Here is a 72,089-nt window from a genome sequence, read left to right as displayed (position 1 = left end):
TAGGAGGATCAGATCCAATTCCTGTGGCCGTGTGCATCCTTTTCTCTTGATCTAACAGAGCAATAGGTTAGGAGTTGCTATGCTCCAATTTTTTCTGAATAATCGTCCAAATTCTTTGTGTAAAATAATAATGAAACTTAGATTGTCAAGTACTGGAGTTTAAACCCATAACCTTATACACGCTAAGTAGGGCATTCTACTATTGGTGTATATTACTTTTTGCTTCTTAAGACAAAGTCTCACCATATACCCCAGACTGGCCCCAAATTCACCATTCCCTTGCTTCTGGTCCTCATGTACAAGAATTTCAGGCCTGCATCAAGACACCTAATGCTAACTCAGAAGTTTATGCCACTGGTGCTACTTAAACAATTGTGTTCATGCAAACATTTCATCTGCCTCAATTTACTTGTACATAATTAAAATTATTGAAATATTCAACAGAGCAACTAAAAACTTAAAAAGCTTCTTTATGATATTCCATATCCACCTTTTCTTCCATGCTCAAATTCTCCTTCCTATGTGTAATCAAGATTGCAATATTTTTCCGTACCTAACTGAGGTGCATATATTAGAGACTGAAAAATTACCTGCAAGAATGACCAGGGAAAACAGATCTGTGTATTTTTTGCTTTATAAATGTTACCTTATATTCCCCCAAAGTCACCAAGCATTTGCTTTGTTAATATTTTCTGTTTTCTTTACAGTTCTTCAGTCTGAAGTCCTTGGTACACTTTGTAAGGAACTGAAACTTAATCATAATTTTGATTCATAGTACAAATACATTTCTAGTGATCATAATTAAGAAACTACCCCAATTCACACTTGACATAGCTCTAGAGAGATTCTGTTGATTGTGGCAAAAATAGCTTCTTTTTTTAATTTTCTTAATTTCTGGTGGTTTCTATTTGGAGATGGATAGTGTTAAAAACTGCCGCCAAGACTCTATTACAGTTCTGCTGGGGCTTTCACTTATTAGATTTGGACCTAACCTTATCAAATGAGCTTCTAACTAATGATTATACTCTAAAGACCACTTTTACACTAATTGCCTTTCCCTGTTTAATTGTTTTACAAAATTGATAATTTAGTAGAAATATAATAAGCCTCTAATATTTTAGATAATTTGGCCCCTTTGTGGTCTTTAGAGGCTTCTCACTTCCTAGAAAATTAGAATGCACATTGTAAAATTTAGGTCTTGCTTTCAGCATGATTCATAAAGGCTGTAGAACTACACAAGAAGATTTGCACAATGCTGAGCTCTTGTCCTGAGTGTCTTTGTTTTTCTTTTAAATTTGAACACTAAGTAAAAAATATTTTTCAGAGGTGTCAAATACAAGTATTTTTTGAAAGACTTAAAACCAAAATCATTCCTTTTCTCAATGAGGCAAATACCTACTAAAATGTTTTACTTTATTAGATTAAATTTTAATTTGAAAATACTCCAGTTTTATTTGGGATACTGCAGTAAGAAACAAGTGCTGTGGTAGACCACAGACAACCACTTTAGGGAAGCTTAAGTTAAAATATTTATGCATCTCTCTCACTTTCCACCTCCAATGAAAGTTGTTTTCCAAGAATTCCGAGGCAACTGTTTTGTGTGCCAAAAACTACTCACTGCATAGAAATAGTCATTTCCTTAACTTTGCTCATTACTATACATGCCCCATAAGGACAAGGCTCCCTTCCCCTTTGTAGGGGTTGTCTGCAGGGATGGCCTCTGTCTTGGTAAAATGTGCTTTCCTGGAATGTCTGGAAATAGAGAATTATTGCAGATAAACTTGGCAACAGAAGCTGTGACAAATATTTCAATACTATTGTACTTTGGAAATACGGAATCATTTTATTGGGATAGAAAATAAAACAGAAATGAGCAACCCACCACTTTGGAGAGTGGCCAACAGCGAGATGTTTTATGTTATTTTTATGAAATAAAGATTGTTTAGTGAATAATATGCTAAAAAATGTCCTGTGTGCTCAGGATTTTCTATTCTCTTCATTGGAATGTTGAAAGCTTTCCTTGTTGTTTTGGAGACAGAAGAGTGGCTGCTGAGCTGAAAATGTATGCTTGAAGTCAGAACTTAAGACATAATGACAAATTTCGGTAGTTCTGAAAGCCTTATTTTTCTTTGTTTAATCATAGATGACATTGAATACTACACAACACTTCCAAAAGAATAACAGCAATTCACAAGAATAACTCAGATATTAAAAAATCCTGATTGACTTTGAAAGAAATTATTGTCCTGTATAATTTCAGTCAATATTTGTTCTGTGCAAATTTCCCTGAAAATTTAGATACAAATTTTCTTTCTTTAGTCATCAATCCTTTCTAAATGTTCAATTCTGAGTAATAAGCACAGTTCCCAAATAATTTAAAGTAGTCCCAAATTATCAAAAAGCAACATCGAGTGTTGTGAACACATCTATAGACATGATTTTGATGTGGATTTGAATATTGCACAGTGTGTTCCTCAGGGCACAGCCCCCAAGATGCACCATCTAATCACAGAGTTCAACATATGCCATCAATAACAGAGAAAGCGAAGTTAATTACAGGTTCCTGTACAGCGTCTCTCTGCCACTAGTGGCCCATTATAATGTATCATTCTTCGAATTGAGAGGAGATTGACAGAAATTTTATCAACTTCTCAGTCCCCATGTCTTTTCTGTGCAATAAGTGTCTGCCGTACACTGGGAAAGTGATTAAATATCAATTTCCCGGAAACCTGGGACTAATGTTTAAACGACTAATGAGACACTATTTTTACTACTGAGGTACTGTGACTGCCCCATGAGTCAGAAGAATGCCTGTCATTCTAATTAGTCATCATTTGGCCAGGTTTTCATTTCTCTCTCTCTCTCTCTTTCTCTCTCTCTCTCTCTCTCTCTCTCTCTCTCTCTCTCTCTCTCTCTCTCTCTCTCTCTCTGTCCCTAATTGGATATTTAGGAACTTTAAACTTAGTATCTCAGTGGGAGGAATGTTCTTACAAAATCAGTAGAATTTTCATGTCATAATTCTTTTGAGTTTTCCTATCAGAGGCAGCAACAATTTTATTTGAAAAACATCATTTATAATCCAACTGCACTTATATTAACAATATTCAACTTGCTTCATTAAAATTAATTTCAAAATATCAAAACATATCTTTTATAAAATTATGCTCATTCCTTTATATTATATATAAAGAAATGTGTATATAATGCATATATAATACATATTGTATTATATGTATAATTATATAATATAATTTTTGCTTCAGGTGTTTTCTCTATTACAGGAACAATATAGAACCTATAAAAGAGTTTCAAGTAAAAGCAAGTTCCATAAAAATCATTATTTCCTCCATAAAAGGGTATTCTACTAATTAGTAAAATATTATAATAGTAGGAGAATTTTGATAAAAGGTTCTCAAGGTTAGCATTTTCATGACTACTATGAAAACAGAAGCTGTGGAGTGATTTCACAGAGAGGAGGTCTACAATGTCATCATAAATTTCACCCATAAACTCTTCATAATCATAAACTTACATTTCTGTTGTATGTAATCTATTTATTTACTATCAGAGTCAGCCAGAAGAGATCTGGCAAGTGATTTACTCTTTTCTAAAGCTTCAGGCTTCTCATGTCTGATACTGGCTTATTTCTTCAACCTTGAGCCTACTTGAGTACAGAAAATGCCAATAGTGGCACAGCCAAGGCCTTGATAAAATCTTAAAGAATATAGATTAAGCTTTTTAATACAGAAATGTTATGGCTCATTCATGGGCCTCATTGCTGAATCACATATTAATTTATGTACAAGAATGTTCTTCCATTCTCCATTTTCTGTTTTGTTCATGGGGGGGGGTTGAAATGTTCATGCATTGTATAAAAGAAAGTCTAGGACTAGGATTCTGCATTTCCAGAAAAAAAGTGTCTGTAAGAAGGTAAAGCAAGCTTAACATTAGTAAAATACGGTAAGATGTCTAATTGGGATATTTCTTTGTTCCCACCTTTCTGGTCTGTTTTCCATTCTTCATTTCTTCACAACATAAGCACAATCATGGGACAATACAATTATTTATACTTTGCTCTGCTCTGATATGTGTGTCTCCCAGAAAGAGGAGTTGTGAGTTATTTCACAAAGCTGAGTTCTTTCAGCATCATTTTTATACTAAATTATTTCATTTTAATTCTGTTCAAAGATAAATCTAAAACTAAAAATACCCACTCAGAAAATATGTGAATCAAGCTTACTTTAAACAGCATAAAAGTAAATGCTTATTGAAGACAATATAAGAAAGAAATTTTGGATATGCCAATCTATACTAAATATAGAAATAAGTTTACGTGTTGCTATCTATTTAAACTTTCGTAGAAAGTTATAAATAATTATACAAGTCGAACTTCAATTATCATGAAAAGACTGGTATTTAATTTCACTTTTTGGAATGATCATAAAAACTTAAGTTCAGAAACATAGATAAAATTTTCTGGTAAAAGAGTAACACCTATGAATTAAACAATAATAAAGGGAAAATTTCACAGTGGTATTTAAATAGAAGAAATATACATGTAAATAAATTTGACTCTATACTTGCATTTTATTATGATAAAATTCAGCTGAGTTTCATGCCATAGAACGTATTAATCCTATAACAGAACACCTTGGTGAAAATTATTATATTAATATCAGTTTTAATATCCAGTTTTTTTTCTTGGTTTCTGCTCATTTTCCTGGTTTGGGAAATATAAGGAAATGATACCTGTTGTGATGAGGAGCGGTGGGCTGCATCCCACCACCTGGCTAGCTTTACCAAAATAATTACATGGAAACTGTATTTGTTTAAACACTGCCTGGCCCATTAGTTCCAGCCTCTTATTGGCTAGCTCTTCCATATTGATCTAACCCATTTCTAATAATCTGTGTAGCCCACCAGGTGGATTACCAGGAAAGATCTTAACCTGCATCTGTCTGGAGTGGGAGAATCATGGCAACTCCTGACTCGGCTTCTTTCTCCCAGCATTCTGTTGTGTTTACTCCACCCACCTAAGGGTTGTTGACCTATCAAATGGGCCAAGGCAGTTTCTTTATTAAATGAAAGTAACTCCTCCATCATTTCCCCCTTTTCTGTTTCTTTTTAATTTATTTATTTATTAAAGATTTCTGTCTCTTCCCTGCCACCGCCTCCCATTTCCCTCCCCCTCCCCCAATCAAGTCCCCCTCCCTCGTCAGTCCAAAGAGTGGTCAGGTGCCTTGTGGGAAGTCCAAGGACCACCCACCTCCATCCAGGTCTAGTAAGGTGAGTATCCAAACTGTCTAGGCTCCCAGAAAGCCAATACGTGCAGTAGGATAAAAAACCCATTGCCATTGGTCTTGAGTTCTCAGCAGTCCTCATTGTCTGCAATGTTCAGCGAGTCCAGTTTTATCCCAGGCTTTTTCAGACCCAGGCCAGCTGGCCTTGGTGAGTTGCCCAATAGAACATCCACATTGTCTCAGTGTGTGGGTGCACCCCTCACGGTCCTGAGTTCCTTGCTCGTGCACTCTGTCCTTCTGCTCCTGATTTGGACCTTGAGATTTCTGTCCGGTGCTCCAATGTGGGTCTCTGTCTCTATCTCCTTTCATCGCCTGATGAAGGTTAATATTCAGGAGGATGTCTATATGTTTTTCTTTGGGTTCTCCTTCTTATTTAGCTTCTCTAGGATCACGAATTATAGGCTCAATGTCCTTTATTTATGGCTAGAAACCAAATATGAGTGAGTACATCCCATGTTCCTCTTTTTGGGTCTGGCTTACCTCACTCAGGATAGTGTTTTCTATTTCCATCCATTTGCAAGCAAAATTCAAGAAGTTTTTGTTTTTTTCTGCTGAGTAGTACTCTAATATGTATATATTCCATACGTTCTTCATCCATTCTTCCATTGAAGGGCATCTAGGTTGTTTCCAGGTTTTGGCTATTACAAACAATGCTGCTGTGAACATATTAGACCATATACTTTTGTTGTATGATAGGGCATCTCTTGGGTATATTTCCAAGAGTGGTATTGCTGGCCCCAGGGGTAGGTTGATCCCGAATTTCCTGACAACCTGCCACACTGCTTTCCGAAGTGGTTGCACAAGTTTGCATTCCCACCAGCAATGGATCAGTGTACCCCTTTCTCCACAATCTCTTCAGCAAAGGCTATCATTGGTGTTTTTGATTTTAGCCATTCTGACAGGTGTAAGATGGTATCTTAAAGTTGTCTTGATTTGCATTTCCCTGATTGCTAAGGAAGTTGAGCATGACCTTAAGTGACTTTTGGCCATTTGAAGTTCTTCTGTTGAGAGTTCTCTGTTCATCTCAGTGCCCCATTTTATAATTGGGTTGATTAGCCTTCTAGGGTCTAGTTTCTTGAGTTCTCTGTATATTTTGGAGATCAGACCTTTGTCAGTTGCGGGGTTGGTGAAGATCTTCTCCCAGTCAGTGGGTTGCCTTTCTGTCTTAGTGACAATGTCCTTTGCTTTACAGAAGCTTCTCAGTCTCAGGAGGTCCCATTTATTCAATGAGGCCCTTAATGTCTGTGCTGCTGGAGTTATATGTAGGAAGTGGTCTCCTGTGCCCACGTATTGTAGAGTACTTCCCACTTTCTCTTCTATCAGGTTCAGTGTGTTTGGACTGATATTGAGGTCTTTAATCCACTTGGACTTGAGTTTTGTGCATGGTGATAGATATGGGTCTATTTTCATTCTTCCACAGATTGACATCCAATTTTGCCAGCACCGTTTGATGAAGATGCTCTCTTTTTTCCATTTTATACTTTTAGCTCCTTTATCGAAAATGAGGTGTTCATAGGTTTGTGGGTTAAAGTCAGGGTCTTCTATTCAATTCCATTGGTCGACTTCTCTTTTTTATGCCAATACCAAGCTGTTTTCAATACTGTAGCTCTATAATAGAGTTTGAAGTCAGTGATGGTAATGCATCCAGATGATCCTTTATTGTATAAGATTGTTTTGTTTTTCCATATTAAGTTGATTATTGTCTTCTCCAGATCTGTGAAGAATTTTGATGGGATTCTGATGGGGATTGCCTTGAATCTATAGATTGCTTTTTGGTAGTACTGCCACTTTTACTATGTTGATCCTCCCAATCCAAGAGCAAGGGAGATCCTTCCATTTTTCTGGTGTCCTCTTTAATTTCTTTCTTCAAAGACTTGAAGTTCTTGTCAAATAGATCTTTCACTTCCTTGGTCAGGGTTACCCCAAGATATTTTATGCTATTTGTGGCTATCGTGAAATGTGATGCTTCTCTGATTTCCCTCTCTGCTTCCTTATCCTTAGTGTATAGGAAGGCAACTGATTTTTTGGAGTTGATCTTGTATCCTGCCTCATTACTAGAGGTGTGTTGAAGTCTCCTACTACTAGTGTGTGTGGTTTGATGTCTTCCTTGAGTTCTGGTAATATTTCTTTTATATAAGTGAGTGCTTTTATATTAGGGGCATAGATATTCAGGATTGAGATGTCATCCTGATGAATTGTTCCTGTTATGAGTATAAAGTGTCCATCTCAATCTCTTCTGATTGATTTTAGTTTGAAGTCAGTTTTGTTAGTATGGCCAAACCTGCTTTTTTCTTAGGACCATTTGCTTGAAAGACATTTTCCCAACCCTTTACTCTGAGTAGATGCCTGTCTTTGTGGTTGAGATGTGTTTCTTGCAAACAGCAGAATGTTGGATCCTGTTTTCGTATCCAATCTCTTAGCCTGTGCCTTTTTATAGGTGAATTGAGACCATTAATATTAAGTGATATTAATGACCAGTTGTTGTTTACTCCAATTATTCTTATTGTTTTTGCTAGTAGAGTTTGTTTGTCTCCCTTCTTTGAGTTGTGCTGGTGAAGTGTCGCTAGATGCCTGAGTTATTGTAGGCAGTGTTGGCAATGTTAGATTCCTTCGGTTGTGATTTTCCTTCTATTTCTTTCTGTAGGGCTGGATTTGTGGCTATGTATTGTTTACATTTGTTCTTATCCTGGAATGTCTTGTTTCTCCATTGATAGTGAACAATAGCTTGGCTGGGTATAGTAGCTTGGGTTTGCATCCATGGTCTCTTAGTATCTGCAGTACCTCTATCCAGGACCTTCTGGCTTTCATAGTTTCCATAGAGAAGTCAGGTGTAAGTCTGATCAGTTTACATTTATAAGTTACTTGGCCTTTTACCTTTGCAGCTCTTAATATTCTTTCTTTAACCTGTATATTTTGAGTATTATATGGCGAGGGGATGTTTTTCTTTGATCCAGTCTGTTTGGTGTTCTGTATGCTTCTTGAATATTCAAAGGAATATCTTTCTTTATGTTGGGAAAGTTTTCTTCCATAATTTTGTTAAAAATATTTTCTGAGCCTTTGAGCTGTGACTCTTCTCTTTCTTCTATTCCTATTATTCTTAGGTTTGAACTTTTTATTGTGTCCCATATTTCCTGAATGTTTTGTGATGAGATTTTGTTGGCTTTGCTGTTTTCTTTGATCAGTGCATTTATTTTCTCTATGGTGTTCTCAGAATCTGAGATTCTTTCTTCTATCTCTTGTATTCTATTGATTATGCTTGTTTCTGTAGGCTCTCCTCGTTGACCTAGATTTTCCATATCCAGCTGGTCCTCAGTTTGTGTTTTCTTCCTTGCTTCCATTTCAGTTTTCAATTCTTGAACTGTTTCTATTACCTGTTTGATTGTTTTTACTTGGTTTCCCAGGGTATCATGTACGTATTTACTCATTTCTTCAAACTTTTTGTTATACTTCTCATCCATTTCTATAAGGGCGTCTTTTACATGTTGTTTAAGGGACACTATTGCTTTCATAGAGTCATTTTTCCCCACTTCTTCTGTGTTAGGGTGTTCAAGTTCTTTTGTTGTAAGATCATTGGGTTCTGGTGTTTTCATGTTGTTTTTCAGAGTATTGGGTGAATTCTTGCCTTGGTGCCTGCCCATCTCCTCCTATCAATGCTATCTAATGGGTCTTTTAAAAGCCAGATCAGGTTTTTCTGCTGGCCAGGGGCTCCTCTTACAAAATGCCCTTGCTCTGTTTCCTGGCTCCTGCCAGGGGCCAAGATCGCTCTCACCCCTCAGAAGGATATTCAGGAACAGGACCAGGCTCCCTGTTTGCCAGGGACCTCGCCAACCAAAGGCCTACCTTTAATTGTAGTGGGGCAATCTGCTCTTGGTGTTGCGTGTCGTTCCCTGCCGCCTGCATCTGCTGCCGCACCAGTCCCTGTCTGTCCCAGCCGCCTGCGGCCTGCATCATTTGCTGCTGCCTGCATTATCTGCCCTCCCCTTTTTCTGTTTAAACAAAAAAGAAAGGCTTTAATTTTAACATAGTAAAATTACATATAACAAAACAGTTATCAAGTAAGAATTACAGTTACAATATTTATATCTATTATCTCTTGTCATAACTAAGGAAAACTATAATTATCTATTTATTTTTTAACTCCATCAAAGACTCCAGAAGGATATAATATTACTTAAGTAAACAAGAAGTCCAAAGCTCTAGATATGACAGAGACATCTCTCTGTCTGGACAGTCACCCAAAGTTCCTCTGTACCATTGGGGCATCCATTTTTGGCCTTCGGGCCCATAGTTTCCAGCAGACTTTTCCATGAAGCGGGAAATTTCAAAGACAGTTCAGTCATTATCTGCTGTGTCCTGCAGAATGTCTCACAGACTCTTTCATGAGTCAGGAACCTCGAAAGACCATCTCACCTTTAGGCAAATTTAGGAGTCCTCTCTCTGAGGGTTCTCTGTGTCCAGTTTATGCAACAGTCCAGGCAAGTGCAGTTTCTTGCCCAAATGACTATAAAACTCCATAAGGAGACTTTTTGATGCCCATCTTCCTGTTGAAGTAGATTGTTGCTGCCAGGAGCAGATGGGTCTCATTGTCGTGAAAAGTCCTAAGTTATTAAAACACTTAAATGCCATATTCTGCATTCTTTGAAAGATATGAAGAATGCCTTTCTAACTGAAATATATCTCTATATATCTAGAAAATCTAACATGACTACAAGCTTTACTATTATTGATGATTATCCATTAAAAACCTATATTTTCTAATTATACATTACATTTTTAAATGAACTAGACAATCACAATACCTTAATCAATATCAGAAATACATATACATATTATTAATATCAGTTTTAGTATCCAGTTTTTTCTCTTTGTTTCTGCTCATTTTCCTGGTTTGGGAAATATGAGGAAATGATATCAAATGCAAGTCTACCTGTGCACATGTATACAAACAAACACACATATACACACACTCTCTCTCACATACACATGTACATACAAAAATTTTATTAACTTGTATAAACTTTGTATGCTGTTACATTTTTTCATGTAATCATAATCATAATCATAATAAATAGATTAAGTATGGTGTACAAAATAAATATTTTAATATTGGACTTCTTCCAGATGGCTTTCATGTCACACATGGGTCAGTGGAATAATCTACTGAACTCTGTTGAATGTTCAAATGTAGAGCTGCAGTTTATTACATTTTCCTTGAATGATCTTATAATCTATTGTGTATAATATATATATATATATGTGTGTGTGTGTGTGTGTGTGTGTGTGCGTGTGTGTGTGCAGTTTATCACATTTTCCTTGAATGATCTTATATTATAATATATTGTGTATAATATATGTATATATACTTATATATATATATATGTGTGTGTGTGTGTGTGTGTGCGTGTGCGTGTGTGTGTGTCAGAACTATTTAAGGACACACACTCACTCTCATCTGAGAAGGTAAAGTTTAACTTCAACATCATTTTGGCAAATATATTCTATAGATTTCCCCAACATTGATTTCGATGCCTATACTTAATATCACCATTAGGAAAAAAAAATATTGACAATTTAAATCCATCACTTAGTGTTTGGCGTTTCATGTTTTTCAAATGAACTGAATTAAAAATAAACATCCATACTCAAATGTTGCATAAAGTGCCAATAGTGGTGCAATTGTTCTTGTTATTTTTCCTATGCATACATTAATCATCATTCCTTAAAATTTTAAGGATAAGGAGATATTTTAAAAGTTAATTTAATTTCAATTTACAAATAACATATGTGGATTTGATAATTTTCATATTAGTAGTAACTGTATATCCTTTATAGCATATAGAGATTTTCATGCACTATTTAGAGATACAAGGTCATTGTTTTTTAAAAAGTGAAAATTTGGTTAATCATCAGACATATACTGATATAAAAGAAGAATGATTAACCTAAATATCAATTTTAAAAACTGTTAATTCCATGTGTTTTATGAGTTATTTCTATACACATTCATTATTTCACAATTTGTATGATACAGAGAAAAAGAAAAAATAGATGAAGGAATTAGACATGCTCAAAGATTATGATATGTTTTGAACATGGAAAATAATTCTTTCTCTATACCTTCTAATTCTATATAAATTTTGGGCATAAAATCTCAGTGTTTTCTTGAAACGATAATTATTTTATGAAATTAACAACTGAGAAGTAAAAATAGAAGTTAAAAAAAGAGGTACATGTGTGGATTCTTGTTGAGGGCTGATCACTGCACAGTGTTCCAATTCAGCATCTCCCTTTGTCTGCACACTATTTGAAAATGCAATCAAGATGCTCTAATCGCTTTAGCATTCTTATGCTTACTAGCAAGTGTACAATATATTATAAACAGATGTTCAGCTTAGCGGGAAGTCTCATTAAAGACCTGGAATCCTGACCCATTCCAGAAAATGTATAGCATCTGGCATGTTCAAAATAGAACTGCTCCCATCGATTCATCCATAGAATGATACTCTTGTGTGTTCAGACACTGTGACTCACTTTTCGGGGGATGACTTAACTCGTTTTTTTTCTCATGAGAACTATCTTGGAAGAAATGTCAGTGAAAATACATAAAGTGAAGAAAATAGCATCACATGATAAATCCAGGGTTGGCAACAGCTTTTCCTTTATTTAGATTTTGGGATCATGACTGACATTATGAGAACACTTTATTTTCCAGCCCTGTATCCTTTAAAATCAGAGAAATTTCACATAACTACTTATGCTGTTTTTCTTGTTTTGCTCAAATCTACAATTTTCTTCAGAGCACAATTAGAAATTATTTAACTTGGATTTTCAAAATATCACAAGTATTCATTTATAAAACGCTATGTTGTTTTTTACCTGCAATGTCTTTTAACCAGTCTCTCACATTTGAAAATTTTTTAACATTTCTCCATCTTTTTTTCTCTTTATAATCTCCTATTCTGTTGGCATGTGACTGTGTTGTATATAGAGTATAACTTTTTTACTTGAAGATGCTATATGTCTTGTCCTAGTGAGCCTATTTCTCTTCAACTTAAAGAGAGTAACAGCAGATTCCAATCAAAATTACTTGGTACACCATGGAGTTTACAAGCATTACTTTCAAAAGCATATGTGGTTCCAGGAGCTCCTGACCAAAGAGTTCCATCCCTCAAACCTCACAGGTGATGCGCAGAACGCATAGTGAAAGCTACATGGCTGAAATCTCCTAAACCATCTTCAGGCAACTGCAGCACTCAGGTATTTTCTCCTCAACTAACAATTGAGTTGTTTACTGCTATATGGCCTTGTGTAGAGACCACAGGAGTCTGTGAGATTTCTTAGTCCTCTGAACTTCCCTCACTTTGAGAGAATGTTAATGGGGGAAACATTATTTTGGTTTCCTTTGGTGTCCATAATGGCAAATGACACTGATTTGATTCAAGACAGTAGTGATCATATCCTACTTCAAGGAAAGAGAAGTCAGTATTACATATGATAAAAAATCATTATCAACCTCTACTATAAAATTATAAGCTAAAATTATATGATTGGAAAAGGTGGCATGGAGGTGTTATTATGTTTTAAAGTATTTTCAATTATTTTTAGAACTTCTCAAAATTATTTAGTCACATACATTTTTCTTTTCAAAGTTCAACATGATTAATTGAGCTTTTTAGCAAATGTATACAGATGTGAAGAAGAAAAAGATTTTAACAGTTATTTTGGAACATAACACATATAAAAGCAAAATGGAATTCAATGTTTGAAGAAATTAATAAAAAGATTGTTTCATTAGGTGATAATTAAAAGCTTCTAGCTACAGAAGAATAATGTTATGACAGAAATGTGATGTAAGCCCATCACAATAGAAAGACAAAAGGGAAAACAATAAGTGTAAAGAGATAAGACAAAAAAATCTTTAGCATAAAACATGGACCAGCTTGATTTGGAATAGAAGAGGCAGGAAGTGAAAAGTGTGCTATAGAAATAAAGGGAAAAATTAATTGAGAAATATTCAGTCAGAATTGAGGGGAAAACATGGACAATATCAATACTCAAAACCATAAAAGTTCATCTGAGTATAATTCATAATATAAGGAATGACTACATTTCAAGCTTGCTGATCCTGGATTTCTGCAGCTAATTCATTTTTGTTGATGTTATCGCTATTTTTATTTTTGTTTTCATCGTTTTAAGATTAAAATATAATTACATCATTGCCCTCTTCTTCTCTACAAGCTCTCCATACCCCTATTTCTATCCCTGTCTAATTCATGGCCTTCTTTTATGTGTTATTATTACACACACACACACACACACACACACACACACACACACGCACACACACGCACACACACAAATGCAACCTTCTGTGTTCATTGTCCATTTAATCTTGCTGCATGTCTATAATTTCAGGGCTGACCACATTGTATTTTGATAATCAATTAGTGATACAATCCCTGTGGAAGACTAATATTCTTACTCTGAGCATCCAATAGTCCAATACTTACAATAGTCCTTGGTTTAGGGGTTAAGGCCCATGAGATTTTCCCATTACACATTCATATTTCTTGTTCAGGTGTTGTTTATGCAGCCATATTCTTGAGGTAACATGGGTGAAGCTTTCCTAGCTCTTGCAATATGCACCATTGATTTAGTCAGGTACTCTAAAGGAAAACAACCATATGTTAATATATGTTAAATTAGTAACAAGGGAAGAATTCATGATTCAGACACTTGGAACATGGTTACTCAGTCTTTGAAGCTGAGTGCCAAGATCTGGATTGACAATCCCTCCAGCACTGTTCCTCATTTTCAGAATTTAAAGTTTTCATTATAGAAGTTTTTTTGTCTCCTAAGTTAGCTTTATTTGTAGATATTTATTCTTTAGTGCTAATGTGAATATAGATGAAATTGTGTTTCTCAGTGTGTTTTGTAAATTGATATTGCATTGTTTAAATGGTTGATCACTTCTAAAATTAAATGACAGAATTTTGAGAATCTCCAATGCCATATCTTAGAAATAATTTGAGTTATTTTTACTACTTTAATGTCTTTTTGTTGCCTTGGTGCTCCAGCTAGTGATTCCAACATTATATTGGAAAGTAGGGAGTTTGATACACAGTTTAGTATTGCTCATGATTTAAATGGGAATGATTCAAGTTTTGAGTATGATATTGGTTGTGAGGTTTTCATGCATTATTAGAGGTATGGTTACTCTAGTCCTTTCATCTTGATGTCATGTTGGGATTTTTCTAAGAATTGTTTTGTGCATGTATTGAAATATTTATGTAATTTTGTTTTTAAGTCCACTTACACAATTTATCACATTTATTGTCTTGGGTGTGTTAAAACATCCCTGCATCCCTGGGATAAAGCCTACTTTGTCATGATGCAGGAGTTTTTAACATAGACAATGACATTTCAAGAATTTTATTGAGGAATTTTGAATGAATGTTTTGAGACTTATTGGTGCATTTGCATGTCCACACATTCACACATGCATGGTGATGCAAACTTAGTACAGATTAAATGTAATAAAATTACGAGAATTGTTTAAAATGCATTTACTTTTCACATAGATGTTCACATTGTCATTTTAAGACAGATAAGGCACTGTATTGTCAACAGTAATATAAGCACCATCAATGGCCTTATTCATTAAACTCTGAAATCTACAGTTTACTCGGAATATATGGTTGCAAATATGAAGGAAGAAGAAAGCTGAAAGAATTATAAACACCATCTTCACTGGTTTTTGAAATGTCATGTATTCTATTAATTTCAAAACCCATTGGTTCAGTCTTACTATATATATATATATATATATATCCCTTCTCTGCAAAGAAACTGTCAGAACAGATTTTCCAATTGACCCTTCCTTCAGCTAGCAATTGGGAGGCAAACATGAAGAGAATAGAGCTTATGAGACAGATAACAAGTTATAACATATATGTATTTCATCAGTGTGTGTAAATACTGGTTTTAAAAAGAACCTGAAAAATCATATTCTGTTAGATGGTAATGCTTAGATAACTATAGGTTGTTTAAAATTAATGAAAAATAATGATGTGGGATGTCCTTCTATATATCTGTTGCTTTATGGGTTGATGAATAAAGCTGTTTTGGCCAATGACTTAGCCGAGCAAAGCCAGGCAGAAATCCAAACAGAGATATATAGAGAAAGTTGGAGGAGTCAAGGAGACAGCATATAGCTGCCAAAGGAGAAAGATCCCCACCAGAACCTTACCTTCTCGGTAGGCCACAACCTCGTGGTGATATACAGATTGATAGAAATGGATTAATTTAAAATATAAGAGCTAGCTAGAAATACGCTTGAGCCATTGTCTAAACCATGCTGTAATTAATATAGTTTTTGTATGATTATTAGGGTCTGAGAAGTCAGGAAATGAAAGAGCAGTTTCTGCCTACAATAAATAAAAGTGTTGAAAATTAAAAGTAGTGTAATTTCCATAACCTCTAAATTTGTAATATAAAGGCCAGAGAAATGACTTGGAAGATAAGAACACTGCTCTTATAGAACACCCAGTTTTGAGACTCAGCACTCACATGGAGGTTCACAACTGACTGTGACTTCAATTTCAGGGTATCCAACGGCCTCTTCCAGCCTCTAGTTTAAATAGGCATTTACATGGGAGCAAAACAACAACAACAATAACAGAAACAACAGTAATAGCAAACTTGTAGAAATTATGTTTGACAAAACTTTGACGTAACAGAAATACACGTGACTATTATTTTCTATGTATAATTGACTTGGGACATCTTCATGAGGCTAGTGACAGGAAGGAGAAAGAAAATTTCCTATTTCTATCTCATTTTAATTGGAATTTCCCCATGTTTTTATGAGCAAATGGAAGTGAATAAGTCATGATTTTTCCAAGCACACTTTTGTCACTTTAAATACAGAAAACATTAGAAAGGCACTGTAGTCTATCAGAAAGAATGAATAAATCATGAAGCTGCAGGATAATTTTGTGCCCTTTTCAGAAAACTCATTTCTGAATGCAATCTAGACCTCGGAAAGTGCTACAGTGCCAGAGAGATTGTTCTGTTTAAAATACTTACGCTATCCTAACTGAGCATTTCCCTATGAATTGTCTTCCCCGGTTTTGGAAGAATAAATTCAATTGGTCTCCTCTACATGCAATCTTCCATCAGACAAAATTTTGAGTTTTGCAAATGTAAATAGAACAGCAATTCTTGGTGATGAAACCAAAAGCACAAACTCATGGAACAACTTGATGAGTCTATTTAGACTGCATATATTTATTCCTGCCTGCCTAGATTCACACACTATGTAACCCCACTGGATAATAGCAGAATGTTCTCTACAAGATAGAAATGGAGGGAAGAAACCAAGGTCCTACCCAGCTTTGACACCACAACAGTCATCAGCATGCCAGGAGAGCCTTAAAGGTTGACAAGTGATAGAACTGGGAGGCATCCAAAAGCTCTCTAATTGTACATAAGACCTGGTCAAAAAGAATGAAATCACTTGTGGTCCAGGAAACCTAGTTAAATATGCAGTGCCGCTGCAGCCATATACTTTGAAAAAGAACCTATAACCACAACTGTACTAAAATCAGCCTAATCCCTAACTGTATTCTAAATATATGTCCTTAATCCTACAGATGAGTGCAGTTTTTATGCTCTTCAAGCAAAATTGCTTGGCTACATGCTGTGACCACTAATAAAAGTGAAATCAATAAAAAGCATGGTTGTTTTACTGATTCTCAGAAGATATAGCTGCAATATAACTATTCTACATAAGGTTTGCAATTGATATGGAAAAGGGGACATAAAGGTTGTAAGAATCAGAAGAGGGAATTTGCTTTAAGATTGTGTCTTGTAAGAAAGTCAGTAGTTATACTCAAAAAACTTACCAACATGACTGCCCAAACATGAGCTGGAGAAGGACAATAGCAGCTGGCATGCTAAAGTGGATGGTGAAGCCAAGGAAGCTTCAACCTGGCACAAAGTACAATCGTAATATGAGAAATTCTGAGACTGAGAGCAATGGTTGCCTCCATGGAAGAGCACATCGATTGGTTGTCCAGTATCGTTTTATCAGCCCTGAAAACATACATAATACATATATACATACATACACAACAATATTATATAGAATGAGAGGTTGTACATATGAATTTGGAATATATATGTATACATACATACACACATGTATACATATATACAATACATGTATGCAAGTATATGAATACACTATATGCATATATATCTAAATAACATTTACATTGCACTTGTCTCATTGAGAAAGTAGTGAAAATACTGATGAAGCTAATTAGGAAATTTTTTTTGTCTAAACATAATTACAACATCACTTGACATGCTGACCTGGTTGGGAAAAGTTTCACAATGCTCCAACACAGGCTGCTGAGAGATAGAAACAAATTTTCAGATAGATTGTCCTAAAGTGTTGAGTTTTAAACACACTACAAAGGAACAGCAATATATACATTCAGCAGAATATATATGTGTGTGAAATGTATATATATATATATATATATGGAAAATATGTGTGTGTATAATTAAAAATGTGGAGACATAGGAGAATTTGGTGTGGAATAAAAAGTAGAAAAATGATGTATATACAGTATTTATAAAAAATTTCAAAACTAAAAATTATGTTTTCAAGGCAATTTTAGACTTTTAGAGGATGAAACACAACAGCAATATTTTTATATTTTTATTCATGTAATTGTTTCATGTTAAATATTCTTTTAAATTTGAAGGTTACGATTTACTTATTATAGGATGTTGAGTTTATTAGAACTGCCTAAAGATTGAGACAACTGGATTATTATGAAATATCTAGAAAATGAAAGATTAAAATTTTCTAAATGTGATGCTAAACTTAAATCATCTATAAGTATGAAAATGCCATAATGAACACTTTTTTCTTTATATTAATTTAAAATTGATTAATGAAAATATTTTAAAAATATGAGGTGTATAACATTCATGTACATCAGTTTTGATGACAGTTTTACAAGCAGAGCCGAATTGTATGGCATGAAACAGGAGAATATCACTTAGAAAGTCAAAGAGCTTGGGCACAATGGCTGATCCTATCAGAAATTCACAGATATAGAAGAGTGGCCAGCACAGAAAAATAAAAATCAGAAATACAAGAAGATCTGAAGTTCCCCCATTCCTGAAGATAGTCTTCTTAGTCATCCTACCATGTGACATTCAGCAAATCTGAATTCAGATCATTACTCTGACTATGATATTTATGAATTATATTGTGTTTCTAATGTATAAAGGGTCAATAGATTCTGTTTGTCATAGATATAATTTCTCCAGCCTATTTTGTAGTCTGGAACCAGTATCCTGTAGTCCTCACGTATACTACAGACTAAAGTTTCTATCCTCAGATAATCACCCCTTTGTTCCCACTATACCAATCAATACAGCTCAGGTTCATGGCTGCTTCCAACCTGGACATGTGACACTCTGATCCTTCAATTCTGACTGACCCTGCCATTGGTCTCCTCAGAAGGCATTTCCTTCGTTCATGTTGAGTATGTGCTAGTGATACAGAAATAATAGATAATGTTGTAAATACTGCTGACAAGGCAAAGGACATTGATAATGAAAATAAAGAAGTTAACTTTCTAAAGAGCAAGAAAATTGACTTTGTAAGAAAGCTGACTCAGCATTTGGTTCACTAATTAATTTTTTAAAGACAGAAGTGTCACCAAGTCAAAGAGGTCAGGGGACTAAATATTCTTCATTCTATGTCAATAAAAAATAAATGAAGGCAAACTCTTCAGAGCAGAGACCTTCTTGGTAAAGTATACCTCACCGATCTCCTGGCTAGTATTTAGAAAGCCCTAAGTTCACAAGAGCACCAGAAAACCAAAACAGATTCTTGGCCTGCAACACTTGGCATAAGCATGTGGCTTTATTAAGAACTTTATAAAGTACCTTTGTATGGGTTTCTCTGCCAGAGAACTGTTTTTATGTGAACATTGCCCAAAGGTACTGTAATTTCAATTCTCTCTTGTGGCACACATCCTCAAAACTCTCAAAATTGTTAGAAAATATTTAGAAGTGCTTCACTCACAGAAAAAATCAAGTTTTAGAAGCCAAAATCATTGCATTGGTAAAAGCACCAATAGAAGAAATAAAATTAAATTATTTAGCTGCAACCTTGGTGGAACTCTGAAACACAGCTTGTGCCAATACTGAGGGGACTTAAGAGGTGAGTGAACAGTCACAGGGAGTAGCACTCCAATCTCTAGGCCCTCCATAGTGAGGCAAACCCCCAGGCCCCTACCCCAACTCCCTCAGCTTTTCTAACCATCCATAGGGAGTTTCCTGAGGCTAGGCTACCCAAAAACTGATACTCATCCAGTGGACCCCTAAGCTACTAGCCACAACCTGCCTAAGAGCTGAGAGCTATAATTGCTATAGTACTGAGGGGAACTTGCGATAACACTGAGGGAATTAAGAGGTAGCACCAAGAGAGCAAACCAGGAAAGAAGACCAAGAGACCAGGTGAATTGAGATTTCAGAGGCTTTTTGAGACAGTACAATGAGCAGATCAAGAAAAATTCTTATACTCTCAGACAGCAACTGCAAGGATTGGAACAAGACACAAACACATTGCCCTCCTTATGTAGACCTTGCTCAGCCTAGATATCTTAGAGAGGTCCTTAGACCTTCCACAAAGCAATCTGCTTTATCCTCTCTGAGGATTAGATGGGTGTGGGGTGCAAGGGTGTGTGGAGGGAATTGGAGGAGAAGAGGGAGGGGGAACTTGGATTGGTATTTTAAAAAAAATACTAAGAAATTAAGAAAAATACACAGTAAAACACTTTTGCAAAATATTTTGGCATTTTGAGTTATTGATTTCATTGAAACCTACATAAATTATGTTAATTATTGCCATATATATTAGAAATTCAAAGTAATAATCTGCAGAATCAAGTTTACACTTAAAATTTACAAATTCCAATGTAAACAACGTCAAACACAAGTTCAAACTCATTTTGTGTTTTATTTTTTGGTTACACAATATGTTTATTAAATATTTTATAAAGTATTAGGGGTTCAATTTTCGACATAGATGATTTGTTAATTCTTTCTGGATGCTTTGAATTTATTTTGTACTATGATTAAGAAAATTGATTTCTTTTTATTATTTTTATCAGTTGTTCCCATAGTTTAAGAATTTAATATTATTTAAAATTTTATTCTAAAATGTTATCTAAACCATCATTTAAAATGTTAAAGGAATGGCCTTGTCCTACTTATTTATTAAAAATTAAAGAAAATAATTTTAATTAATGTTTTTAATTCCTCATAGTCCTTTAAGTGTCTTCCACAAGGTATTTGATTATATCACCTCTCCCTAATTCTTCTCAGATTCTGCCGTCTTCTTTACTCAGCAAACTTTAACTTAAAATAAACAGACAAACAACACCAGAACAAATTTCTGCTGCTCAAAAGACTACAAACTTGGAGAAAACTGTTTTTCCTTTCCCAGTTCCCAACAGTTGCCAATAGTTCCACGGTTAGCAGTGGGATTTCATGTCCACCTCCAATCTCCACATCAGTGTTTAATAAAAGTCTTGTGTATGCTGGAGTAACTACTCTGATTTCATATATAGAGCTGCTCCGCTGTGTTCAGGAGACATTGTTTGCCTACAGTCATCCAGCACCACTGAATCTTAAATTTATTTCATCCTTTCTTCTGAACTTATCTCTCAGCTTTGTAAAGAGGATGTACAGTAGATATCTTAATTTAGGGCTGAACATTATGCTCTTATTCTTTGAATCTATGCCAATAATGGGTATTAGTGTCACTATTTATTATGAATAGAAGCTCCTATTGTTGTTCAGCTATTTCCTCTGCAACATGCCCTCCTTATGGGAGGACGTTGGTTTAAGGACTCAGTAAGCGAATGAAATATACCATTAAGGAAATTTAAAAAGCTACAAAATTCACAAAATGTCTTCCCAAATGTGTAAAAGCAAAAAACATTTGAGGGGAAAGAGGACACCTCTCAGAGTTGATTGTGAAGTTGGGCAGGGATCTCCAAGGATACAATTTTGTGAGTCATCCAAAATTTTAGGGTGAGCATTTTGCAATGCAGGGGCCATTGAGTCCCTTATCTCTTCCTTTAAACCCTTTAATCATGCTGCTGTATCTCCAATAATCTTACTGATTTATAGACTCGGATGTCATTATTTTTTTTTCTGCCATCTGTATCTGATCTAATTTGAATAGATATTTTAAAATCATTGTCAACTTGATATTTTGACTCCATGGGGACCAAACAACTTTAGATATGTCTTCGATAGTTTCTGAGTTTGGCTAATTGAAATGAGAAGGCTCACTGTAAATGAGGGAGCACCATTGTATGGGCTGGCATCCAGGACTGTACATCATAAGAGAGGAATCTAAATACCAGAGATCTACTCTCTTACTCTGCTTCTTATGAACATATGCATTGACAGCAGCTGCCTCAAGCCCCTGACAATATTCATGCTACGCTCAACTCACAAGCCAAAATAAACCTTTTCTTTTTCAGGTGTTCTCCTGAGGTAGTTCTCACAGCAGCAAGAAAAGTAAGTACAGCATTTTCTCTAAGAATATTCTTGAGACACCATTATCCAGTAAACTAGAACATTTCTCTAGGAAAAGTCATAAAACAACATTATCCAGGGAAAGCTATGAAAAGTAAAGGTCAAAAGGCAAAAGATCCAGGAATTGCAAGGAAGACAAACTGAAGAACAGAACACAAAGACTCGTTACGAGACCCCAAGCCTTGCTATATATAAATAATACTTGTAATACAAGTTTTTCTCAGAGAACTTTGAAAGGGGGAGAAAGAAGCCAACAGTACTTACATGTCAATGATAATGGCTCAAAAATCTTGTTTTCAGAAATTGCAAAGAGTAATTGAGAATACATAATATCAATAAATAGAAGTAGAGGTTCAGACTCAGCTAATATCTTTCTGTCATGGTCAGGAGATCAATCAAATCTGAAAAAGGACAAATTTAATATGTATTTGTATAGATAAGATTCTAAATAAATGATATTTACAAAGTATTGAGCATGTAGTAAATGTCTCTCCTTATAGACACTTACTTAGCAATTGCTAACATTACAATGAATTTTCTATGAGGAAACTGAATATAAACAGTAGATTTGCTGCTGAGTTTGCCTGTGATAGATGCCTTGTCTCTAGGGCATGATGTAAGGAATGATGGAATTTAAAATGTGAGTTCCAAACTGAGGTTCATAGAATACTTGGAAAAGATGACTGGAGCTCCCATGGGATCCCCGAGATCCTGTGAGAACAAATGTTATCTGAGTGAATGTGACCTGTGGTAATTTTCTGGGTTTATGGTTTTCAACACTTACACTACCCCCACTTGCCATACTTTCATTTATGATGCCATTTGACATGTAATCATGTGAACCTCATCAGAGGTGAACTACCTAAACTTAGCCTTTCAGAAACTAAATGAACATTTTTTTATTACAATCTTAGCAAGTATCAAAGATCTTTTTGCATTAACAAGAAGCACACTTGGACAGAAAGAGCCTTAATCAAAGAACACATTGAATATTGACAATTCCTGAATATATATGCTATGCTCCCTCCTCCCTCCCTTCCTGCCTCTTTCCCTCCATATCTCTCTCTCTCTCTCTCTCTCTCTCTCTCTCTCTCTCTCTCTCTCTCTCTCTCTCTCTCTCTCTCCTCTTTCTTTTTTTTTTCGCTTCTCTTTTCTTTCTATTTCTTAGACAGGGTTTCATTCTATCCCTGGTCTGGTTCTCTTTTTTTTTCCTTTTTATTAAAAATTTCTACCTCCTCCTCTCCTCCCATGTCCCTCTCCCTCCCCCTACTCCCCTTCTTCTCCCTGTCCAGTCCAAAGAGCAGTCAGGGTTCCATGCTCAGTGGGAAGTCCACGGTTCTTCACCCTCCATCCAGGTCTAGGAAGGTAAGCATCCAAACAGACTAGGCTCCCACAAAGCCAGTACATGCAATAGAATCAAAACCCAGCGCCATTGTCCTTGGCTTCTCAGTCAGCCCTCATTGTCAGCCACATTTGATCACATGCTCATTCAGTCCCAGTCCAGCTGGCCACTTTTATGTAGACCTGACCTTGAAATCATGATGATCACTTGCCTCAACCTTGTGTGCATTTTGACTTGAAGCATGGACAACTCTAACAACCCAGTTTCTAGTCTTTTTCTATTTATAGCCTTTGTTCCTACCATGAAAAAGAACTCCTGCTTTGCTACATTGATTTTTTATCATAAAGATTCATAATTATTCAGGAATTAGTAAAGTAGGTATATTTTGTTGGCTATAACTATAACAAAATTAGCTATTATAAATATGAATAGTTCTTATTTCATAAGGTTAGTTCAATCATTCTTAAATGGTGTTTTTGTTATCTTTATGAACATTCAAATGGGAAAACCTTTCCAGGTATTAATTACTATGTATGAAAATAGAAACTGATAGAAAAAGACAAATTATAGTGACATGGGAAGAGAAGTTTCATCTCAGGACCCCTTTGTCTGTCCTGATGAGAGGGTGAAAACATAGGCACCATTAACATTGCTGAAGAAAAAAGTACATGTTTTCTTAAAACCAACTCAGAGATGAAACTGTCTTTACTTAGGGCACAATTCATGTAAAGCCTTGAGATTTTAGAATTCCTCTCCTATTACATAAGTCTAATGAATAAAGTCCCTCACAAGGCCACCTTTACAACTATATTTATAAAAGAAAACTCATTAAATTTTATTCACTGGTGTATAAAGTATGCTCTTTGAGCAATATTTTTTAAAAATGGGTTTCGGGGTCTTAGCAAACTCTATAGGTGTAACATAAGAGGCATCTAAATTTCATATATGAACATTATAAAGCCACTTTATTATGATTCTCCCTGGAAGATCCTATATTCACCTTTGGGTGACTCTTTCTTCCCCTGATTACCTCTCTTTCCATTAACCCCATGCCAAAACTCTATGTTAACATGACTCTTAATGAATCTGGAACTCTGCTTCATATTGTCTCATCCTGAAATTCTTCTCTTCCTCAAAACTGTAATTCCTACATTTACCTGAATGGAAGTCTTGAAGTGGAAAGGGAGTTTTTCAGGCTGCTGTGGATAGATGATAGTGGTGGGAGTGGAACAATGTCCCTGAACTACTTACAAACATAAGAGTAGATCTTTCTTGTGTGTGTGCTGTATAGAAATAAAGATTATGTTTTCATGATGAGACTTGGAAAAATGTAATCATAACAACAACATTACCTAAGTAAGATCTGGAAATTATTTTAGGCTAAATTTAGTTAATTTACACCCAATTCAGTGATGTGGTGATAATGTTTAAAAGTAAACCATTTAAGAAACAAAATTTAAATCTGATGTTAGAAACCAAGAGTGAAAATTTTTAGTCAACCCTAGAAAAGGTGCAGATTGTGACTTCTCAAGCCTACTGGAAGTTTATTGTCATATCTTATTGATAGAGGAAAATTGAGGTGTTTCTAAAACTGGACAGTCAGGAACAACAGTGAAAACAGTTACAAGTCTCCAAATATCATCCTTGATGTTTATAGCATGAGATGATTAATGAGAAGAAAAAGTAAAATTTAGAATTTTAGAATGATTTTTTTCTTGTTATAACTAATAGAAAATTTAAGAAACCCCATCAGAATTAATCATATCATATTTAAAACCTTGGTTTCAGAAGAGGAATATTTATACAAGAAATTTATCTTTTATTTAGTACTTGTTATCTTAAGTATTCCCTTTACAGATTTGATATTTATATGTAAGATTCATTTATTCATAACATTTATATTCATTATTCACTAACAATTTCAGACTTATAAATGTATTTATAATAATTGCATTTGCTTTTATAATGTCTTATGCAAATATAGGAGAGTATGTAAGAAGCATTTTCTGCTGTGGCCACTGTGTAGACACAGTCTCTGATGAATGGGTACTCTGAAGTCCATACCCCCCTTTGTACTAATATTGGCCAATATTAGCTATAGTTGGCATTATGTTTGCTACAGTTAGGTTGGAGTCAGCAAAAATGGAAATACTCCAATTTAAATTGGTATTTTGAATCTTAGCTAAAAAAAATCACTATCTTAATGTAAAATCTTTTGTTGCTTATTTCACTGGAGTAATTAAGTTAAACTAGTACTGATTTATAGGCCAGGACAAGCAGCCTGAATCCAAAGTTGACCTGCTGTTTCTTAAGGCTTGACTAAAATTATTAACCTGAAACCCCTAACTCCAACTAACAAGCCCATCCCATGGACAAATGGTCTATGTATACTGCCTCATAAATTACTCACCACAACCAGTACAGTCACTAATTATAATTTTACATTATAGGTGCGGAAATTGAGGCTTGGAGATGTAACAGTAATTTGAGTATTTATAATAAACAAAATATTAAGTGTGATTATATGCCACCAATGTGGTGGCGTAAAGATTTGGGGCCCTCAAGTAAATTTATTCATTTTGTTATAAACACAAAGCAAAGTTTATATAGTACATTGCCAGGGGCAATCAGAGAGGCTCAACAAATCACATAACACAGACATTGGAATTCACAGATCTCAATTCTGAAAGAGTGGTTTGATCAGGATGTTACTTCACTTGTAGGTTCTGGGCTAGTCATTTTGCCATGTGACTAAAAGGCAGTAAAGATTGACAGGTGTTCAGGTAAGAATGGGTGGCTCATGTAACTTTTATCAATGTACTCTCTTCTTTACAAATGGCACACACATACTCACACCCACTTAAGGGCAGTCCTGGTTGCTCAGCGTTGGAACTGAACATGTAAATCTGTTTCTGGATTGTTGGTTTGAACAGATAATTAACAAATGGTGTAAAAATTTAATCTGGTGGGAAGAGATAATGAAAAAAATGGAGTAAAAATCCTCACCTTAATCAATTTAATAATTTTGTACTTTATTTGCAGTGAAATGTTTGAAAATACTTATATATCTGGTAGCAATATAATCATAAGTAGAAAAGTGTGTTAGTAACAAGCTCACTTTACACCATTGGTTTATCAATCATAATTCAACAAGCTATCTCATTAACGGAGTGACTTTACACAACTTGTCTACTGTCTCTGTGCATGCTTCCTTACTTGAAAAGTGGTGATTGTAGTAATAATAATGTCAAAGGAGTTTATAAGAACAGATTTAACCAATTTGTGACTATGACTTCATAAACCACAAAAAGCACTTTGCTAGGTCCTGACTCCATTAATTTAGTGATTTAGGCTACTGTTTTCAAAAGAAGTATACAAGTTTCTAAACATGCCTTGGCATAAAAATGGATGGATTAACTCCTGACAGGGAAATCAGGTAGGCTAATTGCACATCTTCGCCTCTCACTCTGCACATCTGAATCTCATCCCTAGATATTTAGCAGACCACCTGCTTCAGCCTCCACTTCCTTCCCTATCCCATCTCCAGTGGATTACACAGTTTTTTTTCCTTAACTTGCTTCTCCATACTCACGGATTTAGCTCATCTCCCAGCTCCAGCAGACATCCGCTAGGAAGCCAAAGCCTACTCCAGCAAGGGAAAGAAGAGGTAGGTTAACTAGAGGTCTTCACACCTTGTTCTTAGCTCCTCCGAAACCAATGTCCCAGTCTCATAACCAGGTCTGCAAGAGACCACCTGCTGTGGCCTCCTGTCTTTCCTAACTCCCATCAGCAAAGGGTCACACAGATCTCCCCCTCCAAACCTCTCTCTTTCCTCTCCTTGCTATAGCCCAACCCATAACCTCAGCAGGCAATTTCTAGGAACCTGTAGACCACTCTAGCCCAGGATCAAGTAGGTTAAGTGAAAGTTTTCCTCTCTCCCTCAGCTCTTCCAAATTCAATCTTCGAGTCTCAGTCCCAGCTCTTTATCAGACCACTCCTCACTCTGTGCTCCAAATTTTCAGAGTAGGAAGCAAATCCTGGGTCCAGGAAAATTCTCTCTGAATGATTCTTTCTAAGTTCTGCATACGTACCATCTAGTTAGGAAACAAAAGGGCAGGTCGGACTCAACCATAGGTCCTGTGTCCAGGATCCATATGAGATATCACTGGATACCCATGATCTCTTTAGATGTATCATTGTGTGGTTGCCACCCTTACTTTGTCTTTATATGTGTTTCTCTAGACGATTGTGTTTCCATTTGTGTCTGTCTCTGTGTGTTTCTATCACTTTTGTTGGTTGGAGAAACAGAACTAAAATTGTAAGAATGTAAGCTGTCCAATGACAATAGTCATGGTTGACCTCCAGGCAATACACATTTTGACAAAGGCTCATAGGCCACACCAAGCCACTGAACTGTATTGTGACACTGCCTCTTACTGTGGCAACTATGACCATGGAAGAAGCATGCTACTTTTGTTTCTATGGTGATAATTGGGAATCCCAAGTGGCAATGGTAGCCATGTCTTTCCCTGTTATAATCAATAATTTTATCTGATGAGAGATACAACCTCTATTCCACCCCCCCCCTGTTTGAATTGAGATGTGTGTCTCATGTTGAATACCTGAATTGTTTTTTTGCCTGGCCAGCTTGGACAAAGAAATCCAAAACATTCATCTGTTTTCTCAGCGTTGCTGGAGGAAATTGACCTGCTCACCCCTTCCTATCCTGGATCATTTTCTTTCAGCTTTTTAGCTTGATTTCTGCTTGCTGTCCCCAGATCCTATAGCTGTGTGTGTGTGTGTGTGTGTGTGTGTGTGTGTGTGTGTGTGTGTGTGTGTGTGTAAATGGGTGAGCCTCACTGTAGTTCAGGGAGGGAAACAGATCTTCAAGTCTCTTGTGCTCTCTGATTTTTTGACAGTCTTCTGAAAGCAGCTAGTTATTTCCAGGTAAGGGAAAACTCATTCCCCCAGCTGTTTAAGATGGGGAGAAAGTTCAACTCCTTTCCCGTTCATGGTTTGAATTCCCTTCACTACTAGCAATTTGTAAAATTGTAACTCCCAAAACCTCCATTGTGGAGAAGTCAAAGGTTCTCATCAGCCTGATGAGAACTGTTTTAAACTTAGAGGGTGACAGACATTTATTTACTGGAGTAATTTCTTTTCTTAGTAACTACTGGTGTAATTTCTGTTTTGCTGGGGTAGTGTAGGGTAAAAAGAACCAAGGAAAGAACATCCTGACCCTCATTTAATCCCAAGACCAGGGCCAAGGATAAACATCCTGACCTGAACTTTACCCCAGGATTAGGGCTCAAAATTCCAACAATCACCCAACATAAAATAGCATCATTCCCTGAGCTGACCCCAGAATCAGGCCACAAACCTTGCAAATCTCAAGTTACTCCAGGAGGCTCTGCCCCCAGGAAACCCTGTAAAATCTCTTGAATGAGTTTTGTTGTGTGGTGGTATGACACTTTCGCCAGAGTGGAACTTAGCTATAATAGATTTTTGCCTGGGTCAGAGAAAGGCAGAGCTGCAACATTTTTCCCTGGGAAAACTTAATCCTAGAGGATCAGAGTTTTTACACTCTGGGGACTTGAAAAGAGCTGTAACACATTCACTGGGGAAACTTTCCCCTAGAGGAGCAGAGCTATAACACTTTCCCTGGAGAAAAATTCTGCTAGAGTACCAGAGCTGTAACACTTTCCCTGGGGAAACTTTCTGCTAGAGGGGCAGAGCTATAACATTTCCCCTAGGGAAACCTGTCCCAGGGACAGAACTTTAACCTTCTATGCTCACAGTAATTTTGTGGTATTGATTGGTTCCCGACTGCCAAGATCTCTTTTCATCTGAGCTGCAATGCTTACAGATAGGCAAAAACTATCTGCAAACACTGGAAAATATTTATAGCCTGTTATTGTTATAGCTCTGGTAGAAAGGTATCTTGGCAGTATTCAGAAGTTAAGGATTATCACAAAGTTAGAGGTACAACAACCCTCACACAAAAGATTAATTGGGAGGGTGGCTGCCTCTGCTCATGTGAGAAACAGTAAAGAACCGATCAGAAGACAGGGTTTATTAACACAGATTTTCTTGAGGTATGAGGTGGAAGAAGAGCTTTCCAGGGTAGAGCTTTCCAGGATGGAGATTGGTAGAATTTCAAATACAGAACTTTGCTTTTTGCTAGGTAGAAGGGAGGCAGAGTCCAGCTGTAAGGGCAGTAAGTCTATGGAACCTGGCTGTTGGAGCTCCTCAAAGGGAGGAGCCTGGCCACTTTTGTGGTTTGAGAGGCTTTCTTAGCCCAAACAGGAGACCTGATTTCACTAAAGTCGAACTCCCAATGGTCCTCAGAGCCATTTCCTGGATCATTTGTAAAATCTTTCTTAGGCCATTGAGGTTGGTTTACCTGAGCACAGAGAGCGCATCTAAGATGTTATCTTCAGTCATGCTGTCAAAGTTTAGAACATAATACCTGTGTCTGAGGAGTTCAGCAGTTTTTGAAACTCCTATGTGGGTAGCTTGGTAGAAATCCTTAACTTGTTTTCCCAGAGAAGAATGAGTCTGGCATCCAGTAGCATTCACCATCCTTTATCCTATGTGTCCAGTTCTCATTTTTCCCTGTCAACTATTGTAAGAAGGCCACTTGTTTGTTTTCTGGCCTCCTGGCAGCTCAAAATAACCAAACAGGAAAAAAAAGCAGTGATTTAAATAATATGGTTTCTGTATGATTACTTTGGGTCTGAACTGATAAGCAGCCGGGATCTAACTAGTGGCCTTACTACAACATGTCATAGCATTGCCCTGTCTTTTGATATTGATGTATTTTGGTTCAAAGTTAAAATGGGTATTTACACATCAATTAACGTAATAAAGATAATCATTTATGAACATGCTCAGAGGCCAATAACCCTCACACATGTGACTGTAGGCTGTTCTCCTATATGAATTTGGATCCTGTGAATGTTCACAGTTGATACTAATCTCACACTGCAATTTCTTAAATGACCATGATGCATATGTACAAATGTTAGGGGCATGTTTGGTACAAAATTATACTAAAATGTTATATAGTAGAAAACAGCTCTTGGTAGTAATTCTCTACAAAAATAGAAAACTTCAATTATAGTTATGTATATTTAAATCTTCAGTGTTCATAAACTCATTCTGTCCAAGTTCATTGCCAAGGATCTGAATTCAGGAGTGGGATAGCTAACCTAGTTATGTAGCAAACATCTGTAGTTCAACATATTCCGGAAAAACAGCATGTCTATCTTTTTTGTGGTAATTATAGTTTTCATTGAGTTTCCTGAGATGTATTTCAAAATCATATTCTTTATAACTACATAATTTGATTCTTTTTTTCCAAGAGACTCTTTGTTACTTTTATGTTAATTTTTGTTCAATTCACCACTGATTTTCTCTTCCTATTTTTCAGGTTCTTTTGATGAATTCTTGAGCTATTTCATCATCTAAGTGTTTACCTAAGAAGAATCAGCACACCATTGTCTCAGTGACAAACGAACGTGAATGAGGGGCTTCACATGCAATTTGAATGTATGTGCTATTTATTGTTTATAAAATTAACTGAGTGTAGTTGATTTTCAGCATGAAATACTCAAGGAAGAATCACTTGACCCATATCTACCCTTATTTTCAGGGAGATAAAAGAACATTCAATTCTTGCACCGTACTTCATAGTTTCAAACTGCATATAAAATTCAATGAGTCTGGTACATAGATATCCTTTGCATAAAGCTTCTAATTCAAACTTGGCCTATAATTTATGTATCTTATTTTAATTTCAAATGTTTCTTAAAGTTTCTATTTCCTCATATGATTATGAATTATATTAAACTATGCAAAATGACACATAATTTATAAAATACCCATGCATCATGTATTTGTATATGTATGCCAACATACATAGGTAGAAAAGATTCTTTGCATTGCTTCTGTTTTTCTCTATATGAAGTCACCACCTGTTGATTACATTTCAATGACACAGCACACTTTGTCAGTTGTTCCCTGAATCTATCTTTGAATGACATTTAAAATAATATTGCTCCATCTGAAAAGAACATCTCAGTTTAGTCATCCCTATTTTTGGAAAATATTTAAAATATTTTCTAAGAAGAAAATTAATTTGGATATCTTGAGACTATTGAACTATTTTGGTTTTGATATTATTAGATTTTTTTATTGGCTGAATCTCACCTAAATTATGAATATTCATATGTCAAACAGAAATATATTGATAATGAATGAGCAGCTCTGAGAGAAATTATTGAAAATAATTTGTATTTATTAGGGAAGACACATGTTTAAAGTCATTTATAGATTGCTATTAAAGGTGTGCTTATGCTATGATAGTCTTTGTCATTAGTTCTGCAAAGCAGAATGATAATCTCAATTATGTTTTTTTCTCTAAAACTATACAAACCAAAGAATATCCATTTACATAGTTACATGGTAGCCATGTCTGCTTTTTTTTTTCTTTAAGACTTTGTCTTCATAAAAGATTTAATTAGTGAAACTAGATTTTGTAAATGTGTGTCTTTAGTATCTGGACAAGCATCTTAGAGTGCTGTTTCAAAGTAGCCTCGTTCACCCATCGGTTAAAAGAAGCCAGACAAGCTTTTATTTAGGTTACTATTCATCCCTACATCTATTAAGTTACAAGACTAATGTTTAAATGAAAGAGAGTTGACTCCTCAAGGGCAATAGAGAGTCTTGCTGGGAAATGCTCAAATTAAGGTCATATGTAGTGCAAAGCCTTTTAACTGAGACTTCCCATAAACTTTCCTCCTTCACGAAAGTAAATAACTCACAAATAAATTATTTATTTATTCCATATAAAATGAGACTAAGACCTAATCTAGTAATGATCATTAATTTTTACCAGGGGTGTTAAAGTTTTAATTTGCATAATAATGACACCTCTTTACCTTATAAGACATAAATTCCAAAATTAGATTCATCAATAAATCTTCTTACAATATGAAAACTAAAGGCAAAGGTATAGTTACTCATATGTTCCTGATTTTTCTGGTTCTACACACACACAGTTACTAAGTAGTTCTCTTTTTGAGGACAACGAAGCCTTAATCAATAATCATGTATTATTAACACTTAATCCATCACCAGATTGTTTATGCAGATAGAATATATCTTGGTTACTGCTCTTGTGTTGAAGAAGGTGTCCATATGAGCAAATTTTTGCATATAAATTAGCTTTGATGCAGATAAATAGAATCCTGTTGGTACTAGGGCATCATTAAGGGCTGGAAGAACTCCCTAATGTTAATAGAAATAGCCTAACATGAAACAGTGAAATTCATATATTTGCCTGAGGTCTTGTAAGTTGACTAACTAGTAAAAACCCGAGTCACCCGAGCTGGTTGAGTTTGATACCTGGGACCCACAAGGTGAAAGAAACAAGCAACTCCCACAAGCTACAGCAACTCACTTGCACTTATTAGTACATGTGTGTGCTCAAAAGTGGATCTCAGCATCCAAGCTGTAGACTAGTTTCTTTAATTTAAAGTACCAGTAGAACCCAGGAAACTAGAAAGAAAAAACTAGTGGGAAAATTATAGAATGATCTTACAAAGTTGAAGAAAATAGAAGATATTATATTAAAGGAACGAGGGGAAATACTGGTGACAGAAATTTAAGAGGAGAGATCAATGGGAGGGTGGGGCAGACCAGGGGATTCAGAAAGGGATACCAAACAACAAAGATGTTTGAAAAAAGTCATTTAAAAATATAATTTTTATCAATTCCCTATTTATTTTCATATAAATAACTCAAGTAGAGTTACTCTATACAAAAGCTTATGCTTATCCCTGATGGAGTAGGTTTCCATTCTTGTGTGACACCTCCATTCAAGGTTTTGTTCCAGGAGGTATCCAATTTTTCTTGGTTGTCCAAGAAGTTAATTAATTAATTATATTTGCTGGTGAGATTTTTGATGAAGAAACTGACACATCTGTTACAGAACATGAAGAAATCAATCTGGTACTGTCCAACAATCTGCTTCTTGCTGGCTAAATTTCATAGCATTGGAAGTCCCTGGGGGAAAATTCATCAACAGTCTCATTCATCTGTGAACTCTATGAACTACAACAATGACAAGAATGGCAAGATGTGTCCGTGGGTTTAGTACTGACAGGAATGTTATAGGGATAACCAACTGCTCTCTGATTTCATTTAAGACCTTTTCCAAAGGAAGGAACACATGACTAGTATTATAAATCTGTCAAAGACCCCATGGTTAGGAGCTCATGGGTGGCAGGGCTAAGGTTATTACTATTATTCTGGTAAAAGAACATAGCATCAAACTGCACTCTAAAGTAGTGTCTCTATAAGAATGGATAAGTCCAACTCTCAGACCTCTTGAAAGATTTTTTTTTTTTGTGTGCAGTAATGGTTAACACAGAAGTTCAGAATGAATCCAAGAACAGAGAAACAAATGTCAAAGAGTTCTTTGTCACGAGTGCCACATCGATATCACACTTCTCTCCCCAAGGTTGAGATGCCATCATGGAAGAAAGGCTAGAGAAATTGCAAAATTCAGAAGTTGGGCAGTAAAATAGTGAAACAATGTCTTCTGAACATGATTAGACACCTGTACCCACTCTGAATTCAGAGTGTCTGTGACAGACTTCACAAGAATTGCGCAAAATTAAGCTAGTAAACATTCTAGCATGAAGTGGGAAGGAGTTAATGAACCCCACCTCTAATTGAGGAGCTATAGATAAATGGGTGCAATGGGGGAGAGAAGGGTATTTTACTCTAAGGGTAGCTCTGAATAATTGACAATACTTTAGTGTATGTCCAACATGTAGGTGTGCATAAGCAATTCAAGGACAACACATTATTTAAGAAAACATGAATGTAATTTGGGTTGGTAATATGAAGGAATCTAGAATATTTAGTGGAAGAATTTGGTCTTCAACATGATCAAAATATGTTGCATGAAATTATCAAAGTATTAATAAAAATAAAATATGTGGTTGTAGTGGAACAGCTTCTATAATAGCTTACATGATAAGTCAGTGATATACAGTAATATTTAAATTGTTTGAATTTTTATTTCTGTTTCTGTGCATTGAATTGTATTTTTAAAATACCTGTTGTAAATTCTATAAATTAATTTGATGAACCCAAGTAAAATTTAATCATTATTCACTACTATTGTTGACAATGTTTTCTATTTTCTACTAAATATCATTTAACAGAAATTCTACTAAACTAATCATCTATTTTCTACTACTCATTATATTACATAATAGATTGCAAAGAAATGTAGGACAATTATCTTTAACTCAAAAGAACTCTATTAACCTAATTTTCAATATAAATGTACAATATTCATAGAAGAAAACATAGTATAATAGAGATGTGAAATGATGTATGGAGACTTTCAATAAATCTTGAGGTACAAATGTTATTTGAGAATATTTGAGAATATCCGTGATTGTCACCAGATACCGGACAATGAACCACAATTCATATTTGCTGGTTATGCTGCTAACATTTTTCACTCTGTTTATTCTATCAGTCACCACATCAGAAGCAAGGCACGTCTCAATTCATGCGCAGAAAATAATATTCCATCTTTTAATTTATTAAATATTAATGTGTTTTAAATTCATACTTTAGAAACTTAAAGTAATGTTGGCTATAGATTTTTATTAAATCCTCTATTTTTTTGAGGTGTATTTCCTTTAGTCCTACTTACTTCAGGACTTTTATCATAAAAACATACGACAATCCCATTCAAATCAGAAACGAGAGAGACATGTCTACTACCCCACTCATTTTTGGCATAATACTTGAGGTACTAGCCAGAGAAATAAAACAACATATGGCAATTAAAGGGACATAAGAAGAAAAAGAAGTCCAATTAGTTTCTCTGTGTGACTTTGGCTGTCATGGAAATTTCTGTAGACGAGGCTGTCCTCAAACTCACAGATCTGCCTCCTAAGTGCTGGGATTACAGGCAGGTGCCACCACCACCTGGCAAGAATTTCCATCTTAAAATCTTCTAGAAATAATCAACATTTTGTCAAAAGTTGCAGGATACTGACAGTTTTAAAATTCAATGGGTTTTCTGACTAACAATAGAAGTATGCAAAGAAGCAGGTCATGGAAATATTCCTATCCACAGTAGTCTAGAATAAAGAACTGTCTAGAAATAAATGTAACCAAAGAGCTGAAAGACCTCTATAATGAAAACTAAATACCCACCAAACATTAAGAAAGACTTCAGATGGTAAAACTTCCCATGTGAATATATATATGAATTAGTCTTTCCAAAGGAAGGATATGTCAAGTTATATATGTTACTAAGTGGAACAATTTAGACTTGCTCTATCTTCAGAATGGTACCAATGCTGTTAGGACCCAGGACCTTGTTAGGGACACTAAGCTAATGTCAAGTAGTTCAGCAAAGGAGTTGTAGGGAGTGACTAGCAAATGCAAAGATGTCAAATTTAAACAGACTATAAACTTCTCAAAGTATTTCTTCTAATTTTTGATAACTGAAAAATTAATATTTACTTTAAAGGTTATTTTTCAAAATACACAATAAAATGATTAAAATACCATGCCCTATATAACATTCAGAATTCCAATATTGCTACAACTAATTCTTCACTCTTACAGCTTATAACTTCTTCACCAAAGAAAGTTGCTTCCAACATTGAACTTCTCTGAGTTTCTCTTCCCAGTTCACGACTTTACCAAACACTGCACAATTTATCTTCGCCACCTCCTGAAAGTCGGAAGGAACGAGAAAACAATGGGTTCAGCCAGTTTTGACAGTTTGCTGCTTATTCTAATCTCCAGTCCAGGAAAACTTTAAGCTCTTTTGTCAACTATTATCTCCTCACATTGCCTGGTTGCACTCAGACTCTTTTAGGCTGTACAAAACACTTTTCTTAACTTTTGAGCTAATGAGGCATAAATTCAAGCTCCTTTGATTAAAAAATCAGTTTCCAGTACCTACTGGATAAGTCCCAAGAGGAGCTTTCAGTTGTACACATCAAATTCATGGAAACCAGGGAATGAATGGTCATTTTTGAAACATCAAGTAAATGAGAATCAAATTTGAGAAGAACTGGAGTAAGAATTCAAGAAAAGAGACAAAAATAAAATTATGTGCTTAAGCTGTGCAAGTTGAAAGATGAATTATATAATTTTGTCTATTCATTATTATGTTTATTAGAGACACTCAAATTAAAATTCATTAGAGAGAAACTTGTAGGCTGTACTCTCCTTTTATTTATATTCCTTGCCTTTCCCTCCTGATGGATGCATCATTAGAGCTCCATCTTCCAAAGATGACTATATCTGAGTCAAGCTGAATAAAGCTAGCCAGCATGAAGCTGAAGCAGAAGAATCTCAGGATTAAGATCATCCTACGTTGTAATGGACATACTGCTAATTATTACTTTTTAAAGTAGTCTTTTAAGACAAGAGAAAAGCAAATAATATTTTAAGAAGCAAATGGAAAGATGCATGCCTGTATCAGTGTTCTACTGCTCTGAAGAGACACAATGACCACAGCAGCTCTTATAAACAGTAACATTAAATTAAGGTTTCTTACCTTGTCCATATTTTAGTCCATATTCATCATGACAGGGAGTATGTCAGCATGCAGGTAGATATGGTACTAGAGAAGTAACTGAAGGTTCTACATCCAGATCCACTAGCAGTGGAAAGAGAGAGACACTGGGCCTGCATGGGCTTTTGAATCATCAAAGTCTACTCCCAGTGACACATTTCCTCCAGCATGGCACATCGACTCTAAAATGATCGTACCTTCTAATCTTTCAAATAATGCCATTTCCTGAGAATTAAATAAATGAAACTATCTGGACCATTCTTATTCAAACCACCATAAGGAAGAAATTACTGCAGTTTATTTTTCTAGTTTCAAAAGTACAAACTACAATAATCTGTGAATAGACAAAAAATCTGTGAAAATATGTTGCTGAATTTCAATCATCTGCTGGACACACATCTAAATGAACCACAGTCCCAGCTTTACAAACTGAGAAGCCTTTTTTTTTTTGTTCCTGTCTTCTTCTCTTTGTTCTCTGATGTCTCTTGACAATGTGAAAAATCTTTTTCTATCTTTTAGATTTTTGCCTACATTGTTTTTTCAAATTTTATTACACTCTTCTCTTTAGCATTACTGCGTTCTTTAAATATGCTATTCATTTAATTATGAGCTGATTATATTTCATTTGATGGACACTTGTCCAGATTATGATCCTTTTGAGCAATACAAAGCCACAACAATGCCTGTCAGAGGAGTATGTCAAAATAGCCAAACACAATTTTGATGGGAGTATGTTTACGTAGAATTCTTAGATCAGGCCCTTATGGCAGGACTGTAAAGTCATATAATCTGATGATTCTTAAAGCTTGCTCTAGCAAATTGATGGCAATATTTGTTCCAAGATCAGAAACAATTATTTACTCCTAGATGATAAAATACTTTAAAAATTTCCCTTCTAAATATTGAATTGTAACTTATATATTATAAATATTGTCTTTGGTTGAATATAATTCCTGAGTATGTTTTTTGCATCATACTTACTGAATCAGACATATTCTATTAAATTTGTGATCTACTCTGTGCTTTCTGTCACAAAACAGAGACTGTAGGCATAAATCAAAAAATGACATCATGATTTTATTTAAATGAGACATTATACATGCATTTCACAGTGTGTCTAGACGAAATTACATTCTTACATGAACTCCTTTCTTCCATTTATCATAATGTTGTTCATTAATAATGACAACGAAATGAAGGCCCATTACATGAATGTACATCAGATAAAACAACCATTACAGCATAGCCATAGTGCTGTTCTGTGTTATTTAAGTTACAAGCCAAAATAAAACACAACTTAAAACTTTAATTTGAAGTTATAATGTTTATGCCTTAGGCTTCTCTTCCAATATAACTTCATTTAATAAAACTTTTTCTTTACACAGTGATACTAAGTACAATTTGTTTGGGGGGTTGAATTTAATTATGAAATTTCATTTTATAAGATGAGATGAAATTGTAGAAATTTAATACTCTTCAAGTGTACATTTAAAATTATATAGTACAAGAACTGTTTCATAGGTGATTCTGCTCTGCTCTATTAGGTTCAGAATTTTTTTTTAATGAGAAAGTAATTTTGGTTAGATTTATCTTCCTCTATTTTTCTTGATTGATCCACTAACATTATATACTAATCAACTTTTTTTTAAGCTGATACATAATTTTGGATAGATAATGTTAACCTATGTGACTTTATATATATTACTGCATAATAGCCTGCAGACACCAAAAGGGGTGTGTAAATATCTCAAACTGAGATTGCAAGTGTTTGCAGCTGACATTTGACAGTTTGATATCCATCTAAGGTATGGGATCTACAAGATGAATATTAAATGCTCTTCAATATAGATCCCAAATCACAGGCCCTCAGGGTATTTTTGCCCCATTTTATTTTTTTGAGATTACAGTTTACGGACCACATTTCACACTTCTCATTCAAAGCCCTCTTATCTAGCTGTCTATGTGCTCCTTCAAAGCTATAGCCTCCTAACGAAACTGGTGGATTCTACATCTTATATGAATTAGGTTTTCAAGGATGATCGTTTGGAACCAGAAAACCAATTGCCATCCTCTTTTCTGAAGAGGACCATCTCTCCCATTTCCAGCTTTTCTCATTTGCCTCCTGTTCTTCGCATAGAGTTGAGGTCTCTTGGGCTTCTATCTAGTTTGTCATTTCCATTGCTGTCATCCTTGCTCAGTTTGTATTTATGTGGCCATGAGACTTTATGGGTGCAGCTTCTGAACTTACTAGGAGAGACAGTCTTACAGCAAACTCTCTGATCCTCTAACTCAGGCACATTCTGAAATATCTTTCACATTGATTCCTGAGCTTTAAATAAAGAAGTTTTGTTGTAGATCTGTTACTTGGCACTGGAAATCAAACTCTGCATTTTGATTGGCTGTACTTTTCTGTGAGGGTCTGCCTCTGCTGCAAAGAGAATGTGATAACTGTACATATCTTTCAGAATAACTATAAAGGTACATATTTAGAAGATAGAGATTATGATAGTGTGGTCAAGTGGTAGTTTTAGGTGCGCCTCTAGGATTCAGGACTCTCTGGTCCTGAGTAGGTGTTAATGTTTCCAGTTCCAGCATGAATTTCCTTTGGTAGACTGGGTCTTATATTCAGTTAGAGTTGGTTATCACTGAGGTATCTGTGCTACATTGGACCTTTGCCTTCTTATGCCTATTTGCTCTGGATAGGCATCATAGCTGAATAAAATAAATGGTTGCTTCCCAGTTATTTGAAATGATGTTAAAGTTTGCATTACATCAAGGTGTAACTTGGAGATGTAAAATGTGAAGATACACTAGAAACCAACATAGAAAGGAGGAATCTCACAAGATCCTACCCATTGATGAAAAATTGTACTCAATCAGTGGCCTCTGAGATAGGGGAAGAAACAGTTTCTCTGAGGATAAACCCCTGACAGGTTATTAATTCCAAATGGTGAACTTTAAACAATTTCATAAGTGAGCAAAACTAAACTGACTAAATATAGATAGTTAAAGAAAAAAAAGAGCCTGAATTTAATATGGAGTTGGGAGATTACAATGGGAAAATGCAATGATAAAAATAAATAAAAATGTGTGAGAGACTCCATAGTGCGGCAGGTGGAAAGAAACTCTTACTTAACTGGAATTAACTTTTAGCTACGGGGATAATTTGATCATGTCATGTTTTCCTTTGTTTAGTTTTTGACACCTTGTGTAGCTCTAGCTTGTCTGGGATATTGATGTTTCTCATACTGCCATCAAGCTTATGGTAATCCTTTTGCCAAAACCTGACCTCAAATTTAGGGCAATCCTTTGTATGAGGTCTTGGAAATATACAACATATAGCAATTAATAATTCAGGCATCGACCCATCAGACTCTGATGGAGATAATCCTGACTATCAAGACTTATAGGACCACTGACTCTGTAAACCAATTGCCTGTATCTGTAATGTCTCTCGTGTATCACTTCGTTTCTTCCCTAAAATAGCTTTGGGTGTTTTTCCACTACTTGTGTGTTTATCTCATGAAAATATTACAAATACTTGTCACCGATTCTCTGTTGATGATCAAGAGAATGACTTTTTATATGTGTGTGTGTGTGCAAACTATGTATATATACATATATATGTGTATATTTGTATGTATACTGGGGCATGTTTCATAACTGAATCTATTTGTCCCACAAGGACTGTGGACATTTAACATTTGGCCTTATTTATTTATTTATTTATTTATTTAATTTCACTCAGACTGACTGTACACAATTAGCTCGTGCTCACCTCAGTGCAAGTTCAAACTAGATTAAAGGCTTCCTGTAAACAGAACATAAGTTTGAAACCTTACGCCCATATACAAGGTCAGAGTTGTGGATGTCTAACCAAGATTACAAAGACAAGCATGCCAATTCTTCACTTGCTATTCTACTAACAATGAATCCATGTCTCAAGGTTGTCATTGAGCACTGTGCCCCCCTCCATCTCTTTTTGGCTTTGCTCCTATAGGCATGGACCCTTGTGTTGCGATGGTAAATGGCTCAACTCCTTATTGCTCTAGGAATGTGCTTCTGATAAATAAGAGATATTTTTTGTTGCTTCAAGGCTCCGGAAGGAGAAGAGTTTTTAGAATATAAAAAGGTAGGGTAAATTAGAAATAGGGCAGGATTATTAGAGTAGAAACAGAGCAATAAAGAAACAGAAGTATCGAAGTTCATGGTGGAGAATTTATTTTGCCCTCATATTTTCTTCTAAGTACTGTGCTTGCTTTAGGCTTTTCTTCTGGACTCTGAGGGGGCACTGAGGCTGGAATTCAGAGATCCCCATACTCCTCTAATCTTGCCTTCTTACATGAGGGGATTACAGGAATGAGTATTGGAGTCTATGCAATGTTTTGAGGTACAACATCAATGCTCAGTTCCATATATTATTATCTTTATTTTCTTAATTAGTGATACTCATAATTAACTATTTTTAGCTCAGTTTTAGAGCTAACTATCTCCGTGTATTTATCTATCTTCCATTCTGTGTCTGCTTTTTATCTACTTTACTATTTCAGTGTGTTATTATTTACTTTCTAAATCATTTAAATTCTTCAAAGGATCTTAATCTTCTGTATGCTTGCACTATATGATAGCTTGTTATAATATGATATGCACTTGTTTCATGATACATAAAGAACAACCAATCCAAGTGGAATAAATCAGAATAAAAATATTTTAATGATATACTCACTTATAGTAGTCAAGTACATTGAAGATATGGGCTCAAAACTGGAAACCTGTAAAGGCATATTTCTTTTATATGCTAATGTCTCTAGTTTTGAAGAATAGACCCCCGCAAACTGAACACCTGATTGCAAATATTCTTTAGCTTTTTCAGGCTTGGGTGCTAGTTGTCAATAATCTTTATGGTTGATGAAATGATTTCTACAAGAGTACTAGCTTTTGCTTTTAGACTCTTATATAGTAGGGAAATGTGTTTGTATTGTTTCTTTCATTTCCTATTTTTCTCAGTTAATTCAGAGTCAGGCATTTCTATAGTTATTTGGCAGACAAAATAAAAATTTGCCAATTTCTATGTATAAACATGCACATATATTGGCCAACTCTATGGTAACATTTGCTTTCATGCAGTGATTGTTTTTGAGAAACCTCTTCAGTGGCTTTGTAATACTGAACTAAGGCCTTTGTGTTTTAATGAAGTATATAGAATAGGGTAAGTTTAGTGAAAGCATTGGCAATGAGAGAATATGAGATTATGCTGGGTGAAAAGCCCCAAAATAGCCTCATGATGTTGAGTGACATATGGAACATCATTTGATGTAGGATATCAGCAGAAAATGCATAAATATTATGACATGTGTGAAGGAGTTTTGACTGACAGTGAAAACTTGTTAGATGGTGACATAGAAGCAGAACTATATACAAGTTTCAGCCTGAAGGAAAAGACTAAGTAAATGTTTAGAAGTAAAAACAAGAAGATGTAGATAAGAAAGAGCCAGCAATCTAACTTACTGTAGGGTAGAAGTTTTAGGTGGTAGACATAGCAGAGTTCTAATCATATAACTACTCTGGGGGAAGCATATTAAACCTAGAATTGACACAGATAATCTGTACCTTTAAAATATTAGTCTATTGTTAAAACAAATCATATTTAGTTTTATTAGACAGACAATCACAAAAATAAATACACTTCTGTACAGTTCACAAACATATACCTAACACATGGAAGCACATTTTAGTTACACTTAATAAGGTTTGTTTTATCTAAGTTGTTATTTGATTTCCCATTTTATTAGTTTTATAAGTTTTAGTGATGATTGTGATAATAAATTGTATAATGATCATCAGTGTGAAAACCATGCGTATGAAGTTTATATAAGAATATAATAAGCATATTATTGTAAGTAATAGAGAAAAAATGTTTCCAGACACACAGGCTATTGAAATGCAAGGATATTACCCACAAAAGTGAAACTGATGAGGCATGAGTGAAGGTTTTAAGAATGATCCATATGGAAGAAGTTCAGACAATGGGATGTGTATGAGTTTTGACTTAAAAATTGTGTGTAGTAATAGGAGCAGCGGTGTGCTTCCCGCCACCCGGCTAGCTTTACCAGAAATAATTACACGGAAACTGTATTCTTTTAAACACTGCCTGGCCCATTAGTTCCAGCCTCTTATTGGCTAGCTCTTAAATATTGATCTAACTCATTTCTAATATCCCTGTAACACCCCGAGGTGTCTTACCAGGGAAGATATTAACCTGTGTCTGTGTAAGGTAGGAGAATCATGGCGACTCCCTGACTCGGCCTCTTTCTCCCAGCATTCTGTTCTGTTTACTCCTCCCACCTATGTTTTAACCTATGAAGACAAGCAGTTTCTTTATTACTTAACCAATTACCTTCCTCCATCAATTGTGATAAAATAAGAGGGGAATAAATAATCCAAAGTTTTCAAATAATGTTTTTTATTAGCAATTCATAGAGATAATCATATTGCATGAGACAATAAATATAGGTGTTACTATACCATGTAGGCAGATCCATATCTTGGCATTTGAATCCTCTAATTTCTAATTTTTAAAGTTTATTGAGAATTCAAAGATTTCAAAAAGAGAAAGTAAATTGTGTTGAATAAAAGAATGAGCCCTGATTATCCTAAATGACATTTTTAAGTTTTACTTGGCTCCTACAGTAATGATTCTTTAATACATATGCCACTATCCAAGCGACATCCTAGTGAGGTTGATTGTCTCCTAAGGTGAGATTTATAAACCAAGACTCTTTGCTATTCTAGGCAGACCCATCTCCCATATGTTGATGTTCTTCTGGATGGGATCTTTTTATTAGGTACCCAGAAATGAATGTCCACAAGTGCAATGCTATGGCACCCAGTATCATTTTATTTTCCAGGTCTCGAACTGACACCTCGATCTTAGTATTATGTAAACTTAGTGACAATCTATTCCTGTCTTTTTTGATGAGTTAGTTTTCTAGTCATTCTCTAACAACATACCTTTGAAATGGTAGCTAACACAACATGAATTTATTGTCTAATAGGGATGCAATTTAGAATTCTAATAGCAACGTCTCAGTATCTTTTTTGTCTCTCTTTAAGGTTTGTAGAGATTCTTTCTATACCACACTTACGGCTTCTGATGGTTTACTGTCAGTCTTTGGCATTCTTTGTCTTATTTTAATCACTGCATTCTTCTTTATATTGCATTCTCCCCATGTCTGTGCTCCAACTTTTCTCCTTTTCTAGAAACTGTTTCTTTCAGTTTCTTTGGAATTGAGCCACAACCTCTTCCTGTGTGACCCCCTTCTTAACTAATTATATATGCCATATATATTCCATATTCCATAATAATTCACACTACAAGCTAAACCAGAGGTAGGACTTCAATATTTTAATACTTAACACATAAGAAGAAAAAGTGTGGAGTGCTAAATCCATAGATTTGAAATCACTATAATTAGCATGCTGGATTAATGTTATCAAAGAAACAATAAAGTAGAAAAAGGAGAACACTTTTGCCATAGTAATTGTGTTGCTTTCAGTGAGTTGGAAAAACAAAAGTGAACAGATTTCTCAGTGACACCAGAGGTAAGGGTTGTGAGGGGAATCCTATGAGAAGGAGAGTGTGGCAAAGCCAAGGGCAGGGAGGATTGTGCTTAAAGAGTGTTTGCTAAACAATTGTCTCCAGTGCCAACTGCTGAAGCTATTGTGCAAATCTTAACAGGTTTGTGTTCACTACTTTCTTTGTATAATGAGAACATTCTCATACAGAGAACAATAGCTTGCCCAATATCTTTTAATATGCTACTGTCAGAACTGAAATTGGCTGCAAGAACTCACAAGTCAGAAATAAGCCAAGTTCCAGGCTTTCTTGTCTATATATACCACCTGTCTGTTTTTGCTGGAAGAAAGAGTGAGAGAACACACATTTGTCTCTATAAGATTTTTAACTTGTGAAATGTTTTGGATTGCTTATTCAATCTTTCTGTTATTTTTTTAGAGCCAAAAGTTTTTCCGGATATATTGCATGACAATTCAGCATCTATAAATTAAAGGAACAGTATCCTGACATGGCATTTATGTCTAAAAAGTAGCATGATATAAAACTGAAAACAGAGCCAGACTGGACATTAACCATTCTAGCCTCCAAATATTTCCCAACTATGTAAGTTAAGCTGTCCTTTAAAAATTATGGGCTTCCATCTCATAATGAATTTAGCAGAGTGGAGGAATAGTAAATGTACATGATGATCCTTGGTTTTATCTCCATTGCATAGATTTCATATCTATAATATATAACATAGACTGAAGACGCGGATGATCAGAGTGATGTTATAGTAGGAAAACTTATAGGGTGTAACAATTTAATATACTTTTACATTTGATTGATTTAAAATCAAAATTTTATTCTCTAGAATGTGACTATATGTATTATAAATTCCAATTGATTAACTGGTATGAAATTAAACATATTTTTCCCCATGTGCAATGAAAGCAGTGGCTCTGTAAGTAGCCAGAAAAAATCGTCCTTATTAACAAAGTATTTACTTGCAGACAAATGTATTCTTTGTTCTCTCTCCATCAGTACTAGATTTTGGTTCCTCAATTTTGCAATACCTAAGAATTGCTTGTGCTGAACTTCAAGCAAAATCCAACCATTTTCCAAAATTTGCTAAAATTGCTCTCAAATGAGAATCATACATATTTTATATTTATTAATTGAAGAAATTTAACACATATATACACATGTTTTCTTGATATGCATGGGTGCCATATATTTTAGTATTTTTAAGATTTCATGTCATATATTAATAGTACATGACACTTGGTTTACTTATGATATTATCATACCTTTTTATGTTGTACTTTAATCAAATTTAGTTGTAGTCAGAGACTGCTTGTTCACTGCTGGCCTCCCTGACCCAAAATAATTATATAGAAACTATATTAATTAAAACACTGCTTGGCCTATTAGCTTAGGCTTACTCTTACATCTCAAATTAACTTGTATATCCAACAAGGCTGTGGCTTACCATGTAAAATTCTGGCATCTGTCTCCTTCGGCTGTTACATGGTGTCTCCTTGACTCCACCTTCTTTTTTTTTATATCTCTGTTCAGATTTACCACATGCCCATTCTGCCTGCCATAGGCCTAAAACAGCTTCTTTATTAACCAATGGTAATAAAACATATTCACAGCGTAGAGAGGGAGATCTCATATCATTTTGTCCCTTCCTATATCTTTCTAATTGTTCCTTAATTCCTCCTATCTTTTTCTTTTATAACAAGTCTTTTTTCCTTTGTCTATTTTCTATGACATCCTGTGTTTGTATATTACATCAACATTTACAAATAATTTGAACAATCAATAACTTTTTATAATCTTTTAATTTTAGTGATTAAAATATAATTCTATTGGCCTCTTCAAATTGCTCCTTCAGCCTCTCCTATGTACTAAAATATTCCTACTCTTCTTCAAATTCATGACCACTTTTTCTTTAATTGCACACACACACACACACACACACAGACACGTATACACGTTTGTGTATATGCCATAAAACCTGCTTAGTCCTTATAATGTTACTTCTTTGTATATGTTTTTCAGAGATTTTTTTCATAAAATTTCAGATGATTCTCATAAACTTGGTTTATGAAAATAAACTGGTGTGCTCTTCTCTGGAAATATTACTTACATATCTCTCAGCAGTTTTTAGTTGACCGTTGCTGTTTGTTTATGGAGGAGGTCTCCTGAACTTTACTTAATTTCTCTTCAGCATGTCTATTCGTGTCTTTCAAGTTTAAGTCATGCTTATGCAGCCACATTGGTGAGATGACATGGGTATAGCTTCTCCAACATTTGTAGTAAATACACTCTCACAGAAAACTTCCTGTTCCTTTCACTCTTAGTGATGTGGGAGTGTCATATATCAATCTGTTGATTTCATTGGTTAAGCAATAAAAAACTGCTTGGCCCTCGTAGGTTAAAACATAGGTGGGAGGAGTAAACAGAACAGAAGGCTGGGAGAAAGAAGCTGAGTCAGAGAGTTGCCATGATTCTCCCACTCCAGGCAGACGCAGGTTAAGATCATTCCTGGTAAGCCAGCTCGTGGGCTACACAGATTAATAGAAATGGGTTAGATCAATATGTAAGAGCTAGCCAATAAGAAACTGAAACTAATGGGTCAAGCAGTGTTTAAAAGAATACAGTTTCCGTGTAATTATTTCGGGTAAAGCTAGCCATGCGGGTGGCTGGATGCCGGGGACGCAGCCCGCCGCTCTTATTACTACATCTTAGACTCTTCCCACCCCTTTTTCTGCAACGGTATCTAAGTCTTTGGTATGAGTTCTATTGTCAGAATATGCATTGGAATTTACTGTCTACCCCTAGGGGGTGCAACGAAGGGCACCATCAATAGCTTTTCATGTTTGTAGGGGTAACTTAGATAGACTTGCTCAATATCTCAAAAGAAGACCTCCCCTCTTGGTTTGGGTTTGTGTTAGATGGTCTATGGCTATTTGTGGAACATTGTAAATGTACATGAAAAATTCTTACAATTTCTATATGTATGTGTATACAAACGCTTATCTCTATTAAATTAAAGATTATTTTAAATAGTCAGTTAATAGATTTTTTCAGGTTTTTAAGCTATGATGACTGTTATTTTACCCTTCTCCCAAATTGTATTTATCTACTTTCCCCTCCCTAATTAAAGTTCCCTTTACTTTTACCCCTTTTCCCTTGAGACATATATACCTTTTATTTTTATCTCTATTCCTCTCCACTCTACACACACACACACACACACACACACACACACACACACACAATCTTTCCTTTATTCTTACTGGTAATTTATTCATATGTATATACTTATATATACACACATATGCATATATTCATACACACACACACACATACATATACACCCACACCCATATCCGAAGAGTTGAAGCCAGAATTAGATGAGTGAGAACATATGTTGTTTTATTTCTGGTTCTGATCTAGGTTATCTCACTGATTAAAGTATTTTTGAGATCCATCAATTTACTTGAAAATTTTATGATTTCATTCTTCTTTATAGACTAGCAATGTTCCATAGTGTATTTATGCCATGTTTTCATTGCATGTTTATCAGCTGAAAAACATTCAAGTTGCTTCATTTTCTTACTACTGTAAATAGAGTGGCAATAAATATGACCCAACACAGTATCCATGGAGTATGTCAAGTTCTGTAGTCAAATGTCAAGACATGATATATCTGGGTCATATGTAGATTTTTTTTTTTAGTTCTTAAGGATTCTCCACACTAATTTCCAGTGAGTATTTATAATACTACATATGTCCATAGTAAACTAGAAATATATGTCTTTATATGCACCAGTACACAAGAGAAATAAATACGGGAAATACATAAACTTGCTTTTTAATGGAAAGAGCTAAGTCTGAACCCCAGAAACTAATCTGATATTTCTTAGAACAAATTATTTCTTCTACCATTAATAGTTCTTTTTTTCTTTTATCTGATATTATTATTGTTGTTGCTTTATCATATGTCAGTAAATATGACTTTATTTTGGGGGGCTCATTGCTGCTATTGGTGAAAGATACTTGGTTATCACATTTATAGATGCTCATAATTTGCATATTGAATGTGGAGCACCTGTGAACTATTGGCCTAAACATTTTGATTTAATCAGTCCTTTCTGTGAACAAAGATTTCTTTCTTTGGGTTATTAACATTACTGCAGAGAGTTATTAGTTAACTAGTTTAGTAAGAATTTCTACAACTTGAGTACACAGTCAAAATTACTCTTAGTCATTGTTAACATCTATGAAAAAATGATTCATGTTTATTTCTGACGGATCCAATCTTCTCTACCTATGGTTTCAACCATAGTTTAACTAGAACGAAGAGTAAACTTAGTCTTAGATCCTCATCTTAATTAGTTTTGGGTATTTAACCAAAATCTTTTGTTTGACTTTTTTGAAAAAGCCCAATTTGGTGCTCTCAAGTGTGTTGTCCCCTGAAAGATTTCTCACATGGAAATATGCCAAGTAAGTGTCTAAAATGTATAAGGAGAATTTGTTGAAGACTACCAACAAATCCATTGAGATCAAACCCAATAGCTCAGAAGCAAAGGTTGGAGGATATTTTCAGGTATGACTGGGGTGTGCTGTAGCACACTAAGGTATGGACATAAGGAGGGGTTAATCAGTGTCACAAGGCCATCTGAATTTACTAGAAGATTCTCATGAAAGAAAAGAAACTTCCACACTGAGCTTAAGAGATGGACTAAGTGTCCACATCTCATTTGGACACTCACCAGGGGACCTATTTGTGAATTTGATATTAAATATTTTCACACTATGTTCTTTCAAATTCTTCTCAAAGTAACATAATATAGCATTGTATAAGGATATTTTGTAAGTTCATAAATTTTTGAATTATTGACTAATAAATTAACAGGGTAAAATGGTTTAAATCATTCAATTTATTTGCCTACCATTAACAGAATTTTTAACTTTACAAAATCCTGCACTAAGAAGGACACCAATATTCAGATAAATTATGTCATCTCATAGTTTGTGAAACAGTGTGAGGCAAATTCAGATTTTAAATCCTGTTCTTGATTAATAACAGTAATGAAGATAACATTCATTGATTACATGCTATGTCAAGAACTGCTTGGAACCACATTCTTTCTTAGTCTAATAGGAGCAGGAAGTAAACTTTAAAGTTTCAAATGACTTTCACAGTGAATGCCAATAAATAAATATGGAGCTCTGGTTTTGATTGTTGGACCAAGATTTTTATCTTTATAATCACCCTCTGCTGAATTATCTTTGCCATTATAAAAGACAAAGTCTGGTACTTTTCTCATCTAGCTCTTTTGGTTATTGCCATTGCAAATGTAAAGGATGCACAAATTGAAAGGTACAGAGTTGTTTCACATATGTGATTCAATTTAAATCCTGCCATGTAGATTATACTCAAAACTAAAGTTTATAATTCATATCTATATGTGATCCCACAGTAGAGAGTTACTGAGCTTGAGGTACTTTGAAATATTTTGTTGTTCATAGTGACTAGCATTTTCTAAGAAAAATTTTACCTCTGAAAAATGATTAAAATCTAAAATACTTTCCCATATATTACTCAAAATCCTCTAGAACATTTATATTTATTGGGAAATGCAATTTACCACACATATTTGAAAACATTTAGAAATAATATATTTTATTTACGATGTGATATTTTCCAAAACATACTGAAATTATCTAAATAAAATATAGAGAAGATTATTTCCATTGTTAATTTATATTCATCTGAAGACACATACAATTAAATTTTATTTCCATGACATGTTGCACAACTGAAAATATATTTTTGATCCTGTCTGTGTGCCAGTCAAGGACATGAAGAAATAATTATAATGAATCAGGAAATTAATTATAAGGTTTTGGAAATGCAGTTCAGTATGTAAAATGTTTTGTTAACTTTGAGAAAGTCTTTGAACTGAATCCAAGCCCCACAGAAACTAGGCTTGGTATCACAGTCCTGTAATTGGGAAAGTTGGTAAAAGAAGGCAAGAGTCATGTTCAATGATGTAGTGAGCTGAAGGCAATCTAGGGAAATATAAGGCTCCATCTTAAAATACATTAGTAGTTACAATAACTAAAGTGTTGAAAACATGTTAATAAAGTATGGACATTTACAGAGATAAAAAATGTAAATTAAATAATATGGTCTTTCATTTTTATTGAAAATGAAAAGAAAGATCTAATAATGAACATTTGACTAGTAATTATCTGTGGTTGTTTGAATAGGAATGGCCCCTGTAGGCACATCTATTTGAATGTTTAATCATCAGGTAGTGGCATTACTTGTAAAAGATTAGGTGGGGTGGGCTAGTCAGAGTAAGCAAAGGCCTTCACAAAGGCTCTTTGTGAAGGAAGTGTGTCTGTAAGGGTGGGCTTTGAGATTTTAAAAGCCCAAGCAATATTCAGTTAAACCATGTGGATGTATAAGTCCTGCAAAATCATTGGAGATATATATATATATATATATATATATATATATATATATCAACTTTTACAAAGTTTTGTGTGAATCTTCTCATTTAAACTCTTAACTCTATTAATAGTTGGAAAATTTTCCAGTAAAAAGAAAACAGACAGATTTTCTTGGGAATTTTTCTATAATGTCATTTAACAGCAACCTCTTATAGTCAAACTTTAAAAGTAGAAATGATTGTAACTTTGTTCTGATAGTTACATGGAGGCATGTTCCTAAAGTCCTAGGACTTGGAAGACTAGGAGCAAGGTGCTAGGGCTAGAGGCAAGCCTGTATTATATATAGTGATACCACATTTTTCCTTAACATTTTCAGGAAAGAGCAAAGAAATATTTTTGAGAGTTTTTATTGTGTGTATTTAAAGAAATTAATTTACAATGTGTTCAATCCTACATTTTAATTATTTAGAAACAGAAAATAAATTTAAAAATTTTAGCGCTGAATGTGGAGAGAAGACTAAGAGGTTAACATCCCATACTATTCTTGTAATAAGTTACAGTAAATAAGTTCTATTAGTCTAGTATTAAATTACCAACTTACTTTATATTTAAGGTGTCTCTAGTAGTATTATTTCATTAAAAGTAGCTAACAATGTTCTATGTTTATTTTATCAGGAATTTGTATCTATTTGTATCTTCATGACTTTTATTGCAGGAAAATAGAATCAAATTTTGTAAAATTGGTAGCTTGAATCACACATTTCATAGGAGACAATAGAGGGGCTGTTTGCATTCTTGCTGATTTTTTCAAGAAACCTCTGAAAGCTGAATTCTTGGTTATGCTTTGATAATTGTACATATGAGGTTTATTCAAGAAGTTAAACATGTCACCTCTGCAGTCAACTTCAACTTTCACTATTGTATAACATTGTGTACTGTGGATATTTACTGCCTCGTTTTATTCCTACTGACCTTGAGTTTTCCTGTAAGTAAGAATGCGAGCTTAGGAAAGAGCTGATGCCTAGAATGTTGAGAATAATGCTAAATTAGAGATTGATTCTAGGAAGTCAGAAGTTATTAGGAGGTGCATTCTCTTCTCAAAAGCTTGTAAGTCTATTTTCTAGCACATATGTTTTATATGCTAGGATTTTTGGATAATGATGAAGAAGTTTAAGGATTTGCAAAAATCTTTCTACTATCACTCTACAAAATACAGTACTTCAGTGTGAAAAGGCTGATAACAATTATCATAACCTTAATAAACTGTAACAGTTAGGAAACATAGGCCCAGATTTATTCTTAGTCTGTACTCATAACCTTTGAACCTATTTTAAAACAAACAAACAGAACTAGTTCTTTATGAAAAGTGATTTTTTCATCCTCAATATGTTAAAAATATATAAATCAACTGTAGGAAAAACTTCTAATGTTTTGTTTGTTTTTAAATTTGAAAAGCTTTTTTTAAGATGGTGAGTCTGTTTTCTTTTGTTTAGCTAGCTGTACAGATTTCCTTCCCTTGTCAGATCACAGGAGAATGGCTCTTACATCCCTGGGAGCAGGAACACATTAATAGCAAGGCAGTGATGGATTCTTTCTAGAGATGAGGCAAATAGTAAACACATTACAGAGGAGTCAGATTACTTAAGGATACGTCAGCCACCCCTGCACTTTGTAAGACTCTGAAAAAACTGAGGAAATTTAACATGATTATTCTGTTTTGCACCATTTAACCATTTAAATATTTCACATTTTAAATAATGAAAGCTTTCATAAAGCAAAAACATGGTCTATATTTTATACCAATAACTCAGCATTCCTCAGTTCACAGGAATACTATAGAATTTATGTTTTGTCTCTGAATGTTTTTTCTGTCATGGAATCATTGAATTTTAGAAACAAGGTATACTTATAAAATAGTTTCTATGTAAGAAACTATGATATCCATTAATAAAATACTAAGAAAAATATAAGTGATCCTGATGGAGTAAAGCGAGAACTGCCAGTGAGAAGCAATTCAGAGAAGAGCCTGCATGTGCCATGCGATAGAAAAAATATAAATAACATGAAAGGAAGAAGATTAATGCTGGTTGGAGGGTGGTTATCAAAGAAAAGTTGCAATGAGATTTGAATACTTGTTTCTCCATTAGTTATTTGGGCGACATCGTAGGCTTTTGGTATTCATGATAGTACAAGGAGGCATTTTTTTAAACAACAACAATAATGACTAGTGATAGATTTTGTTTTGAAAGAATAAAATGTTCTCAATTAAAGTTGATGAGTAAGTCAAATAGGGCAGCTACAATTGTAAAAAGTAAAGAATGACCAAGTTTGGGTGTTAGATGACAACTAGGGGAAGGAACTCTGAGTAAGAGTTAGGATAGGCAAATTCTTCAGCTTGCTTCAATAGACAGATGAGTTATGAGTAGAAAGAACAATGGCATTGTTGACAATATTTAGTTAAGTTTGATCTTGGAAATGGTAACATCAAATAGTGAGAAACAAGCTTTCTAACTATGTCTAGATGGCAAAGATTAGTGTTGCTGTCAATTCCTGTGTTACCAAGAAACAGGATATTATACAAATCATAAAATATCATTTTACTAAGTATTATTATATATTGGATTTGAGTTGAAATTTATGATTATCTAGATACATAATTGAATAAGAGAACAATATTTCAGAAGTAAGAGAATGAAGAAAAGATGAAGAGGAAAGAAATAGAAATAGAAAAGTAAAAAGATATTTTCATGTTCTTAAATTTTCAATTATTACTATGTAGCTTTGGCTAACCTGTAACTCATTATGTAGACCAGAGTGACTGCAATCTCACAGAGATTTGCCTACCTTTCCTTACCAATTCCTGGTATTAAAGGCATGCACCACTATGCTTGGTATGTTCTGTAAATGGAAATTTCTGTCCTGCCTAGTCTTGCAGCCATTCAGTTCAAAAAAAAAAAAACAACACAGAGGCTTATATCAATTATAACCTGTCTGGCCTATTAGCTCAGGATTGTTAATAAATAGCTCTTACCACTTATATTAACTCATAATTCTCATCTATGGTGAGCCATGTAGCTTGGTACCTTTTATCAGTTAGGCATTCTCATCTTGCTATCTCTGAATCTCGCTGGTGACTGTGTCTTTGCTTTTCTCTTCTTAGCATTCTAGTCTGCTTGCCCCACCTATGCTTTCTCCCTGGTTACTGGCAAATTAGCATTTTATTAAATACAAGTGGCACATTTTTACAGTGTACAAAAGCGTTATCCCACAGCCTTGTTCTTGCTATTTTAATAAGGTATTGGAAGAACCTTTTCCTTAAAAGGTTAGAGCTTACTGAAAAGTATACAAATAATTTCCCTTTCCTTGGGAAAATCATTTAAATAGACAAACAAGGAAAGAAGTTGAAGACAGTAAAAATTGGTAATAGTCAATGAGTAATAGAAGAAAGTAGGGGATGCAGAGGGAAGATAGGTTTGGGGTTTCAGGGATGGAAAACTGGTACCCACAGAAGCACCTTTAACCATTCTTTTTAGGACATGAAGTACCCACAGAGTGTTGAATGTCTTCTATAATAATAACTCAAAGAAAGTACAGAAAATCAGTTCTGAGACTTAGTGACTTGGCCAACATATTTTACATGTAATGAGGTACTTACTGCAATGGTTTGCATGCATCATATTTAAAATGAAGGTGGGAAGTCCAAGCAATAACTATTTTAGTCTGTAACATCAGTGAAGATAACAAACAGGGTTATGGCTTGTGAGCTTTGCAAGTTATTTCAATGCTTTAGAGGAGCAATAAATATGCAATAACTATGTGACATACTTTGAATTTCTCAGAGTCCTTTAGAATGACTTGTCTGTAATTCTCAGATAAGGTAGGCAAGGTTCTGTTTAGTCTAGCATCTACTGCATTCCTGCCTGCAGCACAAATTTAGCTGCTAAGTGAAAACGAACACCTTTTTAACTAGGAAATGTGTGCCTCAATGTATAACTGTGTTTAATCCTACATTTGCCATTAGAAGTAAATTATGAAAGTAGCCCCTAATGAACTCATTACCATTGTAATGGAGTCAAAAAAATCTACCTGTGATACATGACTTTGTCTATTTCAATTTGCTTTAGTATAATGGAATGTGAGATTTCTGTAGTCACTGGTCCGACCATTATAGTTCTCTCAAGATGTTCATAACTGAGAGAAATGTTAGTTCAGTGGTTTAAAATGATAATACTCTTAAAAATATTAAAATATGTATTTATTATTTCATATATATTTCTTTGCCTGTGTGCATAAGTGTGTACAAGGCACATAGAGGTCAAGAGAAGATGGCAGATTTCTCTAAAACTGGAGCTATATATGCTTGTCAGCCTAATGTAGGTGATAGAAACTGAAGCCAGGACCACTACAACTGTTTTTAATCCATCATTCATCTGTACAGCCCCTGGTGATGCTTGAAATTTTAAAATTCACCATCACCCTGTGAACCTGTGGCTCAGTCACTGTTCTATTACTGTGAAGAGAATTCCAGGACCAAGGCATCTCTCATCAAATCAAGCATGTATTTGGGGTCTTCCCAAACAGTGTTAGAGGATTAGTTTATTATCATCATGGCAAGGAGCACGGCAGCATACTGGCAGGTATGGCCCTGGAGCACTAACTAAGAGCATTGCATCCCGATCCCGAGACAGTGAGCAGAGACAATAACCTCTTGGTGTTTTATTTGTATTTTTCCCACTTAGATTCTTGCCTTAGTGAAATCATTTCATCCCTTCATGTTTGAAAAGAATTCTTAACTGTAGTAGGACCATGGGCACTAAGACATGGGCTCTTGTTTCGATGCATTTTTCTGCCATTTGTTTTCTTTTAGGAAAATAAAATTAATATCTCTGTTGGAGAAAAACGACAAAACTTACAGATTTATGTTTAAAAATACTTGACTAGCAGACAGAGAGAGAGAGAGAGAGAGAGAGAGAGAGAGAGAGAGAGAGAGAGAGAGAGAGAGAGAAACACCTGATGTGGGTTTATGAAACTTTAAAGGTCTCCCCAGCAACATAGCTATTCCAGTAAGGACCACACCACCTAATTCCTCTAAATAGCTCACCATCTGAAGACCAAGCAATCAAATATATAATCCTAAATTGGGCATGCTCATTGAACACCACAATCTGATATACTCATTAAAGTAGTCCTTTAAACGTTATTTGAGTATATACTAAATTAAAAATATTTATAAAATGAGACTTCATATAACATGTAAATAAATGTACTGTTAGTTTAAAACAAACCGTTGAAATGCAGCTATATTATCATTATCCTATATTATTCTTGAGACGTGTATCAAGATGAACAAGAAGATAAAGATCTTCATTCTATGTAGCTCATACTGGACTCTTAGAATAACACACCACTTCAATCATATCTGGATAAAAAAATAATGGTGATGGAAGTTGGGTTTAGTGAAGACGTATGAGTAATAGAAAACTGGTATTACTCATTTCATATCGTCCTTTTCTAGAGCCAAGATGGATCACCTGGAATATTTCAATTTCTTAACTATATGCATTCCATAATATTAAAGGAACTTAACGTTTTTATTGCATATTCTATATGGGCTCTTAATGCACCAGAAAATTTGGCTCTCCGTTTGGTTCTTTATTCTTAAGCCAGCTGTATGAGGTTCCATTTTTGTGCATTCATCTGCTTTTAGCACAGTAGGCTGCCAAACTTCGCTGGCTTTTTTTCATGTTGCCTGTTCTATATTTATTATTCTCCTCAGAGTTTTCAAATTTAACAAATCCACAGATGCTTTCTCCGTCTAGGCTCATTTATGTAGATTTGTACAACAGTAAATATGTCTACTGACCTACTCAACACTTCTCTCCGCTCTGGTAAGCTCTTGGTGTTTTATTTGCATTTTTCCCACTTAGATACTTGTCTTAGTGGAATAATTTCATTCCTTGATGTTTGAAAATAATTCTTGACTATGGTAGGACCATGGGCACTAAGACATAAGCTCCTGTTTCAATGTATTTTTCTGCCATTTGTTTTCTTTTAGAAAAATAATAGTTAACATCTCTGTTGGAGAAGAAATGACATACCTTTAATGTTTATGTTTAACAATACTTGACTAGACAAAATATTAATTTTAAAGACACAATTGGGCATATCTTTAATTATGCTGGCAACTAATATCTTTACAGTGAAATTGTTTTGTTGGACTTTGGCCAACAACATACTTAGAAAATTGAAGTATTATTCAACAAGGAAAATAGAAGTTAAATTTATGATTTCTTCTGCTAAGTTTCATATTTTCCTTCCTGACATAACCCAAAGAATTCAAATTTTAATGTAAACTATAGCTATGGCCTGTCAGCTGTTGCTTTGAAAATAAAGGTAAAAGTATCCTAATTATACAAGTCACTGTAGGTAGCTGTCTTTTATCTTTGTCTCAATTTCTTCCTGTGCAAAATTATTGGTTTGATTTACTGTTATGCTTAAGGACACTATTTCAGTATACACCTACAAATGAAATAGTGCCATTTTATGTGGCACCAAAATTGAAGGATCAATGAGTCAGATGGAAAATTCCATTTCTGTTGTTCATGATGCTGCCATTTCTTTTTATAGTAAATCTTATGTGTCCGTGGATGATGATTTCTGAATTGTAGTGTACTAAACACTAATCATATATGGTGTCAGCCTGTAACTCAGCAAAATTAATTCTCACCAAGAGTTCGCTTTAATAAATTGTGTGATAATTCACCACAGCATTACTAGAGCATATTTTTTATCTGTCAGAAATAAAAGGTGATAAGGATTCGGATGACTGTAAGGACATTAGTTTTCCTTGGTTCGAGTAGATATGATTTCTTTATTCTTTTGGGGACTCATACTATTGGATCCCTTGTATTACAGTTGAAGTTTTAAAAAGTGATTTCCTACCTAGTCACTTGCCAAATTAATATTTTTCTTTTAAAATGCATAGTGTGCTAATATTTCATAAAATTCTATAGAGTCTTTGCTCAGATTACCTATTTCATCATTATCCTTCCTTCCTTCCTTCCCTCCTTCCTTCTTACTTTTTTTCCTTCCATCCTGCCCCCCTCTTTTCTTTTTCCTTTTTTTTTTTGTAGTATTTGGTCTTTCTACATTCAGAAAATGATCCCCTAGTAATAATAAGCACTGAGATATCACCATTCAAATTAATAATAAAAGAATTACAAAACTAATTATAATTTTAAGAAAAATTATTAGAATGATTTGAAACATCTTTCTGGTTCACTTATTTAAAATCTCAACATGACTTTTATCTATTTAATTTTATATTTACTTCTAACAACAGATACATTGATTAAACAAGACCATTTGTCTTTCAGAGCAATAACTTTTAGTTGCACTGCCAATAGTTGTCAAATATTGTTAAAGTTTTATTGATACAGAGTGAAGCTTTCTTATATTGTCTGATTATTTTTTGAGTCTACCATACTCTAAAATATTGTTCTCAATTTCCTCTTTAATCTTATATCTAAAAATGGTTTTAATTTCTGTAGGGGTCATTATGTTCACAGAAATCTATTGTTTATAATGTTTAAAATATGAGTACTAACTACAATGGTGGACAAGTTACCACAAATTGCAGTTTTCTTTAGGAATATGAATTTCAAACACTTAAAATGGTATTATACTGAATTTTCATATTTACTGTTTAGGTGAGACTTGACAATGAGAAATATTAAAGTCATTTTATTTTAAATTCACATATTAATGAATTATAAATGTGTGGAAACTATTGCTTTAAGTATTATTAAATAATAGTGCAAACACAGTATGTGGTGTCAATCTTATTATTTTGAAAACACCAGTCAAGATGAACTTAGTTCCTTACATGGAACTCATGTGATGAAGGAGAATACTGACTTTCCCAAGTTGCTCTCTGGACATTATATTTATGATGTTGTATGCCCTCTCCTCAAATAAATATAAAATGTAAATGAAAAAAAATAATTAAAATGGTGAAATATTCTTTTAATATCCTTTTTTTATTGATATTAATTCTTGCATTCCATGAATTGAAAGGCCTATTCTAGTTAGCAAGAAATTGGGATCATAACAATCTCTGATTGTCAGACTCAGAGAGCAAGAATTATATGTGAAAACAACAACGCAGTTAGAAAGAAGAAATGGTTGAGAAGCAGGAGTTAGTAGCACACACACACACAGAGAGAGAGAGAGAGAGAGAGAGAGAGAGAGAGAGAGAGAGAGAGAGAGAGAGAGAGAGAGAGAGAGAGAGAGAGAACGTTCTTTCTTCCACGTATAAAAATGAATACATACACTCTGCAATGTTGAAATTTAAGTTAAAATATTATACAATGTTTAAATCAGGTTACATGCATCTATAGCCTCAGATATTTAACTTTAAATTACGTTGTAATCCTCCAAAACTCCTTTGTCTGATTTTCTTTTTTAAAAAATATTTATTTATTTATTAAAGATTTCTGTCTCTTCCCTGCCACCGCCTCCCATTTCCCTCTCCCCCCCCATCAAGTCCCCCTCCCTTGTCAGTCCAAAGAGCTATCAGAGTTCCCTGCCCTGTGGGAAGTCCAAGGACCACCCACCTCCATCCAGGTCTAGTAAGGTGAGCATCCAAAATGCCTAGGCTCCTACAAAGCCAGTACGTGCAGTAGGATCAGAAACCCATTGCCATTGTTTTTGAGTTCTCAGTAGTCCTCATTGTCCGCTATGTTCAGCGAATCCAGTTTTATCCCAGACTTTTTCAGACCCAGGCCAGCTGGCCTTGGTGAGGTCCGATAGAACATCCCCATTGTCTCAGTGTGTGGTGCACCCCTCGCGGTCCTGAGTTCCTTGCTCGTGCTCTCTCTCCTGCTTTGTCTGATTTTCTGAAAATTTAATAGTTTTAGTTACATTGTTAGTGTAAATGTTATTATTGCATTATAACTACTCATTTTTATCCTATGGTGAACACTAGATTTTCTTGCTAACTGTAAGTTAATATTCATTGCTAAATGTTCTCTGTGGTAAATGTTATTTAGGAAGGAAAGTTTGTCTATGTTCCACACTCAACGGCTATGTTTTGGGTCTGCTCTAACCTTCCTCTGCCTTCCACAAAAGGTTCTATGCCTTTTAGTATACAGGATTGACTCTCCTACCCAAAGGACACTAAGGAGAAGAGTCAGTGTCTTCTAGTTTACTGGCTGATGAGAATACCAGCAATGAGTGATTGGGAAAGATGAGCAGTTTCACATAGTCGATTGTGAGCATCCATCCACATCACTCATGTGTTATTTGTACCAGGATTTAGAGTTCTCCACATTAAAGCCATTCTGTCTTCTGAGTTACATAAGATATCATCAAAACATCCTTGGGAATCAGCAGTTGCATCGGCACATTCTGTTTATCATCAGTATTAATCATCTATGAACTGTCCTCAGTGACTGGTGGCAATTAGGAAGCGAGTGTCAGAAAACTGCTGTTTCATTGTTGGGGCATATGGACCCTGGCACAGGCACATGGGCTGGAACATTTGGAACCATTATGCTCTTTAAACTCATGAAATATCACAGACTTTGGGTTTTATATTTTACTATCTCTTAAATAGGAGCTTATTTTCATCAAGCCTATAATATAAAAGCCAAATAAATGCATTAAGTAGTATTACCATGAACTAATAACCTCCATTCATTTTAGTAATGTTTCTATTTACATATGAAATCAGTTTGTGTATATTTTAATGTTATTCAATTTTTGGGAGACAGATTTATTCTCCACCTTTTATAGTTGGAATTTATTGTGTAAAATTAGGTCTGTGGTATATGTATGTTTGTATATATGTATATATGTATGTACATATATGTATTCATGGTATTTTTTGTCTGACTGAACTTGAATATGTATGATCACGTGGGAACTGAAGCAATAGCAACACTAGTTGTTTTCGCCAGAGTACATGTATTTGTGCATGGGTGTGCATGCATATGTGTTGCATTGTGTATGTGAATGTGTTTGCACATGTATATGTCTGTATGTGCCTGCATGTTTCTATGTGTGTGTATATTTGTATGTGAAATTGTGTGTGTGTGTGTGTGTGTGTGTGTATTTGTGTGTGCTGTGTTTTCTATTTCTGGTGTTCCTGAAAGTAGACAAAAATAATTCTACTACATTCAGTTATAATAATGGCTGATTTACAAGTGGAAATAGAATTTTTCCCTGAAGAAAATTGGGGACACAGTCTTAAGTAACCTTTTGATCTATGAATTACATCCTTTGCAGCCATGTCCTGGTTGTTTAACATCTGTTTTTCACTAAACAGCCACTATTGAGTTTATATGACATCCAGTGCATCTTTCTATGTGCACACACTTAGATCACTCTGACACATCTTTATGAGCTGGTAAGATTTATGTCTGTGGACTTTTGCAAGTGAAGGTAAAACTTGCATTCTGGTGAGTTGCTGACAACATTTGAACACAGGTAATCTGACCCTGCATCATTGTGAATAACCTTTGCTCTTCTCACAGTATCTTATCTCACAGTTTCCATGAGCAGACTGTGTTTTTACTCCAACAATGTTGTTGCTCTGCCTATTAAATTCAAACTCCAAAAGTACTGTCCTAGAATCTTTCATTTGCTATCTATCCTTAATGCTTTTGCCTGTGATTTCTCTTCATTTCCATCAATTATTTTGACATGATTTAAAGCCAAATTAGAATTATTTCTGTCAATACTAAATGGCTCATGTTCACTACAACACTTCAATGCTTATTGTCCACTCCCATATGGACTATAAGTGGAAAGTTATGTTATTGGTTAAACTTAGTCATGTAAAGTTATTATTTAAGCATATGATGTACTGCTATTTTATGAAAAGCTGAAACCTTGATTAACAATAATATCATTATTTGGGCACGTTAATTCTACTTACATACTATGCTTATACATTTTCAGGAGTTTGTTGTGTTGTTCACTGTGGGAGGAATATGCCTATATTTGCAAGTTTGCTGTATCTACACTATTCTCAGTAAGCGCTTATGTTTTGTTGCTAAAACAAAACTTTTCTTTGTCACTTCTCAGTAATGTCAACACCTCCTACTGCTTCCTAAATAACAAAGTTATGACACCACCACTTTCCACCTCACTTTGTAAAGGCACAAAGATTAAATCCCACTTAAAACTGACCTAATAGAAAGCTTGGGGTCAGTATGAGCTTAGCATGACTTTACCTTATGGCTATTGCATCAGTTTGTTTTCATAACTGTTATCACATCTAGCCACACTAATGCCTGGGGCCAGGGTCAGCACCAGAAATGTCAGTGGACATTTCAAAATGGTACACATAGCCAAAGTTTTGCACTTTCTTACTCTGAAGGTGGGGCATATCTGAGCATATATGTTCATACATCATGAGAGAATAAGTCCAATTCATTGTCTAGTTTAGAAGTGTGTCTCTCCATAGGCAAGGTAAATGATGAGTGGAAAGATGCTTGTAGCACCCTAGACAAGTCTAAAAGCCATGTGAGCGGACATGTTTAGAAAGGTTTTTAGCATACTAGGAACTAGTGTGGGTCACTTTTCCACCCATGACCACAGCAGTGTGCTATTCAAAACACAGACTCGGTGGTTAAAGTTAAATTATGTGGCAAAATATACAGCACTAAATGGGCAGCAATAATGCCTGGAACAATTTAGAAACCCTGTTGTTGCCGGGCAATGGTGGCACATGCCTTTAATCACAGCACTCAGGAGGCAGAGGCAGGCGGACCTCTGTGAGTTCGAGACCAGCCTGGTCTACAAGAGCTAGTTCCAGGACAGGCTCCAAAGCCACAGAGAAACCCTGTCTCAAAAAACCAAAAAAGAAAAGAAAAGAAAAGAAAAGAAAAGAAAAGAAAAGAAAAGAAAAGAAAAGAAACCCTGTTGTTTAATGAAAGTCTCTGGCTAGTGTGTTGATTGTAAACCATTTCAGTTTCTTCTTTTGCTGAGTCTCTGGTCATCTGCAATGACCTGGTCAACACAGAGCAGTTTCTCGGTCTTGTCTTAATACAGGGATAATGATATACCTTATTTGTCTGGTTTCCAGACAAGCTCAGCTGGTGGGTAGTATGTAGCTGATTGAATGTAGAAAAACAAAGTTGCTGATGTCTAATACAAACTTTCTGACATGCTTCAAACATTATGCATTCATTTGTTTGTAATTATTTCCTTTGCTATCATTTGATTCCATAGTCCTTAAGCATGTACTCTGTAAGTGACAATTTTTGGTTGGGCACAGCTAAAGGTTAATATTTTTAAAAAGATCTTTTTTTAATGGATATGACAAATCAACGTATTTGTCTACCATTTCAGACATTTGAAGAGTAAAAGGTAAAATACCATTTTGTAGAATAAGCATAAAAGAAATATCTGTAATGTAGTAATGATTTCAATGCAATGAAATACAATGCACACAGTTTTACTCAGTTGATCATGGACTCTGCTTGCTTTGAGTACTAATTGATATGATCTCTATGACTTTGGAATTTGCCTAATTGGTGTATAAGGGATGAAGACATGACAGACACATGTGCAGAAAGCTGGCATCAGGTTGCTTATGCTTTCTATTGGAAACAACACCCAGCAGCCCAGAAAATTCAGGGTTCTAATCTCAACAGAGGCCTATGTAGAGAAGCAATCTGTGGTTACAGTCATCCAGAGAAGGAAAGTGGTTGACATTTTCATAATACACTATCAACCTCTCTATTCCAACTAGAAAAATGACCAAGGGAAGGCTTGCTGTTCACTTCAGTCTGAGGCATTCAGGTCCTTGACATAGCTATGATGATGTCAGCAATATTCATTCTCTGAGAACTTCGGCTGTTCCCTACAGCTTATACTGATCCTTAATATCTAAAGAAACATAGAATGATACAATGATTATAGATTAAAAGTTTTGCCTAAGTAAAATAACAGATCTCTCCAACTTGATATAGACTTATCACAATTCTGTCCATAATAAACACTGAGATTTAAAGAAGTAAGAAAAGTTGCACATCTGAAAATATTTACATGATAGGACCAATTATTTAGTAAATCTGTTTTCTTTGCAAATATCTCTATTTCTTTTTATATAATATAAAATATAAATAAACAAAAACTTAGGGTTGTGATATATTATACTGTTGAAATAGGAGCGGCGGGCTGCGTCCCCGGCACCCGGCCACCCTCACGGCTAGCTTTACCCGAAATAATTACACGGAAACTGTATTCATTTAAACACTGCTTGGCCCTTTAGCTTTAGCCCTTACTGGCTAATTCTGGTATACCAATCAACCCATCTCTAATAATCTGTGAGCTCTAGCCTACGTCCTTCCTAGGTCGGAGCTTCATCGTGTGTGTCTGCCCGGGAGCAGGGCATGGCGTCTCTCTCTGAGGTGTCTGCTCCCAAGAGGAGAGCTGTAGAGTCTGAGCTCACTTCCTCTTCCTCCCAGCATTCTGTTCTGTTTACTCCTCCCACCTATGTTTTAACCTATGAGGGCCAGCCAAGCAGTTTCTTTATTTCTTAACCAATGAAATCAACAGATTGATATATGACACTCCCACATCACTTCCCCTTTTTCTGTTTAAACAAAAAAAAAAAGGCTTTAACTTTAACATATCATTATATGAATAAAGATTCATGAAATACAACTTTAAGACCAAATTTGAAATTTCTGGGGCATGTTTAATATAGGCTCATACATAGAAAAATATGAAATGAAGCTGCTTTTCAGTAATTGCAGAGAAATTTGCTTACTAGTTGTCTATGTTTTGTTTCTTACTTTATTTTGTTTTTTGTTTCCACTACTATTTAACTACATAAAAGTTAATGCTCTTTCTTCTTTTCATCTTTACCATCTGGTGTTGACCGTTGCAGTAAACTACCCAGAAAGAAGTAGAAGGATCATCCTGAACACCTAGGAAGTATGGAAGAAGAAGATATGGACAAGCAGAGGAATCCTGAATGACTAAAGTGCTGAGTGAATGTGTAGTTTGGCATGACAAAGGTCTGTTGAAGATTCTGAGACTAATTGATCTATAGTAAGTTGAAACAACAATTACCCATTTGGGCCATACTGACCAGGGGTGGCAAAACCTTCCTTGGGTGTCTGAGTCAGATTTTAAGTGTTTATGAACAACTGGACAATGTGTGCAAACACTAGAAACTACAGCTTCTTCCTCCTGGACTTTTGCAATTTCAGACTGATGGCCTACTGAGACCTCCTACTGAGATTAGCCTTCCCCCATACCAGTCCTGTACCTAACAGACATGCTGACATGACATTCCAGGTTGACATAGTAGTAGTCAGAGAGCTTCCTTATGGAAAAAAAAAAGGGGGGGGTAAATTTCCATCACTTAGGTACACTTTTAAATAATCATTCTTGGTGGTTCTATACATCTAGGTGATATTATACATATACAGATAATAATACCATTACTCCAATATTTCCAGACTCAACACTATTGTTAACATTTGTTACCATCCTTCTGACTTATCTTACTCCAACAATACATTTTTTTTTCTGAAAACAAACTTCAGGGTTCTTTAATTCACTTATTTTATTTTATTGTTGTTGAGACAAGGTCTTACTCTATAGTCTACGGTAACTGCTACTTGCATATAGATAAGACTTGCCCTTGATTAGGTGATAGTCTCTTACGTACTACAATTATTGCTGCTAAGCCTCAGTACTGGCAGACCATTCGATCCTATTAGATCCAGTTCTGAATCTCTCACTGACATCAAGTTCAGTCTCTGTAACCAATACAGTGTTCCAGTAATATTACTTTTTTTGAGTTATTGACTTTAATAAACTTTAAACTTCAGGCACTGACACATGATAAGAGTTCTCTAGAATGTTCTTTTTGCTTCTAATTAAATTTCTAGATTTCAGCTTTAATTTGTTCTTCCAACACAGATTCAAATTATTAATTAAACCCACAAAACCTGCTTATTTTGTATAGGTTATTTCAAATAAGATTTTCCATGTGCTCTTGCAACATTGCATTTATGGATTACTTCCCTTTTGAGAATTAAAGTCTTCTTTCCTGCTAAATTAAAGCTTCATTAACTCAAAGGTTGTGTTCATAGTTTGAACATTGTATACCTAGCACTTGTCATAGAACCTGGTAAATATTAAGTGTTTAATAATTATTTGTTGAGCCAATAATTACAACAAATGTATGAGCAACAGAAATAAACTTTTCCTTCTTTCAGTGTCTCAAAAATAGCAAATTATGATGCATCTGTGACATGTGTTGCATGATATAAAGCCAAAAAAATACAACATTTAAGAGTTCTGAATTTGTTGTAGCAAATTAGTGTGACCTCATTATAAATTGCTTGGAGCTATTCATTTACAAAATAATGTTACCAATGTGAAACGAAAGCACTGGAAAACGATTCCAATTTTAGAAAAGAACATTTCAAATGAGAACATTAACATTTACAAAGACATTTATTTTCAATTTTAGCAAGATGACTAAATGGCAATATGTGCAATACTTTGTGTATGAAGGTGTAGTCAGTTGGCTCTACTTACATGCTGAAGTGAGTATCTGATTTGCTAAAAAAATGTTGAATCCATTTGTTCTCATTTCTCTAAGCCCAGGATATGTTGAAACAGAAGTAGGATCCACTTAATGACATTCTGACTTCTGCTAAATATGTTACAAAGTTTTATTGGAATATCTATATTAGGTGGTACAACTTCTTTGGGGAGTGAAGTTTCTTTGAGTCTTAAATAACTAAAAATATTTTATTCAGGTAGTAAATTCAAGGCTGGCTTCTTGGTAATCTGATTCCAAATGCTATACTTGAAAGTACTTAGCCATGATGCCCTTTTTTATGAGAATCACTGAAATCACAATTTGAAGTCCTCAGCTGAAGTTAAACATCATAAGGAAGCCTGAAGGACCATCTCATTTTTAGGCATGTTCAGCAGTCATCTCTCCATGGGTCCTGCATGTCCAACTCACAGAGTATACCATCAAGCAGTCCATGCAAGAGAAATTTCTTGTCAAATGGCTAGCAAACTCCATAAGTAGCCTCTGTGATGCCCATCTTCCTCTTGAAGTAATCGGTGCTACCAGGAACAGATGTGTCTCATTGTCATGAAACGTCTAAGTTATTAAAACATTTTAAATGCCATATTCTGAAGGTCTTTAAAAGATTTGAGGATTATCTAACTAAAATATATCTATATATAACTAGAAAACCTAACTAATATGAATACAAGCTTGACTAGTATGGGTTACTCTCTATTAACCTATATTTCCTAATTATACAAAACATTTTAAAGTGAGCTGTACAAACACAATACCATAATCAAGATCAGAAATACATATACACAATGTAACAAAATTGACCTTAAATTTGTATCAATAAACCAAGATCCATACCAATGCAAAGTTTCTGTCTCTATAGTATATCCCTCTTTAAATGAAAATAAACATTTATAAATAATATTTGGGAATATGGGCATAGTTCTCTTTCAACTACTTCTTGCTGTTTATTTGGTAAAGTAATTTTTTAAGGGTTGTTCAAGGTGACCTTTCAGGGGTTATTGGTCCATCACACCACATTAGTTTGAAAGGATTCCACAGGTTCTCATTTTCTGTGGAAACAAAAGTAGAACCTCTTTTCCAAACCAACATATCCTTAGACTCAAATTTTGAAGACGAGAAGTATATATGCTGTTTACTTATCTCCTTCACAGTCAAAAAATTCAAAGAAAACACAATAATATACATAATCCAGACTTTCTGTGTATAGTATAGTTCATCTTTTCCTTGATTATTTATTTTTACTCTATTACTTTTTAATATATATTTTATTATCTTTACTCCTTTAATCTATGACTGTCTGTACTTGGTCTCTTTAAAGAATGTGCTTTTTTATAATCCATTTACTTCTTTTTATAACTCTTTATACTTGTTTTTTTCAGCCTATGTACATAGTTTAAACACAGTGTGACCTATTTAGAGGTCTCTTCCACATGGAATCGTCTTTATTATATATCTGTAATCCTTTACTGACCAGAAGTGCTTCTTAAAATCTTAAGCCTTGATTATGAACTTAAGCGGTGACATTGCTAGGCAAAATACAGCCCTGCCTGTTTTCTCCAACCAGTCCAACATGGTGGTGGAAGTCAGCCAGGTATAGCTGTCCTCACCACCTCAGCTCTGATAACCAGTTGGCTCATGCTGCCACCAAGTAACTTGCAGCACACTACCCACAATCTGCATTTAAATGCTCAGCCTCCTGAAAAAGTGAGAATTTGTGCAGGCAGCATGGCCCAGAAAGCCACTATTTTAAAACCGTGTGGCTTATATTCTGCTACCACTGAATCAGGAAAACCTCTCTTAAGGAAGCCATGGCATTAAGCCATGCTTAACTCTGTTTTCTTTTTCTTTTTTTTTTCTTTCACACTTTCTTTTATTTTGGGGAAGGGGACAGGTAGCACACACTAGCCTTGAATTCATAATCCTCTTGCCTTAGAAACCCAAGAATGGCAGGTGTGTGCTACCGTACCTGCTTGCCGCAACCCTTTCAAGATACCTCATCATTTTCTTTGTTTTTTAATTATTATTATTTATTTATTTATTAAAGATTTCTGTCTCCTCCCCGTCACGGCCTCCCATTTCCCTCCCCCTCCCCCAATCAACTCCCCCTCTCTCATCAGCCCAAAGAGCTGTCAAGGTTCCCTGCCCTGTGGGGAGTCCAAGGACCTCCTCCTCCTTCCAGGTCTAGTAAGGTGAACATCCAAACAGCCTAGGCTCCCACACAGCTAGTATGTGCAGTAGGAACCAAACCCAGTGCCATTGTCCTTGACTTCTCAGCAGTCCTCATTGTCCGCTATGTTCAGCGAGTCCGGTTTTATCCCATGCTTTTTCAGACCCAGTCCAGCTGGCCTTGGTGAGTTCCCGATAGAACATCTTCATTGTCTGAGTGTGTGGGTGCACCCCTCGTGGTCCTGAGTTCCTTGCCCTTGCTCTCTCTCCTTCTGCTCCTGATTTGGACCTTGGGGTTTCAGTCTGGTGCTCCAATGTGGGACTCTGTCTCTGTCTCCTCTCATGCCCTGATGAAAGCTAATATCCAGGAGGGTGACTATATGTTTTTCTTTGGGTTCACCTCATTTCGCTTTGCTAGGATCAAGAATTATAGGCTCAATGTCCTTTATTTATGGCTAGAAACCAATTATGAGTGAGTACATCCCATGTTCCTCTTTTGGGGTCTGGGTTACCTCACTCAGGATAGTGTTTTCTATTTCCGTCCATGTGCATGCAAAATTCAAGAAGTCCTTTTTTTTTTTTACTGCTGAGTAATACTCTAATATGTATATATTCCATACTTCCTTCATCCATTCTTCCATTGAAGGGCATCTAGGTTGTTTTCAGGTTCTGGCTATTACAAACAATGCTGCTATGAACATAGTTGAGCATATACTTTTGTTGTATGATAGGGCATCTCTTGGGTATATTCCCAAGGGTGGTATTGCTGGGTCCAGGGGTAGGTTGATCCCGAATTTCCCGAGAAACCGCCACACTCCTTTCCAAAGTGGTTGCACAAGTTTGCATTCCCACCAGCAATGGATGAGTGTATCCCTTACTCCACAACCTCTTTAGCAAAGGCTATCACTGGTGTTTTTGATTTTAGCCATTCTGACAGGTGTAAGATGGTATTTAAAAGTTGTCTTGATTTGCATTTCCCTGATCGCTAAGGAAGTTGAGCATAACCTTAATTGTCTTTTGGCCATTTGAACTTCTTCTATTGAGAATTCTCTGTTCAGCTCAGTGCCCCATTTTATAATTTGGTTGATTAGCCTTTTACAGTCTAGTTTCTTGAGTTCTTTATATATTTTGGCGATCAGACCTTTGTCAGTTGCAGGGTTGGTGAAGATCTTCTCCCAGTCAGTGGATTGCCTTTTTGTCTTAGTGACAGTGTCCTTTGCTTTACAGAAGCTACTCAGTCTCAGGAGGTCCCATTTATTCAAAGATGCCCTTAATGTCTGTGCTGCTGTGGTTATACGTAGGAAGTGGTCTCCTGTGCCCATGTGTTGTAGAGTACTTCCCACTTTCTCTTCTATCAGGTTCAGTGTGTTCAGACTGATATTGAGGTCTATAATCCACTTGGACTTGAGTTTTGTGCATGGTGATAGATATGGGTCTATTTTCATTCTTCTACATATTGACATCCAGTTTTGCCAGCACAATATGTTGAAGATGCTCTCTTTTTTCCATTTTATACTTTTAGCTACTTTATATTAAATGAAGTGTTCATAGGTTTGTGGGTTTTGGCTATCCTGTTTTTTTTCCATATAAAGTTGATTATTGTCTTCTCAAGGTCTGTGAAGAATGCAATCCCCATCAAAATCCCATCAAAATTCTTTACAGACCTTGGTTTTATTTTTTCTTCTGTTGGTTTTTCTTTTTTCTTTTTGGTGTAGAATTTATTCCCAAACTCTCCCAGGTTTAAATGGATTTAACTGGCACACATTGGAGTGCCAATTTGGTGTAATGGAGGCCATGAGTTATTTCTTGGCTGCTCAGCCCTGAAATAACCACACAGAGACTTTATTAATTAAATCACTGCTTGGCAAATTACTTAAGCCTATTGCTAGCTAGCTCTTACATCTAGAATTAACCCATATCCATTATTTTATATTTTATCATGAGACTCATGGTCTGCCAGCAAGGTTTCAGCATGTTTGTCTCTGGTGGTGGTTCCATGGCTCCCCCTGACTCTGCCTCCTTTCTCCCAGCATTCTTTTTAGTTTTGTCTACCAAGCTCTGTTCTATCCTATCATGTCAAGTCAGTTGCTTTATTAACCAATGGTATTCACAGCGTACAGTAGGGAATCTCACATCAGTAAAACTTACTTCCTCTTATTTTTTTTTAACTTTCAACTATATTTGCTGTATTTTAACTGATTTAAAATCACTTGAAAGACTTGGAAGATGGCTTAGTTAACAAAACATTTGTTTTGCAAGCATGAGAAAAAGAGTTTGATTCCTAACACCCATGTGGAAAAGTAAGCATTTTTGACATCCAATTATATTAGATCAGTGCTGGGAAGGACAGGTTAGAGGTACCCTGGAATTTGCTACTCAGCTCTCATAGCCTAATAAAAAAAGTCTTAGGACCAAGTAAGAGATCCTGCTAAACAATCTAAATTATTTACTAAATAACTATCAAGTGCTCTCAGTGAAATAGCTCATCAGCTCAAAGCGTTTACCCCACAAAGCTGACTACTTGATTCCACCTCCTGGAACAATGTGGTGGAAAGCCAGAACTACATGCATTTCCTGTCACTCACACATACACATGCAAATTAGAAAATTTAATGTAAAAATGAACACGTCATTAGCAACAGCAGAAGCCATCTGGTAAAACAACAAAAACCATGGTTAAATTTTGAGCACCAGGTAGATAACTACATGTACATGCACATTTCCACAAACACATGTACTCAGATATGTGTGAACACATACACCTACAGAAAATGTGGAAAAGTGCATACACAGATTCATTTTGATATATGCACATACCACGTATATATATGATATATAGTTAATAACTAATTATGAATTGGCTTCATTGAGGTAACTCCTCAGTTAAAAGTACTTTCTCCTAATGCTGACTACTTGAGGCCCATTTCTGAAAAAAATATGTGGCAGAAAGAGAAAGCCCATATATATTTTCTAGAATTAATATTTATTAAGTACAGGTTTTTAATCATGAATCTGTGATTGAACTTAAAACTCTCTTGTTTTTAGTGAAAACATACCCAATATATTTACAAGCAATGCATTGCAGTTAACCAGTTATTCTACTGTACATAGTACATCAGAACCTCATGTTCTAACTGTACTTAATAGCCAATAATATGTCTATCATACGTCTTCCTCTTTTCTCCCTGAACGACAGAATCTACTAACCAGCACTCTGTTCTCAACCTCTTTGAGATTGTTTTTTCTAAGATAATATGTTCAACGTCACATGGTACTCATATTTCTGTGCTCAATTTCTATCATTTATCACATTAACTTCACATTCCACCTGTTCTGCCAAAAAGATCAGGATCTGCTTCTGCTGTTATGAAGGAACAGTGTTCCAC

Source organism: Microtus pennsylvanicus, chromosome 5 (genome assembly GCF_037038515.1).
Source record: "Microtus pennsylvanicus isolate mMicPen1 chromosome 5, mMicPen1.hap1, whole genome shotgun sequence".
In the NCBI taxonomy this organism is placed as follows: Eukaryota; Metazoa; Chordata; class Mammalia; order Rodentia; family Cricetidae; genus Microtus; species Microtus pennsylvanicus.
This window is presented reverse-complemented; position numbering follows the sequence as displayed.